The sequence below is a fragment of the Triticum urartu genome, chromosome 7A (genome assembly GCF_056163025.1).
Source record: "Triticum urartu cultivar PI428250 chromosome 7A, HENAU_Tu73, whole genome shotgun sequence".
Lineage (NCBI taxonomy): Eukaryota > Viridiplantae > Streptophyta > Magnoliopsida > Poales > Poaceae > Triticum > Triticum urartu.
In genome coordinates this window covers 684,250,850-684,322,938 of record NC_141879.1, presented here as the reverse complement: position 1 = coordinate 684,322,938, position 72,089 = coordinate 684,250,850, and the positions used below count along the sequence as shown (strand labels likewise).

Here is a 72,089-nt window from a genome sequence, read left to right as displayed (position 1 = left end):
CCTGATTCGAATACGATCCAAGTTGGAGCCAAAAGGAGTTAAGTTGTGATTCGAATACGATCAAGAAGCCCCCTGGTGAGTTTGGCTTTGAGCCGATCAAGAGGGTTGTGACAGCTATGTTCTCTTTGGTTCGAATACGACCTATGTTTGAACAGGAAGCCCCCAAGTGACCTTGATAGTTTGCAGCTAGATTCGAATACGATCATAAGCCAGACCAAAAAGGGTTAGACTTGATTCAGATATGATCAGCTCCTTAATAGTCATATCAAAAAATATTAAAGATACGTAAAGAAGGAAAGAGACTGATGGTCTTACTTTATTACTTATCATATAGTATATACAACGTCAAAGATGTACATGATGAGAGCCGGTGGCTCAAGTGTAGTATGGCCGGAGCTGAGGAATATTCCACAGCCGGCGGGTCTCCTCCTCCGACTTACGTGAGTCTTTGTGCTCTCGGGCGTCAATGAGGTAATATGACCCGTTGTTTAAGTTCTTGCTGACCACAAAGGGTCCTTCCAAGGTGGGGATAGCTTGTGTGCATCTGAAAGATCCTGGATGAGCCGGAGCACCAGGTCACCTTCTTGAAAAGTCCTGGACCTAACCCGGCGGCTATGATAACGGCGCAGGTCCTGTTGATAAATTGTTGATCGAGCCGCTGCTAAGTCTCTTTCCTCATCTAACAAGTCAAGTGCATCCTGTCTGGCTTGTTCGTTATTAGCCTCAACATAAGCCGCCACACGGGGCGAGTCATGACGGATGTCACTGGGCAACACCGCTTCCGCTCCATAAACCATGAAGAAAGGTGTATAACCTGTAGACCTGTTAGGAGTGGTGTTGATACTCCACAACACCAAGGGTACCTCCTCTACCCAACACCCCGGCGTTCGCTGCAAGGGACCCATAAGCCGGGGCTTGAGACCTTTTAAGATTTCCTGATTTGCTCTCTCAACCTGACCATTGGATTGAGGATGAGCTACAGAAGAAACATCAAGCCGGATATGCTCGCGCTGACAGAACTCCTCCATAGCCCCTTGGGATAGATTAGTGCCATTGTCAGTGATAATGCTGTGTGGAAAATCAAAACGGAAGATCACCTTTTTCATGAGATGAACCGTTGTGGCCGCATCACACTTACTCACTGGTTCTGCCTCAACCCACTTTGTGAATTTGTCAACTACCACTAAAAGATGTGTCTTTTTATCCTTAGACCTTTTGAAAGGCCCAACCATGTCAAGCCCCCAGACCGCAAATGGCCAAGTGATTGGAATCATCCACAGCTCTTGAGCTGGCACATGTGCCCGTCGTGCGAATTTTTGACATCCATCACATCTACTGACTAGATCTTATGCATCAGCGTGAGCCGTCAACCAGTAAAAACCATGACGAAAAGCTTTGGCCACCAGAGATTTTGACCCGGCGTGATGACCACAATCGCCTTCATGGATCTCACGAAGTATTTCTTGGCCTTCTTCAGGGGAAACACACCGCTGAAACGCTCCAGAGACGCTGCGATGGTATAGTTCTCCGTCAGAAATCGTTAATGACTTAGATCGCCGGGTTATCTGTCGGGCCAGGGTCTCATCCGCTGGCCGCTCGCCCCGGGTCATGTAAGCCAAGAACGACACTGTCCAATCCGGGGTGACATGAAGAGCCGCCACCAACCGCGCCTCCGGGTCAGGAATGGCTAGATCTTCTTCTGTAGGTAACTGAACAGACGGGTTATGCAAAATATCCAAAAAAAGGTGTTAGGTGGCACCTGCTTACGCTGAGATCCCAACCGGCTTAAAGCATCAACCGCTTCGTTCTTCCTGCGGTCAATGTGCTCCACCTGATAACCTTGAAAGTGTCTCGCAACAGCATCAACTTTATGGCGATAAGCCGCCATGAGAGGATCTTTGGAATCCCACTTGCCTGACACCTGTTGAGCTACCAAATCTGAGTCACCAAGACACCTGACCCGGCTCAAGCTCATCTCTTTAGCCATTCGAAGACCATGGAGCAACGCTTCATATTCTGCTGCGTTGTTAGTGCAAGGAAACATCAGCCGCAACACATAACAAAATTTGTCACCTCGAGGGGAGGTTAAAATAACTCCAGCCCCCGAGCCTTCCAACTGTCTGGACCCATCAAAGTGAATAGTTCAATATGTGTTGTCTGGTTTCTCCTCTGGCATCTGCATCTCTGTCCAGTCATTAATAAAGTCGACTAGTGCTTGAGACTTGATCGCAGTTCGTGGTACATACTTCAACCCATGACACCCAAGCTCAATGGCCCACTTGGCGACTCGTCCAATGGCTTCTCTATTTTGAATGATGTCTCCTAAAGGAGCAGAGCTAACCATAGTGATTGGGCGACCCTGAAAGTAATGTTTGAGCTTCCGGCTCGCCATGAACACCCCATACACAAGCTTCTGCCAATGTGGATATCTTTGTTTAGATTCAATCAACACCTCATTGACGTAGTAAACCGGCCGTTGAATCGGATGTTCCTTGCCAACCTCCTTGTGCTCCACCACAATTGCCACACTAACAGCTCATGAGTTGGCGGCTACGTATAACAATAGCGGTTCTTTCTCAACTGGAGCAGCAAGGACCGGCGGCTCAGCAAGCTGTCTCTTCAGATCCTCAAAAGCAGAGTTCGCAGCATCGCTCCAAACGAAATCATCTGTTTTCTTCATCATTTGATACAAAGGCATCGCCTTCTCCCCTAACCGGCTTATGAACCGGCTCAAAGCAGCAACACGACCCGCCAGCCGTTGAACGTCATTGATGCATGTTGGTTTAGCCAGGGATGTGATTGCCTTAATCTTCTCCGGGTTAGCTTCAATACCTCGGTTGGACACCAAAAAAACCCAAAAGCTTGCCAGATGGGACTCCAAAAACACACTTGGCCGGGTTGAGCATCATTTTGTAGACCTGGAGGTTATCAAAGGTCTCTTTCAGATCTATGACCAAGGTTTCCTCCTCCCTGGACTTTACCACTATATCATCCACATAAGCATGAACATTACGCCCAATTTGATTGTGAAGGCAATTCTGCATACACTGTTGATAAGTTGCCTGGGTACTCTTGAGCCCGAAGGGCATAGACACATAGCAGAAGGCTCCAAACAGAGTGATGAAAGTCGTCTTCTCCTGGTCCTTTACTGCCATCTTGATCTGATGATAACCTGAATAAGCATCCAGAAAGCTCAAACGTGCGCAACCCACCGTAGCATCGATGATCTGATCAATACGGGGGAGAGCAAAAGGGTCAGCCGGACAAGCCTTGTTTAAATCAGTGTAATCCACACACATACGCCAGGTGCCGTTCTTTTTGAGTACCAGCACCGGTTTGGCCAACCACTCTGGGTGAAAGACTTCCACAATGAACCCGGCCGCCAAGAGCCGGGCCACCTCTTCTCCAATGGCCTTGCGCCTTTCCTCCTTGAACCATCGGAGAAATTGCCTGACCGGCTTAATCTTTGGATCAATATTGAGAGTGTGCTCAGCGAGTTCTCTCAGGACACCTGGCATGTCAGAAGGCTTCCATGCAAAGATGTCTCGGTTCTCATGGATGAACTCGATGAGCGCGCATTCCTATTTTGGATCCAAGCTGGCACTGATGATGAACTGCTTGGATGAGTCGTCGGGTACAAAATCAACCGTTTTGGTGTCATCAGCTGACTTGAATTTCAACACCGGTTCATGCTCTGTTGTTGGCTTCTTTAAAGACGTCATGTCTGCCAGGTCAATATTATCTTTATAAAATTTTAGCTCTTCTGTTGCACAAACAGATTCAACATATGCAGCATCTCCTTCTTCACACTCCATGGCTATTTTCCGGCTTCCCTGTACTGTAATGGTGCCCTTATAACCCATCCTCTTGAGCGGCAGATACAAATACACGGCCGAGCCATGAACTTGGCGTAAGCCGACCGTCCAAACAAAGCATGATATGGGCTTTTGATCTTAACCACTTCAAAGGTTAATTTCTCCGCTCGGGAATCATATTCATCCCCAAAGGCTACTTCCATTTCAATCTTACCAACTGGATATGCCGACTTGCCAGGTACCACACTGTGAAAAACAGTGTTAGAATGCTTAAGACTCTTATCAGTCAACCCCATCCGGCGAAACGTCTCATAGTAGAGAATGTTGATGCTACTGCCTCCATCTATGAGCACTTTAGTAAATTTATATCCACCAACCTGAGGCGCCACCAACAAGGCCAAGTAACCCGGATTATCAACCCGGGGAGGATGATCCTCTCTTCTCCATACAATGGGTTGTTCTGACCACCGTAAGTAACGTGGAATCGCCGGCTCAACGGCATTGACAGCCCTCTTGTGAAGCTTCTGGTCCCTTTTGCACAAGCTAGTGGTAAACACATGACATTGCCCACTATTCAACTGTTTTGGGTTGCTCTGATATCCGGACTGTTGCTGCTGATTACCTTGGCCAGGTTGTGGATTATAGCCTCCCTGGTTACCCATATGGCCCTGACCGTGGAAACCACCTCCACCTGAACCGGTGTCCGGGCCATGAAAGTCGCCTCCACCTGAACTGCCGCCTGGGCCGTGACTTCCATCAAACGCATTTGAATTTTTAAACGCTTTCATGATTGTACAGTCTTTCCATAGGTGGGTGGCTGGCTTCTCTCGGGTGCCGTGTCTTGGACAAGGTTCATTCAATAGTTGCTCAAGGGTGGGACCTGACCCGCCCGACCGAGGGGGCTGCCTACACTTGCCCCGTGTATTTTTGCCCTGTGCATTGGTGTTAGCCACAAATTCGTCAGCCTTACGCTTATTACTTCCTTGATTTGCCGGGTTATGCTGGTGACCCTTGCCGTTGCCGTTCTTTTTCCCCTTCCCTGTCTTTTCTTCATCAGACACAGGGTCCTTGGTACTATCAGAATCAGCATACTTGACGAGAGCCGCCATCAACTGGCCCATGTCATTGCAGTCACGTTTAAGCCGCCCCAGTTTCTGCTTCAGAGGTTCAAAACGGCAATTTTTCTCCAACATTAATACTGCCGAGCCGGCATCCATCTTATTAGATGAATGAATTATCTCCTTGACCCGGCGCACCCAATGGGTTGTGGACTCTCCTTCCTCTTGTTTACAATTAGTCAGGTCCAAAATTGACATAGGTTGTTTGCATATCTCCTTGAAGTTCTGAATGAACCGGGCCTTTAACTCTGCCCATGAGCCGATGGAATTGAGGGGCAACCCCTTCAACCAAGTGCGAGTCGTTCCATCCAACATCATGGTGAAATACTTAGCCATTATCGCGTCGCTGACCTCCAATAGCTCCATGGCCATCTCATAGCTCACAATCCAGGCCCCAGGCTGCAAGTCAGCTGTGTAATTAGGCACCTTACGAGGCCCCTTGAAGTCCTTTGGCAAACTCTCATTACGTATGGCAGGCACCAGGCAAGGGACACCTCTGGTTCTCGTGGCCACTCCTGCCTCAACCGAGGTTGCTGGGTAAGCCGGAAAAGTCTGGTGAGCCGCCTGCTCCGCTGCCAGTTGAACCGCTCGCTCAGCCTCTTGTCGGATCCTCTCCTAATCCACTAAATTAAGGGCTCCAGCCTGTACCGGCTCATGCCTATGCGGCCGGTTGCGGCGTTGAGCATTGCTTGACATATCAGCTGAGTCCATATGTCTACTGTAGCTTGGGCTCCGGCTCGGGCGAGGGGTTGAATGGATTCTGTCTCGACTGTAAGAGTACGCATCCTGCTGTGCCAGAGCTGTCTGAAGAAGTTCCCTCACCCTTTGCGTCTCGATCGTCACCGGAGTCGCCTTCCATCGGGAGAGCCACCAAATGAGCTGATGCAGCAATAAGGTTTTCCAAGGGATTGGAGAAGTGACCGGGTGGTGTTGGCGCATAATGAGGTGGAGCGGTATGTACACGGGGTGGTTCCATGGCGCGCGGCTGAACCGGTGCCCCGGGGGTCGTGATCCGATTTGCCTCCGGTGGGTTACTTGTCCCGGCCCCGGGTTTATGAAAGAGGTTCCTAGGATCGAGCGTCAGAGGTAAAGGTGACTGAGTTTTCTGATGCCTTCTTCTCATGAACTCGTTTGACGCGTTCAGATCCATCGAGAGCCGGAAAGTCTCCGCTTGAAGTTGTTGAGGACGAGCATCCAAAGCCACCCGCTCCGCGGCCATCCTGACCTCCTCCGCTGCTAAATTTTCTTTAGCTTGTACCATCTCCTCACGTACGCGTGCCACCTCCGCGTCATGCTGAGCTTTATCCGCCGGCTCTACCACGGTAGTCAACAGAGTCGTCAGTTTATCCATGAGGTCCATTAGGATCTGAGCCGAGGGGCGCGCAGGGTCTCCTGACCCGGCTACGGCCGACACGGTGGTTATTGTTGCTGCAGCTGTGGAGTTCTGCCCGGGTTGCGCGCCTACCATGAAGACTCCGACCCGATTCGGCGGCTCAGAGGGGTCCGGAATACTGCTGCCATCGGAACAGCCTCCGAGCATGCCATCCTGCAGCTGATACAAAGAGTCTGTCTCGCCCGTTGATGATGTAGCGTCAGAACAGATGGCCGTCTCACCGCCATCCACCGATCCTTCAGAGTATTCACCACCGTGGATCCAACCTACGAAGGCATGCTTCACGACAGATTGAACACGGGCGGCGTGCTGAGCCGTTTCGACGAGCTTGGTGTGGACATCCGGCTCAGGGTGCGACTCGCCAATCCGGCCGATGAAGACATGAATTCCGCCGAAGGGGACCCGGTATCCGTACTCAATTGAGCCGGCCTCGGGCCCCCAGCCTTCAACGTCGATGTAGAGCTTGTCGCGACGACTCTTGGTCATCCGGCCCACAGCGTATCCCTTGAGCCCTTCGAAGTTGCCCTTCAAAAACTCAAATCCACCGTGCGCTGGCCCCACGGTGGGCGCCAACTGTCGTGGAATTGTCACGGCAGATGTCCTAGCAGAAGGACTTAGTCGTAGGGCCATCGCAACTAGGAAGCTTAAAGGGGTTAATCGGGACAAAGGACACGAGAGGTTTTATACTAGTTTGGCCCCTTACAATGAAGGTAAAAGCCTACGTCTAGTTGTGTTGATATTGCTGGGGTTTCGATCACCAAGAGGCTAGTTCGCCGGCTTGGTTCTCGATCTCTTGTTTTTCGCCCTAGGCCGCCACCGGGTCGTCCCCTTATATACACGGGTTGACGCCTGGTGGCCTACAGAGTCTCGGCCGGCTCATAAATCTGATGGGGAACGTAGCATAAATTCAAAATTTTCCTACGTGTCACCAAGATCAATCTATGGAGTCATCTAGCAACGAGGGAGGAGTGGATCTACATACCCTTGTAGATCGCGCGTGGAAGCGTTCAAGAGAACGGGGTTGATGGAGTCGTACTCGTCGTGATTCAAATCACCGATGATCCTAGCGCCGAACGGACGGCACCTCCGCGTTCAACACACGTACGGAACGGAGACGTCTCCCATGCCTTGATCCAGCAAGGAGGAGGGAGAGGTTGATGGAGATCCAGCAGCACGACGGCGTGGTGGAAGTAGCGGGATTCCAACAGGGCTTCGCTAAGCGCTGCGGGAGGAGGAAGATGTGTCACGGGAGGGAGAGGGAGGCGCCAGGCCTTAGATTGGTTTGCTCCTCCTTTTCCCCACTATATATAGGGCCAAGAGAGAGGGGAAGGCGCAGCCCTTGCCCCTTCCTCCAAGGAAGGGTGCGGCCAAGGGTGGGGAGGAGTCCATCCTCCCCAAGGCACCTCGGAGGTGCCTTCCCCTTTTAGGACTCTCCCCTTTTTCCCATCTCTTGGCGCATGGGCCTCTTGGGGCTGGTGCCCTTGGCCCATATAGGCCAAGGCACACCCCCTACCGCCCATGTGGCCCCCCAGGGCAGGTGGCCCCACCCGGTGGACCCCCGGGACCCTTCCGGTGGTCCCGGTACAATACCGATGACCCCGAAACTTGTCCCGATGGCCGAAATAGCACTTCCTATATATAATTCTTTACCTCCGGACCATTCCGGAACTCCTCGTGACGTCCGGGATCTCATCCGGGACTCCGAACAACTTTCGGGTTACCGCATACTAATATCTCTATAACCCTAGCGTCACCGAACCTTAAGTGTGTAGACCCTACGGGTTCGGGAGACATGCAGACATGACCGAGACGTTCTTTGGTCAATAACCAACAGCGGGATCTGGATACCCATGTTGGCTCCCACATGTTCCACGATGATCTCATCGGATGAACCACGATGTCAAGGACTTAATCAATCCCGTATACAATTCCCTTTGTCTAGTGGTACGATACTTGCCCGAGATTCGATCGTCGGTATCCCGATACCTTGTTCAATCTCGTTACCGGCAAGTCTCTTTTACTCGTTCCATAACACATCATCCCGTGATCAACTCCTTGATCACATTGTCCTACCGAGTGGGCCCAGAGATACCTCTCCGTCACACGGAGTGACAAATCCCAGTCTCGATTCGTGCCAACCCAACAGACACTTTCAGAGATACCCGTAGTGTACCTTTATAGCCACCCAGTTACGTTGTGACGTTTGGTACACCCAAAGCATTCCTACGGTATCCGGGAGTTGCACAATCTCATGGTCTAAGGAAATGATACTTGACATTAGAAAAGCTTTAGCATACGAACTACATGATCTTGTGCTAGGCTTAGGATTGGGTCTTGTCCATCACATCATTCTCCTAATGATGTGATCCCGTTATCAACGACATCCAACGTCCATGGTTAGGAAACCATAACCATCTATTGATCAACGAGCTAGTCAACTAGAGGCTCACCAGGGACATGGTGTTGTCTATGTATCCACACATGTATCTGAGTTTCCTATCAATACAATTATAGCATGGATAATAAACGATTATCATGAACAAGGAAATATAATAATAACTAATTTATTATTGCCTCTAGGGCATATTTCCAACAAAATCGTGTCCGGCTCGGTGACTTCTTTTACATTCCTTTCCTTACAAGTCTTTCCTTACATACGGCGGTTTATAATATTGGGCCTTAAGCCGCCGCTAGGCCTTTAGGCCTTCTACAAGATTTAATAACCTATCACTTTGAATGTCTATTTGGCTTCCTTTGTGAACCGCCATTGGGACTGACCCAGCCACTCCTGGGCGGGTCATAACTGATAGCTATATCCCCAACACAATGTATATTTTTGGTATACGCAAGGAATATATTTTTTACATGTTTAACATTTTTCAAATTCATGATTAATGTTTTTTAAAACATATGTTTTGATATCTACATTTTCTGTACATGTCGTACATTTTTTCGTATACATGTGAGACATCATTTTTATGCATTTTAAACATTTTTTAAATATGTGGTACACATTTTTTTCAAATATTTGTTTTAATGTGTGTTATGTTTACACAAAATGTATATTTTTTTGTATATATAAGGAACATTTTTCATACATGTTTACATTTTTTCAAATATATGATTAACATTTTTATAAATATATGTTTTGATATTATTGTTGTCATCAACGTTGTATATATTTCGCATATATCTGGAACATTAATTTTTGCATGTTTAACAATCTTCAAATACATGATTAACATTTTTTTGAAATACATTTTTGATGTGTGCTTTTTCATTCATATTTGCACATTTTTAATATACATACGGAACATTTTCTACTCACAGTTAACATTTTTCAAATACATCATTAATGTTTTTTTCAAATACATGTTTAATGTCTACTTTTTTCGTGGACATTATATATTTTGTAATCGATTAGAGGTTTTGTCGAAAGGGTTGGCAAGGAAGATGTGAAGCCAGAATTGGGAACAACTTTTGACTGATTGATGGAGGCATACAATTTTTATAACCTGTATTCTTGGGAACAGGGTTTTGGAATCAGATATGGGAAGAGCGGGCTAAACCCAGACAAAAGGAAGACGATGCAAAAAAATGTTTGCGGCTGCTCGGTGCGTTGTAATTTCAGTTTTTTTCTTCAAGAGGGGGAGAAGTCTGATAGAGTAATTAGCGGAGTCATCAATCTGTGCTGAAGACTATGGAACAAGGGAAGCCATTGCGGGAGAACACGTGGTCTTGCCGGTTCCTCACACGAGTCTTCCTGTGCCCGGCCACACCACACTTGCTGCGTTTTGCCTCCTTCCTTGGTTGCTTTGGGAGATCCCCTTTTTCTGGGCATGTGCCTGCTAGCTTTTTTCTTCATAATTAATGATGCCTGCTCCAGGTTAGAAACACTGTACAAAATGATCCCTCCATACTTCAATACGGCTCTTTATACCTCTGGACGCGCAAATCACTAGGAGGGCCAACGCTGCAGGTAATGTGACTATGGTAGTATGACCCATAGTTGGTTTTCCAATTCTTTGGTTCAGCCATGCACAAAGCGCCGTTGAGCTCACCTAAGCACTGATCATGCCATCTGAGTTTCATATTTGGTGGGCCTCTGATATTATCCTTCCACTCAATGCTCTCGAGGTCAAAGCATAGTATAAAGTTCTTCATGTTATATCGGCCGTGTGCCCAGAAATACAACATACCGTTGACCGTTGAGTGTAATGGTCAAAGCAAAAGTCTTTGTAACGGAATGGTCGCGATCCCCTACGTCTCCATCCACCCCATCTCCTACTGTATAGACCTCAAAATATGCCTGATCTTGAAAGCGCACCATCTTGTACGTGCCGGACGGAACGGCATGACTAAAGCCCCGGTGCCCACCAACTTCGAAGCGAGTGACGAGCACCTTCATGGTGGCAAGGTTGACCCCCCACCCCAGTGACATAGCCGTTATCCAGATAGCCGACAACACATACAACTTCAGCAGGACTCGTGGGCACAGGTTTCTAGACACAACGCATATCTACCTCACCTTTGCTCGAATAATAAAGAAATATCGATGTTGCTCACTGGAGTTCCCCAAAGTTTTGTGTATATTTTATCAAATGCAGCTAAACAAACGATGAAACATGGAAACAGCCCAACAAAATCTACCGCACAATGAAACACATCAGTGAGCAAAAAACATGCTGGCTGGTGAGTGTGTATATATAATGCATAGTTCTCCGAAATGATTATTTCAGATAAAGCGGAAAGAAGATATCGGCTGCTGGATCTTTGCCGGGATAACACGTCCCAAGTGTGACCTACAAAAGCCGACAACAGGGCCATCATCACCAAGTAGTTTCTTTGTCACGTCTATGCATGTCCCTTCATAGGGATCATAGATTTGTAGTATCGGTGGTCTTCCTAATTTATCTCCTCCAAGACCATCACTATAACAGAAGACAAGTTTTGAGCCGTCATGTAACATACCCAAAGGTATCACCCTCACAATGTTGCCGTCCATGTCGACCAGCCGTAGGTGTTCGTCCAGCTGGTCGGCACGAGAGGCCACCACGAGGAACGGCTCGGGGCGGGACTTGTGAGCGGCGGCGAAGACCGGGTCGGAAACAAGAGCGCGCCACTCCTTGGACACGCATCGGAACCGGCACACGGACTTCTCCGAGACCCTGGACAGGGTGTCGGAGATGAGCTCGTTCGGCAGGTAGGCCGGCGACGGAGCCCGGAACAGCGCCCACGCCTGGTGAAGAAGAACGCGCAAAGTGGACGCCTTGATCCCCATATGACTTGGCCTCGTTCCCGGTGGCCGGCGAGTTGCCGAATTCCACATCGAGTCTCCTTACGTACACCTTCGGATTTTGGTCAGAGATTGCTGAAGACCGGACAAGGCGTCGATCCGTTAAGCTGGACGAGGACCCGTATGGGAAACGCATCGCAGCCCCGTACGTGGCATATATATGCATCGTATATTGCAAGGAGATCGCGTCGTGAAACACTTTGTCACCGGCAACCCCTACACCGCATATTCTCTAGGCAGCGCTACGCGCCTGTCGACCGGCCAAAGCGTATCGGCGCCAACTCTCGATTAGCTGCGCTCTCATCCTCAACCGCCCATCGTAACACGCGGAAGAAGAAATATGGGGGAAAAACAAGAGAGGAAAGACTGCACCCTAGCTCGCCGAACTCCAGCGCGTAGCTGCCCCGCCCGCCCCACCTTGGACCACCGGCATACCGGTGCTTGTGGTGGTACCAATGCACCGAACTCATGTTGCATATTTTAAAATATTCAAAAAATTCTGATAAAAATTTAGCACGGTCACACAATTTTAATATAGGTTGTCACCAAATTTCAAGTCAAAATTGAAAACACAACTCAAAAAACAAAAATGACAAATTCAACACTCAATATAGTACATAACATAAGTTGGATTTTAGATTTGGTCCATTATCAAACTGGTGTCAAAATTTTATTTTTGTATCTTAAGAAATGTTTTAAATTTTTATACCAAATTTTGCGACAACATACATTGATGTTGTGTCAATATGCTAGATGTTTTTTCAGATTTAAAAAAAAATGTTCTATTGGCATCCGGTGTACCGCTAGCACCACAAGTGTTGGTGCAATGGATATATTCCCGGACCACCGGAGCCCTGCTCGCCGCCTTTTCGTCGATGGCGCTCCATACCAGCAAAAACAACAACGTCGAGGTCCAGCACCACGAGTTTGCCTATTCCCGCACTACCGTGACGCCGGTTCCAGCCAAAAATCGTCGTCGCCCTTCTTGACTGTTGTGGCTCGCCATGCAGGTTGCAACAATTTCGCTCGCCGGCTGTAGCAATCGCCGCTGCCAGTTCCAGCTCTTTTGCTAGCCAGTTCCAGCGCACTGTTGTCGCTATGGCTGTTGCCGGTCGAAGCAGCAACACACACCGGTTCTAGCAACATGCAACGCTCGTTGTAGCAAACAACGACGGTCGGCACCGAACCATCAAGCGTTCCAGCAAATGGCGTCGCCGGTTCTAGCAAAAAACAGCCACCAGTTAGAGCAAAAACTCCTTCGCAGTTGCCCCGCTGTAGCTTTTCTTTTCGCCGGTAGTAGCTTTTTGCATAGCTAATTCTAATATCCCTTTCGGTCAGTTGTAGCATCCACATGCTGCCATAGCACCCTGTAGCTTCCAGCGAGAACGGAAGCACCACAGCTGCCGGTTGCATACGGCGGCGAGTCGACGTAGCCCCACCTTCCCGGCGACACAACATCCAACCGCCACCATAAAAAAGCACCAGCTTGCCCTCGTCTCTGTAGAACCAACAACTTGCTCCCGTCTCCCTGGTTGTGGCACACGAGGCGGTAACAGAGAGAGGCCAAGTGGGAGTCAGGTGTGGGGTAGCTTGAAGGGGGAGTTGTACCCACGGTGGCGATAGGCCGCTGGCGGTAACAGTGGGAGTCGAGGAGAAGAGAAGGAGATGAGGCGATGGGGGGTTTCTGTGGTGACTTTGCTTTGGTCTCGAGAAGATAAGGTTAACGAGATAAGGATGGGGATGGTGGAAAGCAATGACACGTGGGATAACCTGAAAAGTGAGTCGCTCATGTGAAGTGACTGGTCAAAATCTTAGCCGGCCGGCAGCTGTCCGGAATCTTTAACCTATTCTCTAAAGAGAGAATTCCTTATTTAACACTATCTTAAATTTTCTTTCCCTATTTGACACTGAAAAATATTTTCTTTCCTATATAACATCGAGTCTAAATTTTGTGCCCTTTATAACACTTTCGTTCATTTTAAGCCTTAACGGTGTTAAACGGCACATGAAAAGACCTCCTTGCCCCTCATATGGTATGTGACCAAAAATTTAATAGATGCTAATAATGGAAAATAAGACATGTCCAGCCAGCTTGTTTGTTGTATGCTACGTAGCTGACTAGCTGCTTGTGTTTATCCCATCCGGTTCGGTTTGCTAGGTGCGTGAGTCAACTTTAAAAGAAAATCAATCAAGTGATCACATATTGTTAGCTCTTGTGTACGGCGTGTACAAGTGCTGCCTTGCTATTGTGGCGAGGACGTGCATGACGCAGGCTCAGGTTGCCGCGCTCGGATGCAGGACATGCGACCAAGGATGCCCGCCATGCCCTTCTACCGTGCCGCACCATGGCCCTGTTGGCCTTTGTGTAGAGCATGCATATGCATCCAACCGGCCCGGATGAGCCGGTTTCTCCGACCGCGGACCACAAGTCGGACGCAAGCCGGTGACTCTGCTGGCCATCGCGCGCCCTCTCGGTTGCCAAACGTTTTTCTCCCAGCCGTTCCGTGCCTCTAACATCTTTGGCCCCACACGCCTCGTTGTCCCACGCGTTGGTTGTCTGTCACCGGCTGCACACCACGCGCGCGAGCTGCACAAGATACGCGCCCTGCCAGCACACCGAATGTGCGTGCCGCCGCCACACGAGCTCCATGCACAAACTTTGCTCACATAACACATAAGGGGTAAAATGGTCTTTTCAAGTGACATTTAACACCGTTCAGGCTCAAAACGGATGAAAGTGTCATAAAGGGCAAAAAAATTAAAGTCGATGTTAGATAGGGAAGAAAAAGTTTTCGGTGTCAAATAGGGAAACAACATTTAAGATAGTGTCAAATAAGGAATTCTTTCTTCTCTAAATCAAGAATGCCAAATCTTTTTTGTCACACTTGCACTTTCTTTGAATACCTACATGGTATAATAACCCTACAAACCATGGTATAAGAAAAACATGTTGTAAAATGACGGAATAAAACAAGAACATGTGGTAAACTTCATTAGATAGTCTATTTTTTCACATAAATTATGTTAGGAAGCATAGTAGAAAACAAAACAAAAACAATTTTAACATTTTGGTTTCCTCCAAATCCAATGAGTCTTTCATTGTGAAACAATTTGAGGTACATAAAAATTAATTTGAGGGAACATTGTTATTTGCCACATTGAAGCATAGAAACTAAATTTCTAGTTTTAAAAGATATTTAGAAGCTGCATCTGGTGTAAAAAAATCCTGAAACAAACCGTAAGGTTTTCCTTAGTTTTCCATTGGAGACAAGTGACACTGTCCCGAATATTTAGGTGTTGCCTGCACTGCTAGAGATTGAAATAATCGTGTGTCCTATATATGATGGGACGCCGATAATGTCCACACATGTGGCATACTAGACATTCGCCCACACACAGTGTGTGGCGTGAAGAGGAGGCTACCCACACAGGCTGTGTGTGGGCGGATATTAGAATTGCCTACACGTGTGGGCGTAGCTACTTCGTGCCACACGCCCAACAAGTACTACTTATCTCCACCCGCGCGTGTGGCACAAAGCAAAAATGCCAACACGTCCTGCCGCAACAACGTTAGGTACCCGCGGGATGACGATTTAGTTGCCATCCGGGTTGGCAAATGTAATTATCCAGGATGGAAAATATAGTTGTAAAAGCATGACAACTCTATCTGTTTTGGTTAACTATTGTTGCCATGTCTAATTTATGATAGGTGTCGTGTGTAATCAACCCATAGTTGCCGTGTGGGATTAACTACTTGCCACATATGATCAAACAATACTTGCCATGTCTGTTTATCTAGTTGTCACGTGTGGTCCAACCATAATTGCCATGTGTGATTAATCACAGTTGCCATATGTGTTTATCTGGTTGCCATGTACGCGACACTACAGTTGTCGTCTAGCTACGAATCATAGTTGCCACGTACGCGTAACTGCAGTTGCAATCCAACAACATATGAGTGTCGTGTGGGCGAAAAACAGTTCGCCCACCCGCGTGTGGGCTAGGTGGTGGCTGTGTGGGCAGAAACTAGTTTGCCCACACAGCGCAGCTGGCAAACCACGTGTTGCGGGGCGTGTAGGCGAGCTCTCCAACGTCCGCACACCGGCCCCGTCCTACGTGGCACGCAAAATCCGCCTCGATGTCTTAAGATTCATGCGAACTCGGCAGGACGGTGATCCACGCGTGTGGGCGAATTACAAAACTACCATACGTGTGGGCGTTAGTATTTTTGTATATGATTAGGATATGTAAAAATTCAGTTTACTAAGGTTTTCGTTCCTCCACTATCTACCTCGTACCTATATCATATACGTATAAATTTGTATTGTTATCAGTAAAACTTTTTATTACCCAAAGATGCACTTTCTTTTGAAGACTTAAGTGTTGATGTCCCTGCTTTTGTGATTGTTACAAACTAATAGAGGAATATAACAAATTAGAAAAAAATAATAGAGGAATAAAACATTTTAGCAACAAGTAGCAGTTTTTGCAATCTTGTTTTTCTTTTAATCCGTAGCAATTCTACTACTCTGTTATGTGTTGTTATTTCCCCTGCTTAATGAAATGAAAATGCAGCATGGCTATGTTTGGTCCCCTGAAACTCTTACGAGAACAGAAATTCCTACAATGATGAATTTGCTTCCTTTAGATTGGTTGTCTCCTTGTTGTCGATAGAAAGAGGAATTGGCTGAGAGGATTTCCGAGGTAATCACCAATGTAGTGGTGCTTAGTAGCTCAGTTTTAACACCTTTTTTTCTGCAGGTGAGTTACCTATTAGTACATGCTCCTTATCGTGTTTTGGGAAATATCATTTCGAGTCTGATTTTCTTATCGAGGACTGATTGCTAAATATATTTGGCGTTGTAATGAGAATGCTTCTAGCTATTAATCTAGCCGGCAGCAAGCTGGTAGAAAGTTTGATTTTTGCATAGATGCAGTAGCAACACTCGCAGTTGATCTCTTGGGCAGGAAAAAAAACCTGCCGCCAAAAAGACAAGGATTCCTGGGGTAACATGGAACAACCTAACAAACACTTTGGTGGCCCGTTCACAGCTCAAACAAAGATAGAAAACAATGCAAACTGATCTGCAGAGTTTGCAGCTTGCACACAGAAATGAGACCGAAATTACTATTATGATCTTTTCAGCAATCTTTGCCATAAAGTGAACTCAATATGAAAGAATTTCATGATCTGACCCTTTTAGCAACGCCAAAGCCCGTTGCGTTTTTTCTACATATAGAAACGCTGAGATAGTTTGCGTTTCAGCTTCTTATTCAAACGCCAAGTTAGCTTGTGTTTTTGCTCCATATGAAAACGCCAAGAAAGCTGGCATTGCTTTCCAGGCCAAAACGTCATGAGCTTTGGCGTTTCTAGCTGAAACCCACGATCGTGCCTGTACGTACTGCTCTGCTAATATTCCGCCGTCGCACGGCCACATGCATGCTTGGAGATTGACAGATGGACATGCCCCGATTATACTCTCCTCATTCATTCCGTAGTACTAGTTTTAACTTAGAGTGTTGCTACACCCACGGCATATATTGGACGATTTACAGACAACAGTACACATCAAGCCATCCATGCTAAAAGTTGGCAGGGCCGTTCAATCTTGCGTCGTGCATAGTTCGGCTGGCGCTCGTCGTCCGCCCAGTAGTTTCGTTTAACTAAAGAGGCCGCAGGCCGAACGTTAAGCTTCCTACGAGCATAACTAATTATAGCTAGAAACACCAAAGCTCATGGCGTTTCGGCCTGAGTGGCAACGCCAACTATCTTGGTGTTTTTATATGGAGCAAAAACGCAATTTAGCTTGGCGTTTTTTTTTTGGAAATGGAGGCGTACCCCCGGCCTCTGCATCATGATGATGGCGTTTGAATGTTGAGAAGAAACGTGAGCTATCTTGGTGTTTTTATATGAAAAAGTAACACCACGGACCGTGGCATTGCTAAAAGGGTTATATAGTGAAATACTTTTATGTCGAGTTCATTTTGTGGCAATGATTGCTGAAAACGTAAAAACAGTGATTTCGGCCTAGAAATGACACGAGACGGGAGTCAGGATGGACCCATTCCGGTATACGTCACCGGCGCTCGTCCCGACGGTCCAAAGGTGCCACAACATCAACGGCAAGGCCCCTGGTGCGGCCCCGACGACAGCGTCACGGGCCTTGCGAGTTACAACTGCTACTGTCATGCTCTTGCTGCCGATGGTGTCGTCTACCTTTGTTCAAATACTAAAAAGGATACCATGTTGCCTATAATGGAGTTCTAGAAAGTTGTTCAGATTTTATCAAACCCAGCTAAAGAAACGATCAGAGCAACTTCAAACGGCCGATCTAAACGAACATCGATTTTGTTCGTTTTTTGTCCATTTAAGCCGCCAGTACACACGTCCATGTCCATTTTTTCATATGGATCGGCCGACATGCCCAATAAGACCTGACCTATTTTTTTGTCATGTCCGCCTCGGCATTCCATCAAATATCTGATGGGCGACCTGTGCGAGCGGGACGAGCGAAGGCCACGGCGAGCACCGGCTGGCTAGCATAGCAAATAGCAGCTACCATGCGATTGTGCATGCTCGCACGCAGCCACCGGACCGGCTAGCTATGCGGGCGGCTAGCTACGCACACGGCCACCGAAGAGCGTCGTTGGTTTTCCAATCCTTTAGTTCAAATAATATGCACAGAGCGCCGTTCAGCTCGTCTAAGTCGGTAAGCCACAAGATCTCCACATTTGGTGGGCTTCTGATATTCTTTTTCCATTCCTCACTCTCGAGGTCAAAGCAGAGCAAAGAGCCCTTGTCCCGCGGTTCCTCCGGCAAGAAGTACAATATACCATTGACCGCAGCAGTGTACTGGTTACGGGAGTTGTACTTGAGACGCAATGGTCCCGCGGTTCCTCCATCTCTACGCGGAACCGGCACACGGGCTTCTCAGGGGTCCTAGACAGGATGTCAGATACGAGCTCTTCTGGGAAGTAGACCGGCACCCGCATGTCGGCCGCGAGCGCCCGCGGCTGGTGAAGAAGGCGGCGCAACAGCGACGCGTTGATCGCCGTATGATTTGATTCGGCTTTGTTCCCGGCGAGTTCAGCCCCCGATCCCACTTTGGGTCTTCTTAAACCCTCGGATGGTTTTTGTGAAGAGATCGCCTAAGAAAGAAAGTGTTTGTCTAAAAAAACAGCTACTCCTACACTACTGTGTTCAAAAAAACAAAACTGCAGTACACTTCTTTCTGGCTACTATTGCCGAACGCTGATGTTGCAGACCTGCGCATCAGCATCACCCTCATCATGTGCTCGATCGCGACTCGCAAGATTTGGTAATGTCAACATGGACGTGCTACCACGATTTCAGTTCAGACTCGGCGCACGGGAGCGGAAGCCACGCGATGGATCACACGCGGCCGTGGGGTCGCGGAGTGAGACTACTCACTGTCTCCTGCATCGCATCATCCATCATCACACAACCAGTAAATAGCACTGTAGCCAGACTGCAACGCATGAGCGACGGAGCGAACGGACCGAAACGTGTTTCCTTCGACGGCCGGCTATGTAACTATTCTTAATAAATGAAAGAAAAAACCAAGTCGAATCAAGATGAACATTTACTGGCTACTCCCTCCGACCCATAATATAAGATCGTTTCAGCTCCGAATCATGAGGACCACTGGACAACTATGACACAGATCCTCGCCCGACACAAACATTGCACATGGATAATATGTTTTTTTTCCCAATGTCACGTCCCATTCAATCAAAGCAATCCCAATACAAGTCCGAGGGATTTTTTTTACCTCAATGGCATTTCTGATCCTGCTTTTCACCTCCTGCCGGGACGAAGGGGGGGAAGGGCATGGGCACGTCCCGCCCCCTTCTTTCTCCTCCATCTCTTTGAAACAAGTCTTGAAGGAGGTGGTCGGCGCCTAGGGGTGGCACCATAGGGTTTGTCACCTATACGCCCAAGTCATCTCCGATAGGGTGGACGAGGTACTGGCCTAGGCTATGTCTGGCGGTAATTTGAGGAGCAGGAAATGCGGTCGACACAACAACCGTTAAAAGTCACGGGATCCGACTCCAAACCGACAGACTGGGACACGGGCGTCAAGGCAACGTCCATGGCGTCGTTGGAATGAACTGGGGGCGACCTGAAGGGGCCATAGCTGGCGCTACGGTGAGGGAAAGGAGGCGCCCCAGCGCCCGACAAGAGCATCTGGAGGGGAAATGATGCTCGTGTCTCTGAACAGTTTTTGAGATGGAGCGTGCTACAAATATCCCCCGCATAGATGGAGGCTCACGGACGAGAGTGGCGTTGCAGAGGTTTTGCCCAAAAAAATATCAAGATATACTTAAAAGTTTCAAAAAAAATAAAATTTTATACAAATACATATGCCTGTTCGTCAAGTATGTAAAAAATTCATTAGGTAATTCGATATTATTTGCATGCTACACAAAAAAGATAAATTTTTGGCCCAAAAACAACAAAGAAAAAAGCCCATTTTAATTTGCGTATTTATCTTTTTTGTACATTAAATGTGAACATATGTGTTCATGAAATTTTATATGTGTATACTACAAATATACATCCATGCATATACTTTTTTCAGATTTTTTCATTATGTAGAAATAATTTTTTCGATGAAAAATAATAAAGAGCTATATGGAGCTCGGCTTCTATATGCATTTTTCGCTGACGGACTGCAAATCTAGGCCCTCAAATGCCCCCGGACATACAAAGCATGCAAACGAGGAAATTCTATGTAGATCAATTTATACTACCCTAATCCTCGTCAAAGGTGTCCACTATGTCCGTGCCCGGCTCAAGTACATCAGCAGCCGCAACTTCAGCCCCTCCACCTCCGCGTCAAGTTCAACGAAAAACGCGTCGGTTGATGCATGTTCCTGCCGTATGGCATCTACATAGGCCTCATCCTGGATGGACTCCGGGATGTCCTGCTGCTCCGTCATCTCCGCCGCTTGCGCGACCGCGAACTCCGCCATGGCGTCCTTCATGCCGAAGCCCGCAGCCGATGCCACCTCGTCCTTCTTCGAATCCGCCACCTCCATTGAAACCGGCTGCGGCTGCGACTCCTCTTGCTCCTCCGGCTCCGGCGAGTCCGAAGGCAGGCCGGCTGCGATGCGGGCGACGTACCTCGCCCGGATCTCCTCCTCAATCTGGAACCGGCGCTCCGGCGTGAGCATAGCGTATGTCATCTTCTTTTGTCGGGCCATGGCGAAGCTGGACGGCGTGGGAAGAGCGGCGGAGCCGGAGAGAGCTGGATGGGCTTGGGTTGGCGGCGCAGAGAGGGAGAAGATGGATGTGGCTAGGGTTGGAGGACGTCGGCTGGCTTAAATAGCCGAATTTGGCTTCGGGCGGCGAGCCGGGGCGGCGCGACGTGGCGTTCACACCCCATTGGAGGAGACTCTCGTCGGACTGTTGGGTTTCCGGACGATTCCGTGTACGATTACATCGTCAGTCTGACATGGCGGACAGGCCCGGTCGCGCACGCGCCTCACCATATCCGCCTCATATTGGGCTGAATACGAGGAGTGTCGCCCGTCTAGATCGATTTTTCTTAAAATTGGTCTTTAATTGGTCAGTAACCGGGCATGCGCGTCCAAGCGTTTGAGGAGGGATTTAGGATGCCCGGGTGTAGATGCTCTTGCTCTTGCTCTTACTCTTGTCCTTCTCGACTAAAATCATAATAGGGTCGATTATTACGGCGATCGGCCAGACGACTCTGCTACAGTTACACCGAAGGTCACGCACGAATGTTCTATTTCCAGACTCAGGGCAATCAGCATCAGCATCATGATGCGTTCGATCGCGAGATTTCCTATAATGTCCACATGGATGTGAAACCATTTCAGACATGTCGCGCAGGAGTCAAAAGGCACATCCACAAAGATCACACGCGTCCGGATTCGGAGCCAGTCCTGTACCGCATCATCCATCAGCAGCAGTAACAAGAACTGTAGCCAGACGAAGCGAGAAACATGTAGCAAGCTACTCTAGCTCCGGCGGAATCAAGAAAATAATCAAGCAGCTAACCAAATCAAGATCCGCGCGCACGGGAAACGACCGGCCGGGACGCACATCGATCGACCTCCGGTTGTTCGATCTGGCATCGGATGAAAATCTTGAGTTCTTGGATCAATCTCCAGAGAATCAAACCGAGGGGGGCGGAGAATGAAATACTAGTATGGAAAGAAGGCTAATTAAGCAGCAGCTAGTCCTGGACAATGGCGGGGTAGGTGACGAGGCGGCGGGCGCAGGCGGTGCAGGCGAACCTGCGCTTGTTCTTGAGGCAGAGCGGCAGGAAGCAGAGCACCCACTTGGCCTCCACGTCCGTGGCCACCACCCCGCCGCCGCAGTACGGGCAGCTCCCCGGCGCCTTCTGCACGCCCACCACCTTCTCCTCCTTGCCGCACACCTTCGCCCCCGCCCGCGCCGCCCGCGCCGCCGCCCCCATCGACGCCGACGCCGCCGCCGACCCCTCCATGTCGACCCCTTCTCCCCCCTCGCCCGGCGCCGCAAATCGAAGGGTGCGGTGCTGGTCAGGAGCGCCGCTCTGCTCTCTTGGCTGGCTGGCTGGCTGGCTACAAGCCTGCAAGACGGATGGATATGCGGGCGCGGGGGCGGGGGGCGGTGGGCTTTAACGCCGGTGGCGAGGGCGAGTAACGCACTCACCAACACGCGAGCTACCTCTCCGGCTTTTGCTGCCGCTGCTGGTGCGGTTGGTTCACTGACATCCGGCCGTGGCAGTGGCCGCCAGCGCGCGCGCGCGCCCGCGTGGCGCCTACCGCGGGACGCCGCCCGTCAGCGGACGCTGTCATTTTGCTGGGGACCGGGACGAGCGCGGACACGGCGGCCAGGGGCGAGGACCCCGCTGCCTGGGCCAAATTTGGGCGAGTCACATGCATTTCACCGCGCCGTTGGGAGGTGAGATCCACCGGTGCCGGAGCTCCCCTCCCAGTGCTCCGTGACAAGAAAGCAGCTGCGCTAGTGCCTCAGGTAGGTACGTGCACGGTTCGTCTGGCTCACGGCGCACGCGCGTGCGCCGTGGCTTTTTTAACCTCGTCCGGCGGCCGCCGTTGGTGCGTGCGTGCGTCCGCAGGCGGCGCCGGTGGACGGGCGAATGATGTGGCCGGCTGACTCGAGAAACGCCTGCGGATGTGTCCCGACATTTGTGGTTTCTTTGGCGCAGGAAAGCTCTTGGCTTGTTCCGGGGAGGGGCGGCTCGATCGGCGCCCGGCGTCGCCGTGCACACAAGCGGAAACGGACGCCCGACGGGTCGCGGATGCGTCCGTCCATCCATGTATGTATCTGGACGCGTATGAAGCGTGAGTGCGTGCTGCGCACGGCCTTATCGCGCTGGGCTTACGTACAAGCTTCGGCATCATCACGCGTGTCTCGTGGTGCCGTTGGCGTCTTCTGTTCAATATTTGAGCAATTTTGTACTACTTACAAATTAGTTGGGAAGTGCGATAAATAAAACGGATTAAACATGATGATCGAACGAACGGAAGTACTAGTACACATGATAAACATGTAATCACATATCACAAAAGTATTATATCTACCACTCCTTCTGTAAAAAATAATATAAGATTGTTTGGATCGCAAAGTAGTGATCTAAATGATCGCATATTTTTCAGAGAGGAAGTACCAAAAAAATCCATAAACAATCCCTAGCGCAAGGGATAAAAATTATGTACAACGTTGAAGAAGAAGGAGAATTCACGGCACCGCCAGAAGGCATGTCACCGAAGAGGCTTTCAGCATCGCTCAAGTTATCGTGCACAGATAGGTGATGGAGAATCCAGCAGTCCCGCAAAGAGCACTCCCGAAAACTGATTGCCTCTCTCATGTACATGATAGTAACTTAGTAAGAGACGTAGTTTCGAAGGCTTGCTATATCACTTTGTGGTGCTAACCGGAAAGCGAGATGAGAACAAGGTACGCGGTGAAGGCTTTGAAACTTATAGGTCGACGCATAAGTTCAAGTTGAAAATCTCATGTTTGTGGCAGAGTAGAAACCTCATATAAACGAGATGAAACTACTTCCATAGGGAGATGAAGACAACCAGAGCCGGTTACTGGTCCACTGTAGGGAGTGGAACCGCTTACGTCAGTTTAGATTCATCTGGAAATAGTGGAAAACATTTTGACCTTTTCTTGCGTGGCAGAAAGAAGGCAACATGTACACATGGCATAGATTCTAACCCGACGCGGCTCGTCCACGAAACACGACATGCATGCGAGGTGTAGTGAGGCGGGGCGGGCCACGGAGCAGGAGTACGAGTGTATGAAAATAATTTCTCTTGTGTTTAACAACAGAAAATTCATGCTTCTTGTGCTTAAGAGAAGTGGCAAAAGTTTTCAATGGAGGAGGAAGCACTAGTAATGATGCCTCTGAAAACAAACTTATCGCAACACACAATTAAAGTGCTCAAGTTTCTTGGCAAGTGAATGTATCTCATGACTAAGCTCAACTGTTGGTCATCAATTATCTTATCCATGACATACAACTTGTTGCATGCGTCTGAGACCCCAAACTTGGCCTCGAGCGCATCCATATGAAAGGATCGATGATCTTATCACTAAGAACACTAAAAAGAACACCCCTCAAGAGCGTGTCGGTAGCCTAGAACATGGTAGTTATCCAAGCACGTACATTTGACATGGGTCCTAGCCCGTCTCGGCTTTGCACGTTCACAAAACACGATGTGCATGGAACATGGTAGTTATCCAAGCACGCACACGTGACATAGCTCCTAGCCTGACTTGGCTTGGCTCGTTCACAAAAACACGACGCACATGTGAGGCGAGGCGTGATGTGACGGCCGAAGAAGGAGCATGCATGTACATATGAGTCTAGCCTCTTCTCGAGCTCTTAATTAGTGGTGTCTAGAACAACCCAGCTTACATGTTAGCCTACCACACCATCCACTATGGAGTGAGATTAAACTTTCCACTCTCTTGCCATGCACGAATGGGACGTGTGGGCTTCGGGGTTTATCCTAGGAACTATTGATGAATAATTAATGGGTTGGCCCAATAATTCAACATTTTATGCTCTCCACCCAAACTTTTTTTTGTACGGACAATGGAGAAATCTGTATTTTGAGGACCTCTTTGTTTCATAGGGTTTTCAAAACACAAATATAAGGAAAAATATGAATATAATGCATGCTATATTAAATCCTATGTGATTGGAAAACTACGGGGATTTGAATAAGACTTCATTTGGTTTCTTGGTTCATAGGGTTCTAAAAACATAACAATAGAAAAAAAATGATAGGAAATGCATGTCAAATTTTTGATAAATACATGAATTCTATAATTTGGTTGTTTGGTTACAGGAATTGAAAAACACAAAAATCCTAATAAACATGGTCAAACTAAAGGCAAACCACATGAAAATGTATAGCTAGAATGTTATTATGCCAATAAGGCTCTTAGTCTCGTTCTTTGTGCATAAGAATTTGAAAAAAGATCCAAGGAGATGTTATTATCCCCATGTTTTTTCCTTTCAAACCGTGACCAAAGAACAAATTTCTTCATTTTTTTCCTTTGCCTCATTACTCTAAACCAAATGCAGGAATAGTATTATTTATCATAGGTAAAATCCTATTTCTACATTTTCCCTCTACTTTTCCTTCAAACCAAAAGAGCCCTAAAAGAGTGTTTGATGCCATAGGAATAATAAAGGAATTGCACGAAGATATTTGAGTGGTGGAGATTCTCCTTCAAAATAGAGTGTAAATCAATTGTTATGAGTTTTCCCTAAGGATTCCAATCCCACGAAGCAAGGATGGTATGTAGGAAAAATTCATAATGATCCAAACCCTACAAAATTACTATAAAAATTTCTTTGAATCAAAAGAGCCCTTACTTTTTACATTACCAAGTTAATTTTTGTCAGATAAGTTTTCAATGGAGGAGGAAGCACTAGCAATGATGCCTCTGAAAACAAACTTATCTGGCAACACACAATTAAAGTGCTCAAATGTTCCCGTTGATAGTGACACGTATGTGGTTATTTTTGTCAATCTTGATGCTCCAAAACTCCGACCCCGGTCTTTAGTAGGCACTGTGTGTGTGATGGTGTGTGCGTGTGCATCTACATTGTACCCGATGTTTTTTCTAATATCCATGTTGTAAACCAAACACGTGGAGCTCATCATCGGCTGCTCGTCAGCCTTCTCGCCCATAGTCGGCTCATCCTCCGCCTTCGCTTCTTACATCCTCTCCAGCTGCTTCTGGCGCTCAGTAAGGCCTTCAAGTAGAGGTTGAGAGGAAGTTGGGAGGACAAAGATGAACCTGCGGCCGGGACAACGGTGTCAGGCACCCTGTGCAAAACCGAACCGGAAACCAAAAACCGAACCAAAAAAACCAAACCAAACCGAATTTTCGGTTTTTTCAGGTTGCGGTTTCAGTTTCAGTTTTCAATTCTAGAAACCATTTAGCATTTGGTTTTTTCGGTTAGAAACCGAAAACCGTTCGGTTAAACCGAAATAACCGAAATTCGCGTCTGTGTGCGAGAATATGGTCTGAGCCCTTCACCACCCTTTGTTTTATAGCCATCCGCTCATCCTGCTGCAGCTCAATAAGCGAGGTGGTACTAAATCTCTACAGCTCGAACCAACCAGAACCAGGGCACATCACATGCGATGTTTATTTGGGCTCAAAGTATCCAGCCCATTCGCCATTCGGCCACTTTGTCTAGCGATCCACCACGCGCGGTGTCATCCCAGGCAGTTGGTCGCTAAAAAAAGGGAGTTGATCGCTCAAAAAAAGGAACGATTGACCTGGGTTGAGGGCTCATCACCGCGTGTATGTGCAAGATTTTTCTATCATTCCATTTTCTGCTTCCTCCCTCATTTAATAAATCATATCTACTGCCATTTAATCAAGACCAAATCATGTGGACCTCCAACACCTACCTAATCCCTCGTATCTGCTGCTACCTAATACATACGACTAAATCATGGCTGTCATCTAATTACCCAATCTACGTACACATTTCTCACAAGAAAATCTAACCTACATACATGTCATGAACGAAAGTGTGTGACCAAATAATTTTTTGTTGTATACAAATTCGCGTCAACTTTGGTTATTTTGGTTATTACCGAAACCGAACCGAAAGTAAATGGTTATTACCGAAACCGAACCGTATCTACGTATAAAACCATATAAACCGAAGTATAAAAACCGTATAAACCGAACTGAATCAAACCGAAAAAACCGAATGCACACCCTGAGGTGTCAGTGAGAGGGGGCGTGGGTAGATAAGCTGTTAAATGGATGCAAAAGTATAAGAATACGTAACATGGTAAATGATTTTTTAAAATAATAATTACCCGAGAAGCAATAGTAGTAAAAGTTAAAATTTCAAGAGAGACCAGTGGCATTAATTGACATAAACTTTTCTAGTACTGGTACTACTTTCTATTCCATTATTAAAAAAATGATTCGGACTAATAATATCCGAGTGAGCGAAGATCGGATTAAACAGAGCATGTGCACGCAGGATATTAGGTGGATAGTACCACACTACCACATACCTTGTGTTCCCGCAGTGTGCTCCAAGAAGAACGCAATGCGGAGCTGCAGACCATAATGGCTGCTCACCAGCAAAAAGGGCTTGCAGATCTCACCAATAAGCACGCACGTACGTACGTACGTACTACGTGTCGGCGGGGTTATTCATCATTCCAGTTCCGGCCCAGAGCTAATACTAGATCCAAGTTTCAACCGACACGTGCATGGGACCTTTGGCTTGTCCCATCCCTGCATCTCACCGTCCGGCGCAGTGACACGGGTCAACTATTTGGTTGAACTCGGGCCGAGAACAGTGCTGGCCAGTTGGGAACCGGCGGCGACCACCCACACGCGCGCACAGTCGAGCGACGTGCATGGCGAACGAAGCTACTGTTCAGCGCGGACGGCTCTTTAAAAAGTTAATACGGTGGCACTGCTCACTGTTTTTATTTCCGAGAATACGACTGTTCACCGTCAGCACGTGGGCTACCACATGGGGTTTGTGGATTGTGATTGCTGACCTGGATTCCTGTTTGATTGATGAATTGTGTCGCTGCTCCTTTTTTTCGTTGTTGTGAGATAGTTAGAGCTGAGTAATTGCTGTGTCGAGATCATCCAGCAATGCAGGCCCACCACGGGTTAAACCTTGCGGTGAATGAGAGGTGATCGTCGAGGCGTCGGTAGGCAGCGCCTAGGGTTAGGGTTTCTCCTATGTGGGCGGTTCTCCTGCGGTGTAGAAGCTACGATATGTGTGGCCATGACACTAGCTAGTGGGTGTTCTCCTCTCCGCAGGGGATCTCAATGGAGGCGCGGGCGGGACAAGGTGTGACTACTTCGATGAAGACATCAACTCTGGAAAAAAACGATGGATGTGTGCACAAGCAGGGATTCCCCAAGATCTCCGATTGATGGCAAATCTTTGGAGGAGGCTACAAACCTTTCAGCAAGGCTGGGGGGGGGGGGGGTAGTTTTGACTGAGAAGGTATCAAAGGGCTTGTTCTTCGCTGATTCTGGACCGGATCTGCCCAAAACTCCAAAGCGGTCGGCCGTGGGCTATGTATGCACGCCAAGGCCCTTGGATATCCATGCTTTCAAAAGGGCTATGCAAAGAGCGTGTGTCCGCACTGCGATGCTCGATTAAAAGACATCAATGACAATGTTTTTGTGGTTCACTACAACAGCGAAGGTGACTGAGACATGCTGAAAGATAACGATGGAAACGCAAGTCTGCTCGAGATGGTGTTTGATAAGAGGTTGGAAAACTTTCAAAAGGCTTTGGGAAACTGGCAGGTGAAGTGATGAGGGTGGATCTTTTTTTAACACAATACAATTACAGATACTCACGTACACGCATATACACTCACTTCTATGAACACACGCACGTACGCATGTTGTCCCTATGAGCACCTTTGAGATACTGAGCCGGATATTAGAACTTGCAACCTTCGCAAATGCCAACCCCCCAGTGTTCGTCAAATATTGCGGTCCAAAAAAGCTTTGGGAGGCGACACGACGCCCAGTCACTCGTGCTCGGTTTTGTTTCTTTCTTAGAAAAAAAATCTCTCGTGCTCGTTTTTTCAAACAGGCCCTCGTGCCCGTTTTTATCTTTTGATTTTTTTTTGACGGGTAGTCCCTCGTGCTCGTATTTTTTTGAGGGGTGTCCCTCGTGCTCGTGGGTCCAAAAAAGCTTTGGGAGGCGACACGACGCCCAGTCACTCGTGCTCGGTTTTGTTTCTTTCTTAGAAAAAAAATCTCTCGTGCTCGTTTTTTCAAACAGGCCCTCGTGCCCGTTTTTATCTTTTGATTTTTTTTTGACGGGTAGTCCCTCGTGCTCGTATTTTTTTGAGGGGTGTCCCTCGTGCTCGTGGGTCGTGGCCCTCGTACGGCCCACCGCTGCGTCGGCAGAGACGGGCCGGGACACACACGGGATCCTGGGCCAGCCCGGGAGGGGGCCCACGAGACGTCAACGGTCGGATCCCCCCGACGGATCTCGGTCGGCTGTCGAGTCCCTCTCAAATCCCAGTCACTTTTTAACTTGCCTCCTTCTCCCCCCCTCCCGCCCCTGCCTCCCCCAAATCGGAAGCCTAGGGTTTCCCCCGCCGACGAGCCCCCCACCGCCGCCGGCCGGTCCTCGCCGCAATCCTCCCCACAAGCCCTCCCCCGCTGCCCGCCGCCTCAACCGCTCTCCCTCTCCCCTCCCCTCCCCGCCGCGGCACCCGGCCGTCCGACCCCTTCCCGACTCCCCGTGGCGGATCCGGCGAGCGGCGGTCTCCTCCGACGACTTGTCCGGTACCTGGTAAGCAAGCGATGAGAATTCGAGTTGCCTTGCAGGATGGATGTGCCGTTCGGTTCCGCGCTGGTGTTTCACTTCGCGTCCTGGTGGTGGTAGGGTGGGTAGGAGACGCTGGTTGCCTGCTCCGACCGATTGGTCCTGTATCTAATCCGATCCGATCTCGTTCGTTAGCGGAGACATCTCAGTGAATTCTTGGAGGGACGATCTGTTTTCGTCCTAGTTCTTGTGCGCAGAGTAAATACACAACGCCTCTGTTGTTTGTTAGGAATTAGCAAGGTCCATCTGGGTCCTCTGATCATGCAGGAACGCGAGGTCAAATGGCAACAGCCCCCGGATGTAGCGATCGTCGTGTATGCTTGTGTCTGGAGTGGTGTGCAGGATAGCGCATTGGTGGGAAGCGGGGAAGGGGGCGCGGCGCGCCGTGTACGGATGGCGGGGAAAACAGGGCGGGCAGAAGTTGATGGTTCCTTTTTGAATAAATCACCCGCGTAAATATCTCCGTACGAAATTAACGCAATTATGATAGCAGCATAAAGTTACCGATGTATCGTTCACACGTGCAGCACCGTTGTTTAGCAGCATTAAGTTGTTGATGTTTCATTCACACGTGCGGCACCGTCGTTTAGCAGCATCGAGTTACTGGGCATATTGTCCACACGTGCGCCTAACACGTGCGAGCACGCTTACTTGCATATATACGGTGCTAGGAATAATGGATAAAAGGTGATATTTGCAGTTGGAATCATTAAGAACTGATTGTCGCGCGGTTGGCTAACAGCCTCTGTGCTCGCTCAGCCCACCCGGGTTCGAGGCATGTACTCCCCGTGGTGATCAGTTGTCTCTTTTAATAAATAAAAAGGCCACGAGTGCTAGTGCTTGTTGGTTGAGTTTTTATTGAGCTGGAATAATTTTTCTGTGTTCAAACGGGCATGATAGTCAGAGAGGATAAAGTAGGCTGCATAAATGGCATCTTCATAAACTAATAGTACTGCAATAACTTTGGGGGCATAAATCACCGCTTGCAGGCATTGGTCATATATCATGTAGTGGCCTTAAGTCGTTACTTATAGCGGTTGTTTGCAATCTGAATGTTTGAGATTATGTTTGGTAAGTTTATGGACATCGACACAACAATAATTGTAGTAGTACAGTTCATGTAAGGTGCTCTTTTTTCTTACCAAGATATGCCGTTACGAAAGCAGAACACCCCCCACCCCTCTCATGGTATCAGATTGAATTTCACACTCAATTTTCTGAAATATCTTTATTTTATATTGTTCTATACCTATTCATTCTATCTGATCTCCTACATACTTTTTCTTGTAGGTTCAGTTTGGTGATCACAAATTTTGCACAGTCCTGAGGCTTTGTTGTCATTAAAGGGTACATCCAAAAATAAGTCAGCACCTAGCAAAACGAGCATCTTAAAGCTGTCTGCTGTTATGGCTTCCATGGTGAGAATAACTTTTTTCAGATTTGAGTGTTCAAGAGCTATATGCTGTCTTCCATTATTCTAATGGTCAATTCATGTCACTGAAGGCGACCAACGAGAACCTCCCACCAACTGTCATCAGGCAATTGGCTAAAGAACTGAAGAACCTTGATGACTCACCTCCAGAAGGGATCAAAGTTATTGTTAATGACGATGACTTCGTCACTATTTTTGCTGATATTGAGGGCCCTGGTAAGATTCTGTCAGGATACAATACATTGCTTTACACCTCCCATCTTGTGTGCTTTGCACCAATAAGTTATGTGCTAATGCTCTGCTACTTGCATGATGGTGCCCTTTTCTATTCTTGTCTTTCCGTCACATTTTTATTCATCACTAGTCAAGTTGGAGCTTGCGGCTTCTGGCTTTGTAAATTAAAGAAATCTCAAAGCTGCGTTTCTTTCCTATTACACTACTTTCTGATATTGCATTCTTAATCTGAACCTGGGCATGTACAGCTGGAACCCCATATGAGAATGGAATATTCCGGATGAAGCTAATATTATCTCGTGACTTCCCTCAGTCACCTCCAAAAGGTAGACATTTTGTCAGACTTCCTTTGTCGTCCATACTTTAGTTTAGTTCCTGAAGTAGAGCTTTAGTTGAAAGTCTGTTGGTCTTGTTTCTGCAGGGTTTTTCACGACTAAAATTTTTCATCCAAATATTGCAACTAGTGGTGAGATATGTGTTAACACATTGAAGAAGGATTGGAATCCTAGCCTTGGATTAAGGCATGTTCTGCTGGTAAGCTTGAAGTTCAACACACAACAACCCATGTTGTTGTAGTGCATGATTTGTTTTGTAAGCATTTTCTAGTATTTGGTTATGGAAGAAGTTTGAACTGCCTGCATAGGATGTGGTGGACTTACTATAAATTGCTTGCTGACAGGTAGTGAGATGCCTCCTGATTGAGCCATTTCCTGAATCTGCCCTGAATGAACAAGCTGGGAAGTTGCTGCTTGAGAACTATGAGGAGTATGCACGGCATGCCAGGTCAGTAATCTTCAACTTCATTTTGTCAGCATGGTGTGATGCGGTGCTTCACGTCTTTTCTTATTTATTGGTTAAAATTGAGCTAGGGTTTTGTATTCAAAACAATGTGAACACCTAGATTGCCACCTACTGCTACTGTCTGTGGCAAGTTAGACCAGACCTCTTACCGAAACATCTGGCGCGGCTGTAGCTAGTTACTGATCCCGCCATTGTGCTCCATATGCAGGCTATATACCAGTATCCATGCTCTCAGACCCAAGAATAAGTCCAAGAGTGGAGCTATCTCTGAGTCAATGACAGCTCTGAATAAGGGCCAGCCTCATACTGTTCTTGCACCAATATCGACCTCTACCGGCACAAAAGCATTTGACCCAAATTCACAGGATCGGAACGCTGCCCCTTCTGCTGTCTCAGGTGGAGCACCGGCAGCGCCCAGGAAGGACGGGCCACTGGCCGTGAAAGTCCCCGTCGATAAGAAGAAGATGGATGCGAGGAAGAAGAGTTTGAAGAGATTATAATATAAGCAAACCAAACTGTCAATGCTCCTCATATTTGTTCTGTACTTAGTTGTCCGCCGGTGCCAGAGTCCCAGAAATAACGATAAAAAACTGGTTGTTTCCGAGGGAAGGATTGCTTCTCTTCTGTTCGGGCCCAACTATTGGGCCGTGTTGAGCCAAACTGTGGAGGGAGAATAATTATGCGCTGCTGGGCCTCTCCCGGTCCTCTATACTTTACTGGTGCTGCTGTTGCTGTGTCTGTGCTGTGATTTAATGATTGGATGTGAACTTGAATGGTGGAGAACATTTTCTTCCCAATAGGTGGTAGAGATTTTTTTATCTGAAAAGAAACAGTAATTTCGCGAAGTCATCAAACTTGGTGATTTAGCTCTGGCTATATATACTCGTCAAAATCAAGTGATTTAAACCTGATTTTGCTTGCTTTTTTTTTGAGCATCAGTACAGACACAAGCGCTCATATATACGTGCATACACTCACCCCTATGAACGCACACACGCACACCCTACCCCTATGAGCACCTCCGAGAGACTGAGCCGGCATATCATCTTAAGATTTACGAAATCGCCATAGGCGCCTCGTCGTCTCCTCCCACTGAAAGCACATCGCCGGAAATCCTGAAATAAATTCAGGAATAATGCGAGCATCTCGTCGTCGACGGGAACGTCTCCTCCCACTGAAAGCACATCGCCGGAAATCCTGAAATAAATTCAGAAATAATGCGAGCATCAGGATTTGAACCCTGTTGGGTTGGGGATACCACTGTCCACCTAACCAACTCAACCACAGGTTGATTCGCTACCTGATTTTGCTTGCTATCTGGCGTGATGTTGAATTTGTTTTGTTAACGAGTCATATTATGAGCGTACATTACTGCTCGATTAAATTTCAGGAGATGGTGATTGGTGAAACACCGGAACGCTCAGCTGCTAAGCTAAAAGTGGAATCATTTAGGCGGCATTAAGAATCTGATAAAGTCAAAATTTTATGGGATGATGATGCTGAAGTATATTGCTGGGTAGCTCATGGTCTCGTGGAGGACAGCAAACTGAGATCGTCCTGCACTGACGAGTAAATTGCACAAAACAACCAGTTTGAAGGTTAGGTTTGCGAAAAACACTATAAATTTTTTTTTTTGCAGAAAACACCATGTCTACGGTAATCTTTTTGCAAATAACACTGATCGGCGGATTAGTCTCGTTTGAGCACATTTATGACAGGTGGGTCACGTTTTTTGCTTACGTGGCATCACATTTCGTGCCAATGGGTTTTAATCTAAATTCACAAAGTAGTCCCTAGAAATTTATGTATACACCCATGAATCAAAATGCAAAATCACAATCAGCCCCCCACGTGCATAAAACCAGTAGCACGGCGGCCATGGGCTCTCGTCGCTGGCTGGGGCGGCGCCCATGGAGGCTTGGGGCGGCTTGGTGCTGGGGCGAGCTCGATTTGGATGGATTGGGGCGAGCCCGATTTGGATCTTGGGGCGACCAGGATGAGCTCCAGCATGTGCACGTCGCCCCGCTGTCGCCGTAGTCGGGGCGCCCGCCGAAGGGCCGCGTGGGCAGCCGGGGGTACTGCAGCAGCACGACAACGACGTGGTCAAAGGTGCCGTCATGGGGCACGTCGAGGTGTTGTTGCCGTCGTCGGGGCGCCCGCGAAGGGCCACGCTGGCGGCTAGGGAACCAGGTATGGCTGGTGCCGCCGCCGTCGAAGGGCCTTGGGCACCGGCTGCAGGGCTGCGCCTTGCACTCCGGCTGCGGGTTGAGGCTCCGGGTGCAGGTCGAGGCTCCGGGTGCGCCTTGCGCTCTGGCTGCAGGTCGAATTGGATGTCACCGGATCTGCTGTGGGGTGCGGAGGTGGAAGCGGATGTCGCCGGATCCGGTGTGGGGCGCGACGGTGGAGCCGGTGAACCTGTGGTGGCGCGGCGGGATCCCGGGCCGCGGTGGTGGGCGGCAGGCGGCGGCGGTTTAATTTTTACAGAGAGGGGAGAGAGATGGAGAAGAAGAGAGGGGTGCATGTGTAAAATTTATGCCACGTAGGCAAAAAATGGGTCCCATCTGTCATAACCTCAGTTAACAGAGCCAAATCCGCTGATCAGTGTTTTTTGCAAAAACATTACCGTAAATATGATGTTTTCTGCAAAAAAATGTATTGTAGTGTTTTCACAAATCTAACCTTTAAATTGGTGGTTCTGTGTAATTTACTCTGCACTGAACTGACACTTACATGTAAGTAGATTATCCCGCCCAGATCATGCGTGTACTACTTACTACTCAGCCGCGAAGGTCGGTAAGCACGTAGTAACGGCACTGACACTGAAGGCTCTGAATGAAGTCCAAAGCAAGAGATGACTCAATTTGCCATGCGTGTTTCGGTTGAGACCCGACCAGGTGACGGCTGCCTGGTGGACGTCGGCGTTGATCCCGAGGGCCTTCCACACGGCGGCCAACGTCCTGACCTCGGTGTCCCAGCAGCCCTTGCCGATGTCGCACTTGTCCTCTACCATGGCCTCCACAGCGCGCCTGCCAGGGCGGCCCCTGATATTGATCATCTTGCCGCACCAGCCAGCGTACCACTGCGAGGCAACCGACGCCAGGAGGAGGCGAGGGCCGAGCTCCGTGTTGAGGACGGAGACGCGAGCGTCGCGGTTGTCCTGGCACAGCCGGCGGAGTTCGAGCCAGATATCGCGAGCGGAGGCGCCATCGGTCACCACAAGGTTGAATAGCTCGGTGGAGATACGGGTGTACTGTGTACATCCACTGAATAATGGCGAGATCATCCTTGAGCCATCGAGGATTGTGTGCCGCTGGTGGTGTGTCGCCGGTGATGTGATGTAGGAGGGAGCAGCAGCCAAGATGGATCTCGAAGAGGTGCCGCCAATAATAGTAGTTGTGGCTATGGAGATCAAGAACGATAGGGATGAACTGGGTAGTGTCATTGATCGTATCACTAAAGGAGAGGGAGGAGGGAATGGTGTGAGAGTTGGCTGGGCGGCGGGCGGAGAAGGAGGTGTTGGCTGGCCGCCGGAGATGAGAAGGGTTGGTTGTTCGCCTGGTTCGTCATGGCGATCGTGGAAGTGCGGAAGTGGATTGACTGTTTAGTGTGCCATCACAAAGTACATATAGGGGCGCCGGGTGCAACCACGGGAGGAACGTGGGGGCGACCGTGAGCCAATCGTGCAAGTACAGGAGTGTGCCAAGTCCAATCTCCATTTGTCGAAGCCTCTCAAGAACATCAGCGCCGGGGTGCCGTGGAAATGCTTTTGGTGAAATGAAATTTACTTTAAATATCAGACAAGTGCGATTATATGGTCGTGTGATGGCAATACAAAAACCACAGGTGCCAAATAAACTCCCACATGGACATGCAAAAACATCGAAAACACGTGACTTTTGAGCACAAGTGGTCGAGTTCACCCTCGCAAAAAAAAGGTTGCCTGAAAAAACACACTCAGAAAAGACGATAAGGCGATCCATTGCGGAAAAAGGAACGAATGATAAGGAAGAAACCACGATTCATTGCGACCATTGTCTCCTAACTCCGAACGGAATAAAAGCGGTTCCCATACATCACTGCTCTCAGACTGACTGAGCAGCACATAAACTTGTCTTGCAGTTCACCAACATTATTAGAAGGAAAGAGTTGTCAAGTCTTCTCTAATCCACACCCGAAATGAAAACCACTGATTGCGCTGAGTACGATACGTCTATCACCTCTTACGTTTGATTTTTTGTTCAAAAAGACCACATACGCTATCATATTGGCAGAAAAAACCACTCGCAGACCATATTAATAAAAAAGACCACATACGTCGTGGCGACAGGTCTGGCAGCCAACACGTGGCACCTGCCGCCACATGTGGAGGCGGCAGCTCGGCTCCAACAGATTTCCGTCCGACGCAGCGACTCGCAACGGGATAGGAAGAGGTGGCGGGCAGCTCCTACAGCGTGACAGCCCGTGCAGCAGCACGATGCGACGGCCCCACACGAAGCAGTCAAAAAAGCAACTCGGCCGCTTCCAAGTTTGTGCGCCGCTGCTTGCACCCGATCCGGTACTGCCTTACTCTTTCATTCTCGCTCCCCAAGTCTGAGGCAAATTCGGAGCATGTTGGTTCCTTCGTTGCAAAGTTTTTCCACACACATACTAGTATTTACTGTATTTGTTTCTGCTGTAGGCTGTAGCACGTGGCTTGACCAGTACTAGCAGTACTAGTAGTAGGTAAATAATAAAACAGGTCAAAACTTGGATAGGAAAGTAGGAATTAGCGCCACTGTACTACAGCAACAAAAAGGAGCTGCCGCCATAGGGATGGGCCGAAAACCTGTTGCAGTTAAGCTGCCGCCTGAGGTTGTGGCAGCAGGTCTGGCCGCCGCTGGCGGTGCCGGCAGGTGCCACGTGTCGGCTGCCGGACCTGCCGCCACGGTGTACATGGTCTCTTTTGTTAATACAGTTTGGAGGTGGTCTTTTCTATCAATACAAAAGCGTGTGTGGTTTTTTGTGATAAAAAATCCTTACGTTTCGCCTTGCACTGCTTGAGGATGTTCTCTTTGTTGTTCATCTCCACTAGCGCAGTGGTCACAGCCTTGTAAACCTCTTTACCCAGCTCCTCCTTCAACTCCACCAGCTTCTCGTCACCCTCGTCGATGATTTGCTGGGGACATCACACAGACACATCACAATATCATTGCATTGCATTATGTACTTGTCAGCAAGTGTCTAAGACAAGAAGGCAACAGGATAAGAATCACTCGATTGATCGTTGGTACCTAAGGCTTTTCACCTGTGGTCGCTATCTTGAAAGGGTGCCAGTTAGCATCCCTCAGATTGTCTTGCCACATGGAGCATAATTCCAGAGCTTTAGCATCCGCCTCCGCGCCGTACTTTGGCTTGCAAGCTTCAACAAACGGCTTCTCATCCACTTGACCCATCCTCCTGATTCCAATGTTGCTACCAGGGCCCAACGGATCCACCGAGCCCTGTAAACCAACAAGCTCAAGTTTTATTTCATCATTGGTCATCCTTTCCTTGATAGTCGGAGCTTGATTTAGCTCTTCAAGGTCTTCCGCCGCGTCGATTCTATCCTGTGGATCCTTATTCAGCTCTTCACTACGTTTCTTCACATCGACGCCCTCTCCATCCATGTGCTTCACCACCCCCAGTTTGCCTCTAAGCTGTTGAATATCCAGCTCCAGCCGACGCTTCTCATCAAGCTGCTTCTCTAACTGCAAGGTTTCAATCAGAGCGACTTCCTTCTCTTTCTGGAAGGTATTTGACATGTCAGGGTAAATTTCTAGATTCTGGAATGAAAACTCACAAGACATTTGAATGACACCAACAATTGGAAGGGTAGGAGTGCATACTTCGTATTTCTCAACAAGAATCCGCACACTTTCATTGGCTTTGTCTTGCTCAATTCTGGCCATGTCGAGGGAGTCGTCTTGACCATCATTCTGAAGATAAAATTAGTTCAGCAGTACCGAGAACAATATCAGCACAAGCATGCAAAAATGCTATTGCGAGAACAGAGACAAAATTTAGACCAAGAAAGCTATTCGCTTGATTCCGATATAAATGAGGCATTTTATAGTAAACAATAATATAAACCAAAGGGTGAGTAAATTTCATACCTTCGTCCTCTCATTCTCCAGTTTTCTTCTCTCCATGTCAGTTTGAGCAACTATTTCACTTAATTGCTTGGATCTCCTTTTGATGTCGTTCGCTTTCTCATCCAACTGCTTTCTCAGCTGATCAGTCTCATGAAAAAAATTCAATGAATGTTCACGGGCAGTTGACTGCACCTTTACCATTTCTGTAGAAAAAACAAATAAAACATGATACGGTAGACATGATCATATTTGCAATGCAAATGAGTGTACCATTCATACAGCAGTCGCACGAGACTTTGGGGGGTGGGGGGTACCTTCGTTGTAGCGTTGGTTCAGCGAGTCGCTATCTTCCATGGCCCTTTGAAGAGCGAGATCCATCTGATTACACTTGCACTCAAGTTCCGTTAAGTACTTGCTCTTAGCACTAATCTGGCTCGTCAAACGAGCTATGAGAGTGTCAGTCTTGCGGGACATCTCCTGTTGCACTTCAGCCACTATCTTCAGATCACCATTTTCTGACAAGAACTTGCCAACTGGATCATCGGCTCTGTAATCCTCCTCTTTTGTCAGCCAAGCAAACATGTACTTCTCACATTTATTTGCCTCCCAATCCGTTTTACCCAGATGATGTGATTTGTGGTAGTTGTGGAATCCCAAGGCATCCTTGAACCCGATCCAATCCTTTTTGAAACGGACTATTGCAAAGCCAGTGTACACGCCGTCAGGACAATGCACAGCATCAAAACGTATGGGTTTGAAACCAGCTAATTGTTGCATTATAATGGCTCCACCTCTCTGTGTTTCCTCTACTGGAACATTGGCAAGGATGCCCATCCAGGGCCAAACAAACAGCTCCTGATCTTGCAGAGGCCTTGGAGGATTCATTAGCGCCTCGGCTTGTCGCGGCGGCAATGAGCCTGCTGCATCAGCATGGTCCGTCTTGAGATGATTGGCCAATGCCAGATGGTTTGCCTTCACTTCGGCAGCATGGTTGGATGCGCCCACACCAATTGCATGCTGAAGCAGCTCATTGTAACGGCAGTCCTCCTTCCCGGGGCAGAACGGGCATCTAAACCTGTCGGCGCCGAACCTCGCCACAAGCCTGCCAGACTTGAGGTCCGTGTATGCCTTGTCAGCATAATCATGGATATCAATATCACTTAGCTCTGACGACTCGTCTGAACTGCACTCCATAGGAGACCTGAAAAATAAGGAATAATCAGCTAGAAAAATTGCACCAAGCAGTAAGACAGTGGAGTGACAGTAGAACAAAACACATACTGATGTTTACGCAAAGCAACTAACTAGCCAAGAAACAATATGCAGTTAACACACTGATGTTATGTAACCAATTCACAACAAGAAGACGAGCAATGTTATCCAAAAGTAGTGGCTACTCTCGGGTGTACTACACCGACTTTGCCCAAAAATTCTAAAAAAACGTGATCAAACAACATCTAAAAAATCTGAAATTTTGCGACAGCAAACTGTATCGACTGTTTGAGGTTCTTTCAAAATTTCACCCAAATAAACATCACTTGAGCTCTCACAAAAAATAAACGCAATTCAATGTTTTGTGCACTGCCTGAGCAGCAATTTTGTTTTTCTTTTGTTTTTGGTGGGAGCTCCTCGGTGTCAAACATGTAAACATGTCACGTTCATTGAGCCCACACCGGCGCATGATAGAGATAGATAGAGTAGGTTGTTTGGATGTTTATCTCATATCTTATATTGTAACCTCTCTTTTATCTCTTTCTCTTCCAAGATGTAATCTTCCTAGAAGATCTAAACTACTGCATGTATGTGCTATCAGGGAGGTGCGCCCCTGCTCCATATAACACGTAACGCGTCCCTCACATCGAGGTAAGACGCTTCCGCCTAGTCGCACATGGTAATCAGAGCCTCCTCTTCCAATCTCATCTAGGGTTCCAGAAATCCAGTAGCGCTAGCTTCCATGTCTTCCTCTGCCACCTCCCACGCAAGCCTAAATGGCCAGGTCCCGGAGAAACTCTCTCGCACGAACTACGTGCTCTGGCGTACTCAGATCACGCCCCAGCTGAGAGGGGCAGGTCTCTTCGGCTATGCCGATGGCACCATGCCCGAACCCGCTCCCCTTCTTGTCACCAAAGACAAGGATGGGAAGGAAACGTCCGAGCCCAACCCTCTCCACCCCATCTGGGTCACGGAGGACCAGCAGGTGCTCGGCTACCTCCTCAGCAACCTCTCCAAAGAGGTGCTGATCACGGTGACCGCGATCACCACCGCGCACGGCCTCTGGTCGACGCTGGCAGGCATGTTCTCGTCGCAATCCTTGAGCCGCGTCAACAACATCCGCACCGCCCTCATTAACGCTCAAAAGGGCAACCAGTCCGTCGCTGCCTACTTCGCCTTCATGCGCGGGCTTGCCGATGAACTCGCCGCGGCGGGCAAACCCATCCAGGACGACAAGCTCATCTCCTACATCCTGCACGGGCTGGACATGGACTACCAGCCCCTGGCCTCAGCTCTCGACGCCCGCGTCACGCCCGTCACCCTCGACGAGCTCTTCGCCATGCTCAGCAACTTCGATCAGCGTGTGGCCCACTTCCAGAACTCCGGCGGCGGCTTCAAGTCATCTGCGAACGCGGCCACCCGCGGGCGTGGTGGCTACTCAGGTCGCCATCGCGGTCCTCCTCGTCCTAAGGGCAAGCAAGGCGGCCCCAGCAACGTCACCGGCTCCGGTTCACGCTCGGGCCGTCCCAACTCCACCAGCAACAGGGGGCGGCGCAGTGGATCTGGCCGGTCTCGTCCCGACGCCGTTCGCTGTCAAATCTGTGGGAAACCTGGCCACACAGCCAAAGACTGTTGGTACCGGTTTGATGAGGACGAGGCGACATCTGAAGAAGATGATAAGGTGGCGGCGGCTTCCGATGGCTCCTATGGCGTGGATACCAACTGGTATCTCGATAATGGCGCCACCAACCATCTCACGGGCGAGCTGGAGAAGGTAACTCTCCGTGAGAAATATCATGGGAAGGATCAAATCCATACAGCCAGCGGTGCAGGTATGAGCATACGTCACATAGGTCACTCAGTTATTCATACCCCTTCCCGCAAAATTCATCTTCGGAAAATCTTGCATGTTCCTAGTGCCAATAAGAATCTTCTCTCCGTTCATCGCATCACCATTGATAATCATGTTTTCATTGAGTTTCACCCCTCTTTCTTCTTGATTAAGGATCATGCCACGAGGAGAATTCTCTATCGAGGTAGATGCGTTCGAGGGCTTTACCCGTTGATTCCAGAGTTTCGAAGATCAAATAAACAAGCTTGTGGTACTATCAAGCTCTCATCCACACGATGGCACGATCGTTTAGGACATGCCTCTTTTTCCTTAGTTGAAAGTTTGCTTAAGAAAAATAAGCTCCCGTTTGTTGGTGATGCAACATTGAGACTATTTGTGATTCTTGCCAAAGAGCAAAATGTCAGCAGTTACCATATCCCATATCAACTAGTGTTTCTACTCAACCTTTGCAATTAATATTCTCTGATGTTTGGGGCCCTGCTCCTAGCTCGGTTGGTAGATACACATATTACGTTAGCTTTATTGATGACTATAGCAAATTCTCGTGGATTTATCTTCTCAAGAAGAGGTACGAAGTCTTTCAAGTTTTTCAAAATTTCCAAGCACTTGTTGAACGCAAGTTTGACCGCAAGATTATTGCCGTCCAATCCGACTGGGGGGGGGGGGAGTATGAGAAACTCAATTCCTTTTTCCAAACACTTGGCATATCACATCACGTGTCATGCCCTCATGCTCACCAGCAAAATGGGTCAGCCGAACGTAAGCATAGACACATCGTTGAGGTTGGTCTAGCCCTCCTAGCTGCTGCTTCCATGCCCCTTAAATTCTGGGATGAAGCTTTTCTCACGGCTGTTCATATCATTAATATGCTTCCTAGCCGTGTTATAAATCATGAAACTCCCATTGAAAGACTTCTTCATGTCAAACCAGACTACACTTCTCTACGTGTTTTCGGCTGTGCATGTTGGCCCAATCTCCGTCCTTACAACACCAGAAAACTCATGTTTCGCTCCAAACAGTGTGTGTTCCTTGGGTATAGTGCTCAACACAAGGGGGTCAAGTGTCTTGATGTCTCCTCCGGTCGTGTCTACATTTCTCGCGATGTAGTTTTTGATGAGACCAAGTTTCCGTTTTCTGACCTCCACCCAAATGCTGGTGCCTTGCTTCGCAAAGAAATTCTTCTTCTCCCATCCACTCTCACTGACCTTGATTCAAGGGATGATAACTGTGTTGATTCTATGATGACTAACCCGCTCACCACGCTGCATGAGTTGTGTGATGATACAGGAGATAGTGCAGATGCATCTGGGAACGGAAACTCGAAAGGAACCGGTGAAAATCCTTAAGAAAACGGTGCTACAGCACCATATTTCATGTGTCCCAGCTCGGGGAACAAATCCCCCTCGGGATCGGTGCGTGCAGGGCCGACAGAATCCGCCCCGGGATCTGCGTCTGACGACAGGCTGCGCGGATCCGCCTCGGAGTCAGCGCCCGCCCGCGTCTCGGCTGCGCCCGACCGGGCCGCTCCTGCGCCTGACGCCGCGCCCCTCGCCCCGCACCAACCCCGCTCAACCGCGTGGCCGCCTCTGACTGGCGCGACGCGTGCCTGCTTTCCGGTCCAACCGGTCTGCTACAAGCGGCGCGACCTGCGTTGCCCGACCGGCGCGGGCCCAACCACTGCTGGCGCGGACTCCGCTGCTGGCGCCAGGGGAGCCACGGGCAATGATGAGCCCGGATCTTCTGCGCCTGCTGCTTCGCCCGTGCGCGTCGCTGCTTCGTCCCCTGCCACAGAAGATCTGCCGCCGCTGGACACCGCTGCTGCCTCCGAATCCTCCTTGGGATCGGCGCGTGCAGAAACTCATGTACGCAGCACGGGATCCTCTATGCAGTCACCACGGCGTACACGGCTGCAAAAAGGGGTAATTCAACCTGTTGATTACAAACATGTAACAAAATATGGTATGATTTGTTCAACAGGTGAACCAGGTGAACCTTATACACTTGAAGAAGCACTTGGTGGTGAACATTGGAGAAAAGCCATGAATGAAGAATACATGGCTCTGAAAAGAAATAAAACCTGGCACTTGGTTCCCCCACAGAAAGGTAAAAATCTTATTGATTGTAAATGGGTATTTAGGATCAAGAGAAAATCTGATGGAACCATAGATCGCTATAAAGCAAGACTTGTGGCAAAGGGTTTTAAACAACGGTATGGCATAGATTACGAGGACACCTTTAGTCCCGTTGTAAAAGCTGCCACCATTCGTCTCGTGTTGTCTATTGCAGTTTCCAGAGGATGGAGTCTCAGAGAACTTGACGTACAGAACGCGTTTCTTCATGGTGTTCTGGAAAAGGAAGTGTACATGAAACAACCTCCTGGGTTTGAAAACAAGAATGCACCTTCTCACGTGTGCAAACTTGATAAGGCATTATATGGGTTGAAGCAAGCTCCTAGGGCGTGGTATTCACGACTCAGTGAAAAAATGCAAACACTTGGTTTTGTCCCGTCTAAGTCTGACACCTCATTGTTCATCTACAATAAATGCAACACACACATATTTGTTCTCATATATGTTGATGATATTATTGTTACAAGTTCATCTGATGAGGCTGTCACAGGACTTCTGAAAGATCTCAGTGCAGAGTTTGCTCTCAAGGATCTTGGAGAGTTGCATTACTTTCTAGGCATAGAAGTAAAGAAGCATGAGAATGGTATTCATCTCTCCCAAGAAAAGTATGCAACAGACTTGGTGAAGAAAGCTGGCTTACAAGGTTGTAAACCCTCACCCACTCCATTGTCTAGTTCTGAAAAGCTATCTCTTACAGAAGGGCAGCCCTTGAGCCAAGATGACAGCACGAAATACAGAAGTCTAGTAGGTGCACTTCAATATTTAACACTTACAAGACCTGATATCTCATTTGCTGTCAATAAAGTTTGCCAATTCCTCCATGCACCCACTACAGTTCATTGGACTACTGCAAAGCGCATAGTCAGATATGTCAAAAACACTCTTAATATTGGTCTCAATCTCAGCAAATCTTCATCTACACTTGTGAGTGCCTTCTCAGATTCTGATTGGGCAGGATGCCTAGATGACAGGCGTTCCACTGGTGGCTTTGCAGTTTTCTTTGGCCCTAACTTGATTTCATGGTGTGCAAGAAAACAGGCCACGGTCTCCAGATCAAGTACAAAGGCAGAATACAAAGCATTAGCTAATGCTACAGCTGAGATCATATGGGTGCAGTCCATGCTAAAGGAGCTTGGTGTGAAAAGTGCCAAGGCTCCCTGTTTGTGGTGTGATAACTTGGGTGCCACATACCTATCTGCTAACCCTGTTTTCCATGCGAGAACAAAGCATATAGAGATTTATTTCCATTTTGTCAGAGAAAGAGTGGCTCAAAAGCAACTTGACATTCGATTTGTGCATTCCAGAGATCAGATAGCAGATGGATTCACAAAGGCCCTACCTGTCGGAAGCTTTGAGGATTTCAAGCATAATCTCAACTTGATGAAGTTGTGATTAAGGGAGGGTGTCAAACATGTAAACATGTCACGTTCATTGAGCCCACACCGGCGCATGATAGAGATAGATAGAGTAGATGATAGAGATAGATAGAGTAGGTTGTTTGAATGTTTATCTCATATCTTACATTGTAACCTCTCACTTATCTCTTCCTCTTCCAAGATGTAATCTTCCTAGAAGATCTAAACTACCGCATGTATGCGCTATCAGGGAGATGCGCCCCTGCTCCATATAACACGTAACGCGTCCCTCACATCGAGGTAAGACACTTCCGCCTAGTCGCACACTCGGATGTTATTTTTTGATGAAATTTTGCAAGAACCACAAACATTCGATAGAGTTTGATGTTGTTTGATAACGTTTTTCAAATTTTTTTGACAACTCTCCAATGTTATGTATCCAATTCATAACAACAAGAGAAACACCGCCTCATGCCCATGTTATTAAATCAATAAATGCACACATATATGGAACAGTATTTTGGAGATGTAAGCATCAGTAGTAAGCCTGATTCGACGCTGCTCATACACACCAAGGGAGCGCATATTCACATACCAAACCGCATACTAAGGAGAACACGACTGAAGCATGCATATGCGGGCTAAAGATCAAACGCCAGCGCACCTCCTTCTCAAAGGCCAAAAACCCTCTAAAGCAATACCCCAAACACCTCACGCACACGAGCAAGAGAGATTAACCAAAACCAAAAGTAATACCATGCGGTGCTGCCCAGAAATAAGTAGAGACCTAATTAGGCAGAACAAACAGAAGTGAGACGAGACCACGACGGTGCTGCCAAGAACACCATGTACTGCGCATCTCAGGGAACGAGGCATCTCATGGGGAAACAGAACCATGAATCATGCTCTTTTTTGCACATTTGATCAAATAGCTGGATTGCATCACCCAACCCCCCATATCAATATACACTCATGTTTCGGTTCCCCACACTCCTTCCAGTTAAAATTAGGCTCTAGTTTTTTTTTTTGAGAATTCCCGCCATCTTTATTCATCCAAAACAAAGGTCATAGGTACAAGGTTTGTCCAATCAAAAATTAGGCCAGTTAATATCTCTTCAGAAGGGCAGTTCAATTTAGTTGGGCCAGAAACAAATCTCCCACTAGCAATTTTAGCAGTTTGTTGTTTCTTCACTCTCACAGTAGCTCTAGCCCAACCCCCGCATCAAAAAACAAAAGTAAATCTAGCCCGACTGTTCTAAAAAAAAGAGTCAGATCCAGCCCAGATCGGCTCATCCAGCCCGTCTGGCTGGGAAGAAATGGATCTGACGTGCGAGAGGCCGGAGTTAGTGTGAGTCAAGTGCGAGCTTCCAAAGGCTCAGGGAGGGCTAGGCTTCCGGGACATGCACGGGTTCAACATTGCCATGTTGTCGAGGCAGATTTGGAGGCTGCTCCAAAACCCGGAGTCCCTATGTGCGCAGGTGCTGCGAGCTTGTTACTATCCCAATGATCAACTGCTAGAGGCCGCCCCGAGAGATGGCATCTCTTACTCCTGGCGTAGCTTGCTTCATGGGCTGCAGCTCTTTCGGGAAGGATACATTTGGAGGATTGGGGATGGCACCCAAGTTAATATCTAGAACGACCCGTGGATACCGCGGCCCTGGTCACGACGTGTCTTAACGGCACGAGGGGCAAATCTCCTGGCTATGGTTAGTGAGCTTATTGATCCATCCACAGGCCAATGGGACGAACAGTTGGTGCGAGACACTTTCTGGGCAGACGATGCCAAGCACATCCTTCAGATCCCTTTGAGAGATGGGGCTCAAGACTTCATTGCTTGGCATTATGACAATAAGGGTACTCACTCCGTCAAATCAGCTTATAAGCTCTTCTGCCAGCTTGAGGAAACCAGGGCGACCGGGGACGTGGGTGCAAGTAATGCGAACCCGGGTTCTCTGAACAGAACGGAGGAGGACTCGTGGAAGCGGATTTGGAAGTTACCCTGCCCGAAAACCATTCAAATGTTCACTTGGAGAGTCAAGCATGAGTCCCTTGCGCTGCGGACGAATGTGGCCCGGAGAGGCATCCCTATAGCTGACACGAAGTGCTTGTTCTGCGGCAAAGTTGACGAGGACGGGGCACATCTCTTCATCAAGTGCAAAACCGTCAAGGGCGTCTGGAGAGAGCTTGGTATGGAACGGGAACGCGGTGAGTTGGAACGGATCACGTCCGTGCATGCAATGCTGGACTTCTTGTGGGGGCTGGATGTTAATAAGCGGCTCCTTGTTCTCACTTCCTGGTGGTTATGGTGGTCTAATCGCAACAAGCTTCGTTCAGGAGAGCTGATGCTAGCGGCTGAGTTCGTGGCCAGAAGAGCTCAGAGCAGTGTTCTGGAATTCATGCACATATATATCCCCACAGATCCCAAGCCTTCACCGGAGAGATGGAGGCCCCCAGGGGATGGTGAGTACAAGATTAACGTTGATGGATCCTTCGTCCCTGGGCAGTCCAATGCTGGGTGGGGCGTTGCCGTGCGAGATGCGGGAGGCCATCTTCTGTGCGCTCGGGCGGGTTGCGATGTGCATGTATACGATGCCTTTGCTGCTGAAGCCCGTGCCATGGCTCAAGCGATCAATACTGCGACTGATCTGGGGATGGTACGGGTGGAATTTGAATCGGATTCCCAATTGCTAGCTGATGCTCTGGACTTGGGTAAGGTGGACTCCTCGGCGTACTCAGCTGTGATTGAGGATATGAAATACCAACTAAAGCTTTGGTTCTCCAAGTTTACAATTTCTGTTTGTAGAAGGAGTGCCAATTTGGTGGCTCATGAACTTGCCAACCTTGGCCGAATGTGTGAGATAAACCACTGTATGCAGTGGGACGCTGATGTACCAGCCCATGTGGGCGTCTGTGTATCGGGCGATATGCCCAGCCACCGTTAAGCAATAAAGCCTAGTTTGCTTTCAAAAAAAAAGTGCAGGCTTCCTCCCACGATCGTCAACAGAAAAAGAAATCCCTCAAAAAAAGAGATGAAAAACCCTCTTACGCCCACACAGAGGCACATAAAGAGGACGGAATCATGGCAACAGGGAAAAGGAAAGAAGGAGCACAGAAGATGCGTTAATTACCCCATCTCTTGGTGGCCTAGATCGGTGGATCCGACGCCAATTAATCAACACCTGCAAGAGATAAATGAGAAGACAGAGAGAGATTAGGCCGAGACAAGGAGGACGCGAAGGAAAGAAAGGAAGCTGCCGAAGGAGTCAAGGCGACCGATCGACCACCAAGAAGAAGAAGAAGTAGGCAGAGAGCGAGAGGAACAGCCAGTAAACCCGCACGAGTCTAGATATATAGAAGCTAGATCGAGAACATATATGGAATGAGCATCCCAAATAACACGGGGCAAAACCAGTACCGGCAAGAGAGATTAACAAAAGGAACAACACAGGCGAACGAGGGAGAGATCATATCATATTCATTGGTAAAATTAGAGGACTGAGAGGGAAGAGGAGGAAGAAGGCCAAGCAAGAAAATCACCACCGTGTCGCTTCCTCTTACTGATTGATTGAAGCGGCGGGGATAGGAGGAGGAATGGCAAGAGTCTCCGAGAAAACCCTCCCCCTCTCCTCTCAGTCCCAGCTCCCAGGTGAAGAAGGTGGGAGTGCCCTGCCCACGGTCTCCTCTTATAGGCAGAGCGCGCGGCCCGGCGCAGGCAGCACGGTGCAACCACTCTGGGCAAAGCCCTATCGTGGCCGCATGCATCGCATCCGACGGTGTGTTGTCGGGCGTTGCCGGCTGTACTTGATAGCGCAGGGTGGTGGGCCAACCTGGCCTGGGGGTGCAGCTGCAAAGACGGTACACATAGACTGCGACGGTACACATAGAAAGGGATCACCAAATAATGCACTGGCCAAAATGAAAAGGCAATTTTCTTTTACCTTGAAGGCATTTACCGACTACTTGGCGGCCATGGCACTTGGTGACGACACTTGCGGTAGGACGCACCGGAAGAGAGGGCATAGGGGTGGCCGCATACGGGGTATGAGGCGTCACGTGAGGACGAGGCATCAGAGCTGCCTTCTTCTTCTTCTTCTTCTTCTTCTTCTTCTTCTTCTTCTTCTTCTTCTTCTTCTTCTTCTTCTTCTTCGCCACCTCCTCGGCGAGCACTGTTGCAGCTGTCGTCGGCTTCCTTGCCCGCTTGCTTCCGACTGGAGCAGTGGGAGGGTGGCCTACCGTTGCCGGAGACGTAGCTTCCTTTACACCGACCTTGCTGTCAGCGGCGGTTGTTGTTGTGGTGTTCAAAAGGAGTCTTTTGGTGCCCAACCTCTTCCTTACTACGGGTGGCGATGTGGGGACGCTTCCAGTCGCGTCACATCAGCTGCGGTGGCCGGCGAGGTGGCGGATGGGTCTTGCTTATCCATTATGGCCGAAATCAGGGGTATTGGTGGTAGCGGTGGCGAGTATAGGCGGTCCCGGAAGTGGTGGTCACTCGGGCAAGAGAAGTGAGGACTGAAACTTTCACTCCGCGAGGCATCAGGCAAGTATATATGAGAGAGTTGGCCTCACTTTTGGGACCGAGGAGGATAATTTATCATCCTCTGACTGAGAATTCGGTTAGGTGCGGTTAGAGGGGAAAATAGGAAGTTATAGTTATTTACGGGATCAATTAGAGATGCTCTATAAAGGGGAAAGAGAAATTACAAGGCGGTAATGAAACAGGCCAGCTAAGTAAGTGAAGTGTAAGTGTGTAACTGAGCTTCAGTAAATTGTAGAAGCTTTAACGGTCGAGTAACAGTGGAGACAATCGTTGTCGCGAGCCGTTGATCTGCACTTATGCTAGATGATCTCAGCCATCCATCCAATCATTGGCTTCCTCTTTTGAATCTTCAGTGTGCGAGGTGTTTATTTCTTCAGAGATGTTCACTTTTGACAGGTGTGATGGAGTATGCAATGTTACTATCCTTTTACCACACTTGTGCTTCAGAGTAGCACCATATTCTTCATATAGAGAGTCTTTTGAGTTATCACTTTCATATACTAGTGCAAATTTTCATTATAGAACTTGGCTTGTATATTCCAATAATGGGCTTCCTCAAATGCCCGAGGTCTTCACGAGCAAGCAAGTTGGATGCACACCCATTTAGTTTCAGTTTGAGCTTTCATACACTTATAGCTCTAGTGCATCCGTTGCATGGCAATCCCTACTCCTCACATTGACATCAATTGATGGGAATCTCCATAGCCCGTTGATTAGCCGCGTCGATGTGAGACTTTTTTCCATTTTTGTCTTCTCCACACAACCTCCATCATCATATTCTATTCCACCTATAGTGCTATGTCCATGGCTTACACTCATGTATTGCGTGAAGATTGAAAAAGTTTGAGAATACTAAAGTATGAAACAATTGCTTGGCTTGTCATCGGGGTTGTGCATGATGGGAGCATTTGGTGTGACGAAGATGGAGCATAGCCAAACTATAGGATTTTGTAGAGATGAGCTTTCTTTGGCCATGTTATTTTGAGAGGACATAATTGCTTGGTTGGTATGCTTGAAAGTATTATTGTCTTAATGACAAATGATAGACTATTGCTTTGAATCACTCGTGTCTTAATATTCATGCCATGGTTAGATTACATGATCAAGATTATGCTAGGTAGCATTCTACATCAAAAATTATCTTTTTTATCATTTACCTACTCGAGGACGAGCAGGAATTAACCTTGGGGATGCTGATACGTCTCCGTCGTATGTATAATTTTTGATTGTTCCATGCCAATATTATACAACTTTCATATACTTTTGGCAAAATTTTATACTATTTTTGGGACTAACATATTGATCCAGTGCCCAGTGACAGTTCCTGTTTGTTGCATGTTTTTTGTTTCGTAGAAAATCCATATCAAACGGAGTCCAAACAGGATAAAAACTAACGGAGATTTTTTTGGAATATTTGTGATTTTTGGGAAGAAGAATCAATGCGAGACGATGCCCGAGGGGGCCACGAGGCAAGCGGCGCGCCCTGGGCCCTCGTGGCCACCCCGTAAGGCTATTGGTGCCCTTCTTTCGCCGCAAGAAAGCCAATATCTGGATAAAAATTGTGTCCAAATTTCAACCCAATCGGAGTTATGGATCTCCGGGAATATAAGAAACGGTGAAAGGCCAGAATCAGGAACGCGGAAACAGAGAGAGACAGAGAGACAGATCCAATATCGAAGGGGCTCTCGCCCCTCCCGTGCCATGGAGGCCATGGACCAGAGAGGAAACCCTTCTCCCATCTAGGGAGAAGGTCAAGGGAGAAGAATAAGAATAAGAAGGGGGGCTCTCTCCCCCTCTCTCCCGGTGGCGCCGAACGCCGTCGGGGCCATCATCGCGACAACGATCTACACCAACAACTTCACCGTCGTCATCACCAACTCTTCCCCCCTCTATGCAGCGGCGTAACCCCTCTTTTACCCATTGTAATCTCTACTTAAACATGGTACTCAACGCTATATATTATTTCCCAATGATGTATGGCTATCCTATGATGTTTGAGTAGATCCGTTTTGTCCTATGGGTTAATTGATGATCGTGATTGGTTTGAGTTACATGTTTTATTATTGGTGTTGTCCTATGGTGCTCTCCGTGTCGCCCAAGCGTGAGGGATCCCTGCTGTGTGGTTTGCAATATGTTCATGATTTGCTTATGGTGGGTGGCGTGAGTGACAGAAGCACATACCCGAGTAAGTAGGTTGTTTGCGTATAGGAGTAAAGAGGACTTGATGCCTTATAATGCTATTGTTGGTTTTACCTTAATGATCTTTAGTAGTTGCAAATGCTTGCTAGAGTTCCAATCATAAGTGCATATGATCCAAGAAGAGAAAGTATGTTAGCTTATGCCTCTCCCTCAAAGAAAATTGCAATAATGATTACTGGTCTAGTTATCGATTGCCTAGGGACAAATAACTTTCTTGTGACAAAAAGCTCTCTACTAAGACTAACCTAGTTATTTCTTTATCTAAACAGCCCCTAGTTTTTATTTATGCGCTCTTTATTATCTTGCAAACCTAGCCTACAACACCTACAAAGTACTTCTAGTTTCATACTTGTTCTAGGTAAAGCGAACGTTAAGCGTGCATAGAGTTGTATCGGTGGTCGATAGAACTTGAGGGAGTATTTGTTCTACCTTTAGCTCCTCGTTGGGTTCAACACTCTTACTTATCGAAAGAGGCTACAATTGATCCCCTATACTTGTGGGTTATCAGCGCGGTCCAAAGATCATCTTTATGTCTATCGTTGACATAAGGAACTTGAAGGTCTTCGTTCTTAGGCTTATTCCATTGGTGGATGTTGATCGGGATCATGTCCCTAACAAGAACCCCGCACTGAGCAAAAAATGCTTCCTTGGTCCGGCTGGGTTCAATCGGTTGGCCATCGTTCGCGATTGTTGTGATCGTGAACCTTTCATCCTGGTGCAACCTTTTCTTCGGTCCTCGTCTCATTACCGGAGTTTGGCTCGATTCCGAGGGCTAGAAAACAAGAAAGAAGAGTTAATATGTGTACATACCAAAACAAGTAATGCATTAATTAGCTAGTCAGCACAGGCTTAATTAATATATATACCTCACCGGACTTTGCAACAGCAACCTCCTCCGTTCGGTCACCGGGGCCGTCATCATGGTCTCCTTCTTCCACCGGCATTCGGTCACTGGAGACATCATGATCATGTCCTTCCTCCTCCATTGTTCGATCACCGAAGCCTGCTTCACCCTCTCCTTCCAGACCATCGGTGTCGTTGAGATACGGCATGACATCACCTCCGTCGAGGACTATGTCCCCAAACAACTATTTTGTTTCCAAGTCTCTTTGCTCCATAGTTTCTGCAAATATTACATCATGGCAATTAATATACAAACATGAGAGATGGATATATTAGTGGCAAACATAGACCTAGCTAGCTAATCACAACAAGGAATATTAATTAGTGGCCTCGAAGCTTCTACAGTTTGGGGTGGCCTCGACGACAACGCTCTTTTAACTTGGTAAATTTGGGTGGCTTCGGCAACGCTTCTAGGGTTTGGGGTAGCCTCGACGCTTCTAGGGTTTTGTAGGGCGTGAGGGGGTTGATCGACGTCCCCCTCATGTTGAAGAGTTACCGGAGTTCTCTCATGAATGCCTGGCGTCCGGACCGCCTCTCTCATGAATGTCAAACAAGGGATTTAACAAAATGGCGCCATTCTGGATGTGCAGAAAATGGTCCATATTTTTTCTGATCTCATCTACCCTTCTGTATGTCACGTTGTCTAGTGTCAAAGGATTCAAGAAAACCATGGCTTCATCATTAGCCAGAAATAATAGGCGCATAATGGTACGAAGCTCTCCAAAATTGTTTTGAAACGGAGTCCCGGATAGGATAATTAGCTTTTTGGTACGAAGTTCAGCAAGAGCCTTCAGAATATCGCTATCTGGAAGGCCTTCGCTAAAATTCGTACAAAAAGCGAATTATTCTATCCGGAACTCCGTTCCAAAACAACTTTGAAGAGCTTTGTAGCTTCATACGCATGTTACTTCCTGCTAATGATGTAGCAATGAATTTCTTCAATACTTTGACAGACGACGTTACATATAGAAGAATATATATATATATATATATATATATATATGAGATCAAAATAAAAATGGGATCAACTTGTTGATGTCTACTACACAACCTTCTTCTTGTAGACGTTGTTGGGCCTCCAAGTGCAGAGGTTTGTAGAACAGTAGAAAATTTCCCTCAAGTGGATGACCTAAGGTTTATCAATCCGTGGGAGGCGTAGGATGAATATGGTCTCTCTCAAACAACCCTGCAACCAAATAACAAAGAGTCTCTTGTGTCCCCAACACACCCAATACAATGGTAAATTGTATAGGTGCACTAGTTCGGCGAAGAGATGGTGATACAAGTGTAATATGGATGGTAGATAGAGGTTTTTGTAATCTGAAAATATAAAAACAGCAAGATAACTAATGATAAAAGTGAGCGAAAACGGTATTGCAATGCTAGGAAACAAGGCCTAGGGTTCATACTTTCACTAGTGCAAGTTCTCTCAACAATAATAACATAATTAGATCATATAACTATCCCTCAACATGCAACAAAGAGTCACTCCAAAGTTACTAATAGAGGAGAACAAACGAAGAGATTACTGTAGGGTACGAAACCACCTCATAGTTATCCTTTCTGATCGATCTATTCAAGAATCCGAAGTAAAATAACACGAAGCTATTTTTTCCGTTCAATCTATCATAGAGTTCGTACTAGAATAACACCTTAAGACACAAATCAACCAAAACCCTAATGTCACCTAGATACTCCAATGTCACCTCAAGTATCCGTGGGTATGATTATACGATATGCATCACATAATCTCGGATTCATCTATTCAACCAACACAAAGAACTTCAAAGAGTTCCCCAAAAGTTTCTACCGGAGAGTTAAGACGAAAACGTGTGCCAACCCCTATGCATAAGTTCATGAGGTCACATAACTCGCAAGTTGATCACCAAAACATACATCAAGTGGATCACATGATATCCCATTGTCACCACAGATAAGCACATGCAAGACATACATCAAGTGTTCTCAAATCCTTAAAGACTCAATCCGATAAGTTAACTTCAAAGGGAAAACTCAATCCATTACAAGAGAGTAGAGGGGGGAGAAACATCATAAGATCCAACTATAATAGCAAAGCTCGCGATACATCAAGGTCGTGCCGAATCAAGAACACGAGAGAGAGAGAGAGATCAAACACATAGCTACTGGTACATACCCTCATCCCTGAGGGTGAACTACTCCCTCCTTGTCATGGAGAGCGCTGGGATGATGAAGATGGCCACCGGAGGGGATTCCCCCCTCCGGCAGGGTGCTGGAACGGGTCTAGATTGGTTTTCGGTGGCTACGGAGGCTTCTGGCGGCGGAACTCCCGATCTAGGTTTCTTTCTCGAAGTTTTGGGTTATATAAGAGGTGTTGGAATCAGGAACAAGGCAGGGGGTCTCTGGGATGTCCACGAGGTAGGGAGGCGTGCCCAGGGGGTGGGCGCGCCCCCACCCTCGTGAGCAGCCCGGGACTCTTCTGGCCCAACTCTTTTACTCCGTGTCCTTCTTCTGGTACAAAAATAAGTTCCGTGAAGTTTCAGTTCAACTTGACTCTGTTTGGTTTTCCTTTTCTGCGATACTCAAAAACAAGGAAAAAACAAAACTGGCACTGGGCTCTAGGTGAATAGGTTAGTCCCAAAAATCATATAAAATAGCATATAAATGCATATAAAACATCCAAGGTTGATAATATAATAGCATGGAAGAATAAAAAATTATAGATATGTTGGAGACGTATCACTTGTGCACATCCATAATGGGGGCATTCTTGATAAATCTCGACCCTCGACCCCTCAGCGACCCTTGACCCTCGACCCCTCAGCGACCCTGGACCCTCTACCCCCTAGTTCCCGACCCTCGACCGCTCGGCGATCCTTGACACCCTCCTTCTTCTTCTTCCACTTCTTATTTCTTATCTCCTCTTCTTCTCCTTCTTCCTCTTCTTATTTTCCCTTTTCCTCTACTTCTTTTTCTTCTTCTTCCTTCTTCCTTCTTCCTCTTTTCTTATTTTTCCTTATTTTCCTTTTTCGTCTCCACTAACCTAAAATCTACTAACCTAAAATGCAGTAACAACAACTAACCTAAATCAACTAACTCAACATATGAATTTATAAAGTGCACTTGATATGTTTTGAGGACTCCTCCCCGCCCCCAACACGAGAACATTTTAACTTAGTAAATTTCTATGAACAAAAAAAATCATTATCAATCAAACTTAATATGAGTTTTAACATAGAACATTCATCGAGCAAGATCATCATGAACAAAAATATCACACTAATTTCTATGAAAAAAATCTCTTCCATCTCATATCATCTATCTATCTATCTATTCTTTTAAAAGATAGCACATTTCTGTAACATCCCAAAATTCTAAATTTTGGAATATTATAATAACTAAATAGATTTGATTGATTGTTTGTTTGTTGTGTGATTGATTGACTGAAAGTGAGTGAAATTAGAAACTTTTTGAAAGTTAAATGAGAGGGAATAAAAGGACTTTCCCAAACTTTCATTTTTGCATTTGTAATCTCCGTGAATTCAAATTCATTTCATCATAAAACCCTAGAGACAAGATGACATGACTTCTTCCATTTAATTAAATGAAAAAGGGTTTTGAAAAGATTTGAATTTTATTTGGAAATATTTTCCAATTCAGAAACTTTAAGCAACTCAATGATTTTCATGAGAGAAGATAAAATGACTTCTTCAAAACATATGAAATATGAGTTGGAAGTTTTAAAAGAGTTAAATTCAAAATCCCATTGGAATTATTTTCAATTTGGGATTATTTGGGGTTTTATTCAAATTATTTTTCACCAAAAATAAAAATATATGGAAATTAGGGTAAAATGATTCCCTACATCAGAAAATTGGAGAGAAATAAATTTGAAATTATTTTGGTATTTTTAAAATGATTTTTATTGGATTTAATTAGAGTTATAGCACTGTTTGATTTATTTGAATTTTTGTGGATTTTACTTACGCTAGGAAAATGTTCATGCTGTAGGAAATCTTTTTCGGAAAACTTTGATATATTATATGCCTAGGTTCTATTTTATTTTTTCGATTTATTTTTTCGTTGTTTAAAAAAAACTCCTAGACCACCGAACTGGGCCGGCCCAGCAAATCGCCAGGCCACGGCCCAGCCGGCCCGACGCCGTACCCCGGTTGTCCCTGATACGTCTCCAACGTATCTATAATTTTTGATAGCTCCATGCTATATTATCTACTGTTTTGGGCATTATTGGGCTTTATTATCCACTTTTATATTACTTTCAGGACTAACCTATTAACCGGAGGCCCAGCCCAGATTTGCTGTTTTATGCCTATTTCAGTGTTTTGAAGAGAAGGAATATCAGACGGAGTCGAAACGGAACGAAATCAACTAGAGAAGTTATTTTTGGAACGAAAGCCACCCGATGGACTTGGACCCCACGTCAAGGAAGGAAGGAGGAGTTCACGAGGGTAGGGGCATGCCCCCCCTGCCTCGTGGGGCCCTCGTGGCTCCCCTGACGTGCTTCTTCTGCCTATATAACTCCATATACCCTAAAACTTCCAGAACGGAGAATAGATCGGGAGTTCCGCCGCCAGAAGCCTCTGTAGCCACCGAAAACCAATCTAGACCCGTTCCGGCACCCTGCCGGAGGGGGCAATCCCTCTCCGGTGTCCATCTTCATCATCCCGGCGCTCTCCATGACGAGGAGGGAGTAGTTCTCCCTCGGGGCTGAGGGTATGTACCAGTAGCTATGTGTTTGATCTCTCTCTCTCTCGTGTTCTTGAGGTGATACAATCTTGATGTATCGCGAGCTTTGCTATTATAGTTGGATCTTATGTTTCTCCTCCCCCTCTTCTCTCTTGTAATAAATTGAGTTTCTCCTTTGAAGTAATCTTATCGGATTGAGTCTTTAAAGACTTGAGAACACTTGATGTATGTCTTGCCGTGAATATCTGTGGTGACAATGGGATATCACGTGCCACTTGATGTATGTTTTGGTGACCAACTTGCGGGTTTCGTGACATTGGGAACCTATGCATAGGGGTTGGCACACGTTTTCGTCGTGATTCTCCGGTAGAACTTTGGGGCACTCTTTGAGGTCCTCTGTGTTGGTTGAATAGATGAATCTGAGATTGTGTGATGCATATCGTATAATCATGCCCACGGATACTTGAGGTGACATTGGAGTATCTAGGTGACATTAGGGTTTTGGTTGATTTGTGTCTTAAGGTGTTATTCTAGTACGAACTCTAGGGCTGTTTGTGACACCTATAGGAATAGCCCAACAGATTGATTGGAAAGAATAACTTTGAGGTGGTTTCGTACCCTACCATAATCTCTTCGTTCGTTCTCCGCTATTAGTGACCTTGGAGTGACTCTTTGTTGGATGTTGAGGGATAGTTAAGTGGTCCAATTATGTTAGTATTATTGAGGGAACTTACACTAGCGAAAGTATGAACCCTAGGCCTTATTTCCATGCATTGCAATACCGTTTACGCTCACTTTTACCATTAGTTACCTTGCTGTTTTTATATTTTCAGATTACAAAAACTATTATCTACCATCCATATACCACTTGTATCACCATCTCTTCGTCGAACTAGTGCACCTATACAATTTACCATTGTATTGGGTGTGTTGGGGACACAAGAGACTTTTTGTTATTTGGTTGCAGGGTTGCTTGAGAGAGACCATCTTCATCCTACACCTCCTACGGATTGATAAACCTTAGGTCATCCACTTGAGGGAAATTTGCTACTGTCCTACAAACCTCTGCACTTGGAGGCCCAACAACGTCTACAAGAAGAAGGTTGTGTAGTAGACATCATTCCTCGACCTCCAGCTGGTAGTCCGGCTCCCGCCCGACACCGCCGGCGCCGCCGTCTCCGCCCCGGCCTCCTCTACCGCCTCAACCTCACCCCTCCTCCAAGTCTCGCTTCCCTCCCCCCATATAAATACCGGACCCCGGTCCCGTTCCCCTGGATCCCTCCGCCGCCCTTTTCTCCCTCAAGCCGCGCCGCCCCGCATCTCGCTGCCTGCGCCGCCACCGCACTTCCCGCTTGCGCCGCTCCGCCGCACTTCGCCCGCGCCACCTGCGCCGCCGTCCCGCGCTCCGCCTCGCTGGAGCTCGCCGATCCGCCGCTGCCATCGGAAACCGCCGCCGCCGGTTTATTTCTCGAACTGATACAAAACCGTTAACTCGTCCGGTTTTAATTATAGGTTGGTTTTTAATTATTAGATCGGTTTATTTTCTACGTTAATTTAATTAGTAAACGTTCGTTATGTTAGCTTTTGCAGTGAACGAGTTCGTCCTTTAGTTCTACTTAGCGAACGTTCGTTCGATATGATTTTTCTTTTTCTTTTTAATTTCGGCCAGGGACCTATCTGTAGTTTTTTACAGATTAGTCCCTAGTCTTAAAACGATCACTACTTTTTGCCCGTTAGTCAGAATTAGATGAAACCAATGCCCACTTCTTCGTTATGATCTCCTCTAACCAGTAAAACAAACATATTTTTGAAAGTTTTAAAATTTGAATTCAAACAGTTTTGTATTTGAACTTCATTTGATCGTAACTTGAGTTTTATAACTCCAATTTAGTTGATTCTTTTTGCAAATTAAAGCTCTTGACCTAAACTTTCTGATAAGGCCAAATACACATAATTTTGGTATTGTTAGAAATTGTTTTATGTTGCAAGAGTTATTTGCTTGGTTTGAAGTTTTCCGAATTATTTTCTTCGTTCTTTCTGATTTTTGGAGTGATTGCTTATGTGTGATTGCTATTGCTTGCTCACGATAGATTGACCGAAGTGTGACGAGTAGAATTATTAGAAGTTATGAGTGTGAATCATCTTCATCAATAGTACAAGGCAAGTTCACACTTCGATCATACTTTTCATGCCCAGTTTTTATGCATTAGTTTCAACCCTCGAACATTGCATGAGTAGTACTTGTTACCATGTGGGTATTGGGAAGTAGTTGATGAGGTAGGAACCTATTGTCCTTTATATCAAACCCCTGGGAGTTACTTCTACGTTATGCTTATACTGCTATGCTATGCTCGTGGACGTGGTTTGGTTTGAGTGATTCATGACAGATGTGAGAGTTATTATTAATGGTTAACTTAAGGTGGCTACTTTAATACACATCTGGGTGGATTGGTTGGGGCACCCTGGAGCACCCAGTGGTTTGCCCAGGCACCTGGAGAACCCAGTGCTTGCCCAAGGGGATCCCGAAGGACCCGTGTGATCATCCTATGGATTGCCACCCAGGCTCAAAGGGATCATAAGATTATTCATGCTAGAAACTTCCGTGTGCAGCCACAAGCTATTATGGGCTCTAGCATAGTTGACTATGTTGCATGACCTCTTTCAGTGGTAGGCTAGCAGATGTAGGGGAAAGTAGGTGTAACTGTCTACCCAGAGTAAAGAGTTAATGTTTCAGAAAGACTGTGTCTCGGTCATCCGTTTCTCAAAAACCATGTAGTGCGAGAAAACCAACGGAGGAGATCGAGTCTTGTAGGGAAAAGTGCGCAAACCTCTGCAGAGTGTACAAACTAATCATGATTAGCCGTGTCCCCGGTTATGGACATCTTGAATATCTGGTTCTTGAATTATTGATTTGATCTCAGCACTCTATCTAATTAATTAATCTGATTGGGTTAATGATTATTATAATTGGGATTGAGTTGGAGGAACCTTCTCAATAATTTCAACAAACTTTCTAGTTAAATAAAATATATTCCTTTGTTGTAGGGAAAATTGGCTTTTCACAAAAACATGATAACCATAGAGCTTTTCCACCAGCCAAATATGCATGTAGTGATAGTTATTGTTCATCAGTATCCTATGGTGTGAATTTGCCAGTACATTTAATGTACTGACCCTTTGTGGCTGCAACGTCTCATGTTGCAGGATTATCTTACGACGAGTAAGTGATACGTTAGGGTTACGATTTCTACACTCAACTTTGTCGTTGGTGTTGATGGGAATCCACAACCTTGTTGTTACTTCCGCTATTTGGATTGAGGTAATAGTATTTACGTTACTTTATACATGTGATTTACCTCTGTTATAAATCCTCGAGTACTGTGTGTGTCAGCATACCGATCCAGGGATGACACTTAAGCACAGAGACTTGACCGTCTGAGGTCGGGTCAATACAAGATGGTATCAGAGCACATGTTGACTATAGGACGTGACCCCTAGAAACTGGCAAGCCCATAGGAAAAGATTTTTCTCTACAACTTCATTTTCAAAAAGATCTTTTACCTCTCTTCTATTTTGAGCTTATTCAAATATTCCCTTTTAGTGAGACTATACCCCTTTGCCCTTTTGACCACGCGAAGATTCAGCTGATGAGACCACTCCGCGAAGGACAAGATATCGGACAACTAAGATCATTTCGGAATGAAGAGGATTTCATCGTGCATTATAATGGAAACTACAATGGTTGGAGACTCTGAAGACTAGGAGAATTTGAAGGCTCTGAAGAATTTTTACATTGGTATGACATAGGAAGGCTACCCTTATGTAACTTGTCAGACTATGGAAGCTGTCAAAACCCGCGATCAAGGTGTATCTGAGAAAGATTGGAACATAGAGCATTATAACTCAAATATTTTGCCAAGAAACCCCTAAGGCAGGAGATATCAACTATGGAATGATAGCTCATGGAAATGACAAGAGCAGAAACACGGCTATCGATGATGTTATCGCCCTCTTATGCTATTGTCACCGTGCTGAGTTAAGCATGCATTTCGTCGGAAGGATTGGATGACAAAAGGGCTAATGGAGCATCTATCAGCAAAAGATGAAGTTTTAACCTTAGCTGGTGTATCACCGGGATCTGGAGTATTAAGTCAAGAATTTTAAGATGGAGCTCCAGGAAGTCGTATTAGACAACGAAGCATTTCGTGAAGAACTCATGACCCAGAAGCTGAAAGTAGCCAAGCTGAAGGAGCAAAACCTCGAGATACCAGAGATTCATCAGGAACTGAAGGACAATAGGACCATGGTTCATGACAAGGAAGTTGAAACCCAGAGCTTTGGAATGCAACTCCAGAAATATTAAAGGACGTCACGAGAAACTTCGCGTCAACAGAGTTGATCTAGCAAAAGAACTTGAAAAGGACAAGCACGATCGGAAGAAGCCATCGGAGACATGAACAAGACTTGAAGAGTTTGGTGACTTTGAAGAATTTTTTACCTTTAGAAGACCAAACCCCTGTTATACACTTACGTTAGATGCGACGATTGTGAGCTGTCATTTTGTTTGATATTTTTTCCCGACAACCAAAAAAATAAAATTTGTCTTTTCAAAACTATTGTTTGTATTGTGTGCATCCCTCTCCATCTCTCTCATCTCACCCCAAAACCCATGGACCCAGTAGAGGATGAATGGAGATGAACTCATATTTTTTGGATCGATGACTCAATTGGAGACAGACCGATGGATTTAGAACAAGGAAGATCATATGAAGAATAACACTATAGCCGGAAAGGATATGGCCCAGCATGCTCTTCAGTGCTTTGAAAGAGGTGCTGCTACTTGGTGGAGGATGTACCAAACCATTAATGGATGGCAAGGAGTAACCACTTGGAAAGAATTTAAGTTGACTTTGCCAAAGTCTCGGTTTGTGTCCCAGAAATTGAAGCCTGATGTAAGTGATATGTAGAAACCTTGTGCATGCAAGCTCTATGGAGAAATAGGACACAACCATAGAGAACACAAGGGATGAATGCCCTAATTGTGAAGGAAGTCACCCAGCTGAAGAATGCCCAACTAGGCAGGTAACTTGTTTCTTGTGTGAAGGGATGATGACCCACAAGTATAGGGGATCTATCGTAGTCCTTTCGATAAGTAAGAGTGTCGAACCCAACGAGGAGCAGAAGGAAATGATAAGCGGTTTTCAGCAAGGTATTCTCTGCAAGTACTGAAATAAGTGGTAACAGATAGTTTTGCGATAGGATGAATTGTAACGAGCAACGAGTAACAAAAGTAAATAAAGTGCAGCAAGGTGGCCCAATCCTTTTGTAGCAAAGGACAAGCCGGAACAACCTCTTATAATAGGAAAAGCGCTCCCGAGGACACATGGGAATATCGTCAAGCTAGTTTTCATCATGTTCATATGATTCGCGTTCGATAGTTTGATAATTTGATATGTGGGTGGACCGGTGCTTGGGCGCTGTTCTTACTTGAACAAGCATCCCACTTATGATTAACCTCTATTGCAAGCATCCACAACTACAACAAAAGTATTAAGGTAAACCTAACCATATCATGAAACATATGGATCCAAATCAGCCCCTTACGAAGCAACGCATAAACTAGGGTTTAAGCTTCTGTCACTCTAGCAACCCATCATCTACTTATTACTTCTCAATGCCTTTCTCTAGGCCCAAATAATGGTGAAGTGTTATGTAGTCGACGTTCACATAACACCACTAGAGGCTAGACAACATACATCTTATCAAAATATCAAACAAATACCAAATTCACATGACTACTCATAGCAAGACTTCTCCCTTGTCCTCAAGAACAAACGTAATTACTCACAAAGCATATTCATGTTCATAATCAGAGGGGTAATAATATGCATATAGGATCTGAACATATAATCTTCCACCAATTAAACCAACTAGCATCAACTACAAGGAGTAATTAACACTACTAGCAACCTACTAGCACCAATCCCGGACTTTGAGACAAGAATTGGATACAAGAGATGAACTAGGGTTTGGAGATGAGATGGTGCTGGTGAAGATGTTGATGGAGATTGCCCTCTCCCGATGAGAGGAGCGTTGGTGATGACGATGGTGATGATTTCCCCCTCCCGGAGGGAAGTTTCCCCGGCAGAACAGCTCTGCCGGAGCTCTAGATTGGATCCGCCAAGGTTCCGCCTCGTGGCGGCGGAGTTTCGTCCCGAAAAGTTCCTTCCTATTTTTTTCTCATCGAAAGACCTCATATAGGAGAAGATGGGCGTCGGAGAGCCACCAGGGGGCCCACGAGGTAGGGGGGCGCGCCCGCGTGCGCCCTAGGGGGGCGCGCCCCCCACCCTCGTGAGCAGGGTGTGGGCCCCCTGGCCTTCATCTTTGGCGTGGATTTTTCTTTATTTCTTTTAAGATGTTCCATGGAGTTTCAGGACATTCGGAGTTGCGCAGAATAGGTCTCTAATATTTGCTCCTTTTCCATACCAGAATTCCAGCTGCCGGAATTCTCCCTCCTTATGTAAACCTTGTAAAATAAGAGAGAATAGCCATAAATACTATGACATAAAGTGAAATAACAGTCCATAATGCGATAAATATCGATATAAAAGCATGATGCAAAATGGACGTATCAACTCCCCCAAGCTTAGACCTCGCTTGTCCTCAAGCGAAAAGCCGATAACAATAAATATGTCCTCATGTTTAGAGGTAGAGGCGTCGATAAAAATAAAATACGGACATGAAGGCATCATGATTATTCTCATAACAACAACATATATAGATTTTGTCATATGGTTACTTATGTTCAAGTGATGATCTATTCACAATGCAAAAGTATAAATCGTAAACCTTATTGGGCTCCAACAAACTATAATCTCAGTCATTGAAGCAATTGCAATTTATCATAACATCGGAAAGAGTCTATGTCAGAGCTAAAAAGCAAGTCCACATACTCAACTATCATTTAGTCCTCCATAATTGCTAACACTCACGCGATACTTGTGGTTACGGAGTTTTAATCGGACACAGAGAAAGATAGGGGCTTATAGTTTTGCCCCACAACCTTTTACCTCAAGGGTAATGTCAACAATAATGGTTCATGCTCTCCCACATCCAATTAGATATATATATCATGTTCTTTCCAACATGCTGAGCTTGCCAAATGATAAAATGAAAAAGAAAAGGTGAAGATCACCCTGACTCTTGCATAAGGTAGAGGATAATAATAAAGGATAGGCCCTTCGCAAGCAGAGGTTGCCATGCGCTTTTATGGTTGGATATATAAAATCTCAATGCGAAAGAACGTCACTTTATATTGCCCCTTGTGATATGAACCTTTATTATGCAGTCCGTCGCTTTTATTACTTCCACATCACAAGATCGTATAAAACTTATTTCTCCCACACCAATCAATCATACATATTTAGAGCAATTTTTATTGCTTTGCACCGATGAGAACTTACTTGAAGGATCTTACTCAATCCATAGGTAGATATGGTGGACTCTCATGGCAAAACTGGTTTAGGGATTTTGGAAGCACAAGTAGTATTTCTACTTAGTGCTGAGAATTTGGCTAGCATGAGGGGGAAAGGCAAGCTCAACAAGTTAGAGGATCCATGACAACATACTTTATCTCAGATATATGAAATACATAACTCATTACGTTGTCTTCCTTGTCCAACATCAACTCTTTAGCATGTCATATTTTAATGAGTGCTCCCAATCATAAAAGATGTCAACGATAATATATCTATATGTGAAAACCTCTCTTTCCTTATTACTTCCTATTAATTACAACAATGACCAAAGCTATGTCTGCCAACTCCCAACAACTTTTAATCATCATACTCTTTCTATGTGAAGTCATTACACTCAATAAGATCAATATGAAATTTTTGTTTTTTTATTCTTTTTCTATTTTATTTTATTCACCCAAGATCATGGCAAAATAATCAAGCCCTTGACTCAACACTAATCTTTATTATATATAGCTCACGGACTCGATTACATAGAGAGATCATAAAGCAAAACTCAAAACTAGATCATGCCATAAACTTTATTCTACTAGATCAAGATACTACTAATAGGATCGAACTAAGAAAAACGGTAAAGATAGGAGTTGTGATTGTGATATGATACCGGGGCATCTCCCCCAAGCTTGGCAGTTGCCAAGGGGAGTGCCCATACCCATGTGATTATGTCTCCTTTGTCGGTGAAGAAGGTGGAGGTGTTGTTGATGATGCGGGCTTGCCATCCATCTTCCAAGGCATAGGTTCACCATCATAGAAGGATGATCGAGTCTCCGGAATCCTCGAATCTGCAGCCAAACTCATTCTTTTGAATCTATATTCATACTCACGGTTTTGGTTTTGCAGGTCATAGATTTGGGCTTGGAGGTGCTCGATCTTCTCATATAGCTTGAAGATGGCCTCCTCGGTGTTCTTGGCATCATGCTTGTAGTTGTTAGTGAACTCCGCGAGCATCGTGTGGCTAGCGTTGATTCCACGCTCCACCATCCCCTGGCACTTGAAAATTTGTTGCTCCGTTGCTTCGAGCCTCGTCTCCACGCTTCTGGTTCCCTTTGGTCCCTCAACATCGCGGATGTGCAACAACCCATCACGCATCTCAATGGTTTGAGGGTGTCGTAGCACCTCCGCGAGGTAAGGGTTGATGACCTTCTCGAACAACTTGTCCTTCAAAGCACTTGGGGACGTCATGATAATCTAGATCTGTCAGAAAAATAGCTCGAAACAAAGACAGGAGATTTTTGCGTGATACGGGAGTCAAAAACTTCGGGAGAATATATAATGAATTTTTACCGACCAAAATACGTAATATGCAAGAAAACGGAGTCTGGAAGGCACACGAGGTGCTCACGAGGTAGGGGGGCGCCCAGGGGGTAGGGCGCGCCCTCGTGTCCTTCCCGGACTGCTACTTATTTTTCTATTTTTCTAAATATTCCAAAACGGAGAAATATTGCCTTCAAAATTGTTTTGGAGTCAGTTTACTTACCGTACCACATACCTATTCCTTTTCGGAGTCTGAAACGTTCCGGAAAGTGTCCCCTATGTATTCTTCCGGTGTTACGGTTTCAATAATATTGGTTTCAACATTTATGGGATTACCTGAGATATAATGTTTGATTCTTTGACCGTTTACCACCTTCAGATTTGTCCCTCGAAGTTGTTGATTTTTATGGCACCGGAACGATAGACCTCTTCGATAACATAGGGGCCTTCTCATTTAGAGAGAAGTTTTCCTGCAAAAAATCTTAAACGAGAGTTGTATAGCAATACATAATCACCTACATTAAACTCACTCTTTTGTATCCTTTTGTCATGCCATCTTTTAACTTTTTCTTTAAACAACTTGGCATTTTCATAAGCTTGGGTTCTCCATTCATCAAGTGAGATAATATCAAATAACCTCTTCTCACCGGCAAGTTTAAAATCATATTTAAGCTCTTTAACAGCCCAATATGCCTTATGTTCTAGTTCGAGAGGTAAGTGACATGCTTTTCCATAAACCATTTTATATGGAGACATACCCATGGGATTTTTATATGCAGTTCTATAAGCTCATAATGCATCATCAAGTTTCTTGGACCAATTCTTTCTAGACCTATTAACAGTCATTTACAAAATTAATTTGAGCTCTCTATTGCTCAACTCTACTTGACCACTAGACTGTGGATGATAAGGGGATGCAATTCTATGATTAACATCATATTTAGCAAGCATTTTACGGAAAGCACCATGAATAAAGTGTGAACCACCATCAGTCATTAAATATCTAGGGACTCCAAACCTCAGGAAAATAACTTCCTTAAGCATTTTTAATAGAAGTGTTATGATCAGCACTACTAGTTGGAATAGCTTCTACCCACTTAGTAACGTAATCAACATCAACTAGAATATGTGTGTATCCATTAGAGGCAGGAAAAGGTCCCATATAATCAAAGCCCCAAACATCAAACGGTTCAATAACAAGAGAATAATTCATAGGCATTTCTTGACGTCTACTAATATTACCAATTCTTTGACATTCATCACAAGACAAGACAAACTTACGGGCATCCTTGAAGAGAGCAGGCCAATAAAAACCAGATTGCAATACCTTATGTGCAGTCCTATCTCCAGCGTGGTGTCCTCCATAAGACTCGAAGTGACACTTGCGTAGGATCTGTTCTTGTTCATGCTCAGGTACACAACGTCTAATAACACCATCTACTCCTTCTTTATAAAGATGTGGGTCATCCCAAAAGTAATGTCTCAAATCATAGAAGAACTTTTTCTTTTGTTGGTATGTGAAGCTAGGTGGTATAAATTTAGCAACAATATAATTAGCATAATCAGCATACCATTGAGTACTACAAGAAGTACTTATAACATTTAGTTGTTCATCAGGAAAGCTATCATTAATAGGTAGTGGGTCATCAAGAATATTTTCTAACCTAGACAAGTTGTCTGCAATGGGGTTCTCAGCTCCCTTTCTATCAACAATATGCAAATCAAATTCTTGTAGCAAGAGAACCCATCTAATAAGTCTAGGTTTAGCATCTTTCTTTTCCATAAAATATTTAATAGCAGCATGATCTGTTTGAATAGTTACTTTAGAATCAACAATATAAGATCTGAACTTATCACAAGCAAATACAACTGCTAAAAGCTCTTTTTCGGTAGTAGCATAATTTCTTTGAGCATTGTCTAGAGTCTTACTAGCATAATGAATAACATTTAATTTCTTGTCAACTCTTTGCCCTAGAACAGCACCTATAGCATAATCACTAGCATCACACATAATTTCAAAGGGTAAATTCCAATCAGGTGGCTGGACAACAGGTGCAGAGACTAATTCTTTCTTAAGTATTTCAAATGCTTCTACACAATCATCATCAAAGACAAATGGTATATCTTTTTGCAATAAATTAGTCAGAGGCCGAGAAATTTTTGAGAAGTCCTTAATGAACCTCCTGTAAAATCCAGCATGACCAAGGAAACTTCTTATACCTTTGATGTCCTTGGGACATGGCATCTTTTCAATAGCATCAACCTTGGCTTTATCAACTTCAATACCTCTTTCACAAACTTTGTGCCCCAAGACAACACCTTCATTAACCATAAAGTGGCACTTTTCCCAATTCAAGACAAGATTAGTTTCTTCACATCTCTGTAAAACTCGATCAAGATTGCTTAAGCAATCATCAAAAGAGGAACCATAGACGGAAAAGTCGTCCATGAAAACCTCACAAATCTTTTCACAAAAGTCAGAGAATATAGCCATCATGCATCTTTGAAAGGTAGCAGGTGCGTTACATAAACCAAAAGGCATACGTCTATAAGCAAAAGTACGAAAAGGGCATGTAAAAGTAGTCTTTGATTGATCTCTAGCCGACACAGGTATTTGAGAGAAACCAGAATAACCATCTAGAAAGCAATAGTGTGTATGTTTGCATAATCTTTCTAGCATTTGATCAATAAAAGGTAAGGGGTAATGATCTTTCTTAGTAGCTTTATTTAATTTGCGGAAATCAATTACCATCCTATAACCTGTGATAATTCTTTGTGGAATCAATTCATCTTTATCATTAGGAACAACAGTAATACCTCCCTTCTTAGGGACACAATGGACAGGACTTACCCACTCACTATCAGCAACGGGATAGATTATACCTGCCTCCAGAAGCTTTAGTATTTCTTTTCTTACCACTTCTTTCATTTTAGGATTCAGACGTCGTTGAGGATCATGAACTGGTTTGGCATCTGCTTCCAAATTTATTTTATGTTGACATAGAGTGGGACTAATGCCCTTAAGATCATCAAGAGTATATCCAATAGCAGCACGATGCTTCTTCAGAGTTTTCAATAATCTTTCTTCTTCATGCTCTGAAAGGTTGGCACTAATAATAACAGGATATATCTTCTTTTCATCAAGATAAGCATATTTAAGATTATCAGGCAAAGGTTTAAGCTCAAACACGGGATCACCCTTGGGTGGAGGAGGATCCTCTAAAATTTCAACAGGCAAATTGTGTTGCAGAATAGGTTCCTGTTTAAAGAATACGTCATCTATTTCCCTTCTTTCATTCATGAACATATCATTTTCATGGTCTAGCAAATAGTGTTCTAAAGGATCACTAGGAGGTACGGCAATAGAAGCAAGACCAATAATTTCATCCTTACTAGGAAATTCTTCCTCACGATGTTGTTTACTAAATTTAGAGAAATTAAACTCATGAACCATATCATCCAAGCCTACAGTAACAACATTCTTTGTGCAATCTATGGTAGCATTGACAGTATTTAAGAAGGGTCTACCAAATATAATGGAACAAAAGCTATCTTGTGGGGAATTAAGAACAAGAAAATCAGCAGGATATTTAGTTTTCCCACACAAGACTTCAACATCTCTAACAATTCCTATTGGTGCAATAGTATCTCTATTGGCAAGTTTAATAGTAACATCAATATATTCTAACTCAACATGTGCAATTTCATTCTTAATTTCTTCGTATAAAGTATGCGGTATAACACTAGCACTTGCACCCATATCACATAAGCCATGATAACAATGATCTCCTATTTTATCAGAAATAACAGGCATGCCTACCACAGGTCTATGTTTATCTTTAGCACAAGGTTTAGCAATTCTAGCAGTTTCACCTTCGAACTGAATAACATGCCCATCAATATTATCAGACAAGAGATCTTTAACAATAGCAATATTAGGTTCTACTTTAACTTGCTCAGGAGATGTATAAGTTCTAATATTGCTTTTACGAACAACAGCTGAAGCTTTAGCATGATCCTTTATTCTAACAGGGAAAGGTGGTTTCTCAATATAAGAAGTAGGAACAATAGGATCATTATAAGTGGCAGTCTTTTCTTCAACTTTAATAGGTGCAGCTACTTTTACTTCTATGGGAGGATGATATTTAAACCACTTCTCCTTAGGGAGATCAACATAAGTAGCAAAAGATTCACAGAAAGAAGCTACTATCTCAGAGTCAAGTCCATATTTAGTGTTGAACTTACGGAAAATATCGGTATCCATAAAAGATTTAATACAATCAAACTTAGGTGTCATACCTAACTCCTTACCTTCGTCGAGTTCCCAATCTTCAGAGTTGCGTTTAATTCTATCCAATAAATTCCATCTGAATTCAATAGTCTTCATCATAAAAGAGCTAGCACAAGAAGTATCGAGCATGGTTTGATTATTATGAGAAAGCTGAGCATAAAAACTTTGCATAATTATTTCTCTTGAGAGCTCATGATTGGGGCATGAATATAACATTAATTTAAGCCTCCCCCAAGCTTGAGCGATGCTTTCTCCTTCACGAGGCCAGAAATTATATATATATAATTGCGATCACGATGAACAAGATGCATAGGGTAATACTTTTGATGAAATTCCAACTTCAATCTTTTATAGTCCCATGATCTCATATCATCACATAGCCTATACCATATCAATGCGTCTCCCTTCAAAGATAAAGGGAAGACCTTCTTCTTAGCAACATCATCAGGTATACCTGCAAGCTTAAATAATCCACAAACTTCATTCACATATATTAAGTGCTCATCAGGATGCTTTGTTCCATCTCCTGTAAAAGGGTTATCTAGCAGTTTTTCTATCATACCCAAAGGATACTCATAAGGAATTTCATTTTAAATAGGTTCATTAGGTTGAGGAGCAACTCTTTGCTCTACTGGACGGGGTGAAGATACCCCGAACAAGCCCCTTAGAGAATTACTTTCCATAGTAACCAGTGACAGTAAATTTCAGCACACTATATAAATTTTTCCTTACCAAATTCCACCTACCAAAGGCGCTACACTCCCCGGCAACGGCGCCAGAAAAGAGTCTTGATGACCCACAAGTATAGGGGATCTATCGTAGTCCTTTCGATAAGTAAGAGTGTAGAACCCAACGAGGAGCAGAAGGAAATGATAAGCGGTTTTCAGCAAGGTATTCTCTGCAAGTACTGAAATAAGTGGTAACAGATAGTTTTGCGATAGGATGAATTGTAACGAGCAACGAGTAACAAAAGTAAATAAAGTGCAGCAAGGTGGCCCAATCCTTTTGTAGCAAAGGACAAGCCGGAACAACCTCTTATAATAGGAAAAGCGCTCCCGAGGACACATGGGAATATCGTCAAGCTAGTTTTCATCACGTTCATATGATTCGCGTTCGATACTTTGATAATTTGATATGTGGGTGGACCGGTGCTTGGGCGCTGTTCTTACTTGAACAAGCATCCCACTTATGATTAACCTCTATTGCAAGCATCCGCAACTACAACAAAAGTATTAAGGTAAACCTAACCATAGCATGAAACATATGGATCCAAATCAGCCCCTTACGAAGCAACGCATAAACTAGGGTTTAAGCTTCTGTCACTCTAGAAACCCATCATCTACTTATTACTTCCCAATGCCTTCCTCTAGGCCCAAATAATGGTGAAGTGTTATGTAGTCGATGTTCACATAATACCACTAGAGGCTAGACAACATACATCTTATCAAAATATCAAACGAATACCAAATTCACATGACTACTCATAGCAAGATTTCTCCCTTGTCCTCAGGAACGAACGTAATTACTCACAAAGCATATTCATGTTCATAATCAGAGGGGTAATAATATGCATATAGGATCTGAACATATAATCTTCCACCAATTAAACCAACTAGCATCAACTACAAGGAGTAATTAACACTACTAGCAACCTACTAGCACCAATCCCGGACTTTGAGACAAGAATTGGATACAAGAGATGAACTAGGGTTTGGAGATGAGATGGTGCTGGTGAAGATGTTGATGGAGATTGCCCTCTCCCGATGAGAGGAGCGTTGGTGATGATTTCCCCCTCTCGGAGGGAAGTTTCCCCGGCAGAACAGCTCTGCCGGAGCTCTAGATTGGATCCGCCAAGGTTCCGCCTCGTGGCGGCGGAGTTTCGTCCCGAAAAGTTCCTTCCTATTTTTTCTCATCGAAAGACCTCATATAGGAGAAGATGGGCGTCGGAGAGCCACCAGGGGGCACACGAGGTAGGGGGCGCGCCCCCCACCCTTGTGAGCAGGGTGTGGGCCCCCTGGCCTTCATCTTTGGCGTGGATTTTTCTTTATTTCTTTTAAGACG

General features: G+C 46.0%; 3 protein-coding genes and 1 pseudogene across 3 annotated transcripts; 2 read left to right on the top strand and 2 right to left on the bottom strand.

Moving 5' to 3' along the window:
• Nucleotides 1-21,741: 21,741 nt before the first annotated feature.
• Nucleotides 21,742-22,789, bottom strand: LOC125521899 (uncharacterized). The gene has a single exon (XM_048686960.2). It carries the CDS (start codon nt 22,119-22,121, stop codon nt 21,849-21,851), a length of 273 nt encoding a protein of 90 aa, XP_048542917.1. The 5' UTR covers nt 22,122-22,789; the 3' UTR covers nt 21,742-21,848.
• A 6,438-nt stretch (nt 22,790-29,227) lies between these two features.
• LOC125523190 (ubiquitin-conjugating enzyme E2 22) lies at nt 29,228-32,681 on the top strand. The gene is made up of 7 exons (XM_048688240.2): nt 29,228-29,465; nt 30,789-30,916; nt 31,002-31,146; nt 31,413-31,490; nt 31,586-31,698; nt 31,844-31,947; nt 32,174-32,681. Exons 2-7 carry the CDS (start codon nt 30,905-30,907, stop codon nt 32,463-32,465), a joined length of 744 nt encoding a protein of 247 aa, XP_048544197.2. The 5' UTR covers nt 29,228-29,465; nt 30,789-30,904; the 3' UTR covers nt 32,466-32,681.
• Nucleotides 32,682-33,785: 1,104 nt separating this feature from the next.
• LOC125519332 (factor of DNA methylation 1-like) lies at nt 33,786-39,281 on the bottom strand (annotated as a pseudogene).
• A 748-nt stretch (nt 39,282-40,029) lies between these two features.
• On the top strand, nt 40,030-44,660 carry LOC147961481 (uncharacterized). Its single transcript, XM_087533819.1, has 3 exons — nt 40,030-41,119; nt 42,247-42,471; nt 42,562-44,660. Exons 1-3 carry the CDS (start codon nt 40,030-40,032, stop codon nt 44,658-44,660), a joined length of 3,414 nt encoding a protein of 1,137 aa, XP_087389945.1.
• Nucleotides 44,661-72,089: the final 27,429 nt, after the last annotated feature.

Excerpts from the sequence above, each read along its gene's own strand:
- LOC125523190 (XM_048688240.2), top strand. Across the intron at positions 31,147-31,412 it reads TGCTGATATTGAGGGCCCTG|CTGGAACCCCATATGAGAAT; the intron begins GTAAGATTCTGT and ends GGGCATGTACAG. Across the intron at positions 31,699-31,843 it reads GATTAAGGCATGTTCTGCTG|GTAGTGAGATGCCTCCTGAT; the intron begins GTAAGCTTGAAG and ends GCTTGCTGACAG.
- LOC147961481 (XM_087533819.1), top strand. The coding sequence starts at position 40,030 with ATGTCTTCCTCTGCCACCTCCCACGCAAGCCTAAATGGCCAGGTCCCG. Across the intron at positions 41,120-42,246 it reads CCATACAGCCAGCGGTGCAG|TTTTTGATGAGACCAAGTTT; the intron begins GTATGAGCATAC and ends CTCGCGATGTAG. Across the intron at positions 42,472-42,561 it reads CGGAAACTCGAAAGGAACCG|GGCCGACAGAATCCGCCCCG; the intron begins GTGAAAATCCTT and ends CGGTGCGTGCAG.
- LOC125521899 (XM_048686960.2), bottom strand. The coding sequence starts at position 22,121 with ATGGAGGGGTCGGCGGCGGCGTCGGCGTCGATGGGGGCGGCGGCGCGG.